Raw genomic sequence first — 72,089 nt, 5'->3', positions numbered from 1 at the left:
GTACGGCTGGTTGTGACCAAGGCTTAAGTCATTCCACCTGCTGTCAATTAATGTGTGTGTGTGTGTGTGTGTGTGTGTGTGTGTGTTACAGGGATGGAGCATAAAAGGAGAGAGAGAGCAGAGAAAGGGAACTTTTTGCAAAGAATCCTCAAAATAAATTGAATAAAAGGAAAAGCCTGAGAAATATCTGTATTGTTATTTGTATCTGTATAGAACATGATGATTCTGTTCACTCAGAATAATACATTTGTAATTAGGCATTTCCAGCATGGATGTGTTTGAAGAAGGGGGGGAGAGAGAGAGAGAGAGAGAGAGAGAATTAAATAAAAAATTAAAGGAAAATGAATACAGCAATAGTCAAGAGTGAAGAAACACCAACTTATAAAAGAATTGAATACCAGCAGTTTCTTGTGCTGCTTTTCATGAGATACTCTGCTGACCATGATGATCTTTTTGCTTTGTTTCTGCAGTGACGAGTTCCACACAGTGTAATAATGGTGAGTCTGTCAGTTCCTCTATTTTTTGGATGTTTCTTAATTCCTGGATGTGGTAATTCCCTCCCTGAGACGAATGATTCCTTACTTTTTACATACTGACAATCACTTACTTTCTCTCTCTCAGGTTTCATGGTGTCTCTGTGGCTCTTTGAAGTCATCATCCTGCTGTTGCTGTTAGTGGGAGCATTTTATATTTACACCAGAATCTACAGGAAGCAGAGAATAACTGAGTAAGACAATCATATTTACTCGCTTGGAAAATTCACGTTACACTAGTCCACATTTAAGTACAGAGTACCGGTATCTGCTCAAATGTAAAAACAGAAAATGTCACGTGTGAAGCTTCCATGCTGATGGCAGTGTGCTGATCACATGAGTGACATTTCCTTCCACAGATCAGGATCAGGAAGCTCTGTAAACCTGGATAAGGAACAGAAGAATCAGTCCATGGTTGCTCTCCTCCATCCAGTAACTCATTCACACTGAACCTCCAGAAAAATATAACCATCAGAAACAGATGGGTAACAGAGAAACAAATTTAATTCGACTTTTCAAAAACTAAACCAGCCTCATGATTCCTGCAGATTTCTTCATGAACCAAGCACTAATTTTTAAACATGTTTCTCTGAGCTTTTTTTTATTGTTTTTATTTCATATCCATTGCTTTGTTGCAAGATCATTCCGTTAGAGGAAGCAACTGTTAGTGATATTCCACCCAAACACACTTGTCTATTAAAAATATTTTAACAAATGTTTCATATTTCAAAATACATTCTCCAAAAAATCAGAAACATCTGGCAATAGTCAATCATTTAATCAAAATGTGCTATTATATATACTGTAATGGAAACTTCTAATAAACACTTCAGAACGCTTAGCAGTTGTCTTTTCAGTTATTTATTATAGTAGATCATATAAAACAGATACAGTATATAAAATAGGAAAGGAAAGACACCACTTCAGTGATGCCGAGAGTACACACACTCTGAGTTGTGGCTCTCTTTGCTCCTCCTACTCAAGCGAGTAGGACGCTTCTTTGCTTTGCTCCTGCTTTCTTAATCTTTATTTCTATACTTTACTTTCTCATTGAATTTCCACTATTTTTTTCATCTTTATAAGCTTTTAATTTAATTTTAATTTCCACTTTTTTTTTTTAAATGCCAGGAAGCAAAAAATCCTGCAGAAAATGCATGGAATTAGAACAGAGGATTTCTATTCTGGAATCAAAGATTAATGCTCTGCCAAAGACGGACGAATTAAAAGCGATATCTCAGGAAAGGAATACAGAAACAGCGGCTGAGAATGCAGAGATTGCACTCCGACAGACTGAGGACATTGCAGACCAAGTGGAAGTGAGTACTGAAAACTGGCAAATGATGGGTGCTAAACCCAAAAACAAAAACAGAAGAGTAATTACTTCAACACCAGCTCGTTCTACAAATTACAATAGGATCTACAATCCTATGGAAAATCCACAGCCCATAAGGCTTCAGAACAAATTTGAATGCCTCAGGGATGTGGAAGAGGATTTGTCAAGCGGACAAACACATAGTAAAAAGAAATCACACCAAGATCGAAGAGCTGTGAGAAGAGGCAAAAAGCAGCTCGTAACACCACCTGATCCCACAACCCTTGTTCTTGGTGATTCCGCTATAAGACAATTAAAAGGTTATGAGATGATTGTTTGTTGTCTTCCAAATGCGTCCATCTCTGACACCAAAGACAGCATTTTGAAACTCATGTCCGAGCATAAAACTATTAAACGTATTATTGTGCATGTGGGAGCAAATGATGTTTTCAGAGAACAGCTGTTTGTCCAAGATGATTTCAGAAAACTTTTTTCTGAGCTCTATAAGACTGGAATTCAATCTTTTATCAGTGGCCCACTCCCAGCGAGAGGAAGTTTTGCTTTTTCTCGACTCTTCAGTCTTAACACCTGGCTTGGAAAAACTTGTTCTTCATTTGGTATGAATTTCATAGACAATTTTAATCTTTTTTGGAATCGCAAAGAATTTTACAAGCCAAATAGCACTGAACTCAGCTGGATTGGAGCCAAAGTCTTAGCAGACCACTACAAACTTGCAATCTTTTCTCAGCCAGCACCGAGGAAAACAGTTGATAAGATGTCACAGACTGACATAGTTACAAAGCCTAAACAATCATCTTTGCAAGTCGTCATCAAGGACACACAAACATCTGACTTGCAGGCCTCCCAACATTCAAGGACAGACGACTCCACTTCTCCTCGGATGGATTTCCCAAATAGCATGAAAAAATTGCTCCCAATGGCTACACTCTCTTTTTCCAGCCCAAATCTGTCGCGACAAGCAGTGTACCCAGTTCATCAAAATTGTGTTCGTCCAGGACTTTCAGCTGGCTACAAATCTTTTTCACCATCCAAAAGATACATGTCATCTCCAATCCTTTCACCCTCAAACCAAATGGAACATTTAGAAAGTCTTGTTTGATGTTCTCTGGGTCCCTGCAAATGGTAGGGTTGAAAAAAAGCTGGGACCCGATGTTGACACTATTCCTGTGTTGATAAGAAACAGAAAACATAGAGCACATTTAACCCTGGGGGTGAACCAATCTAATCTCCTTCCTGTTTTAAAACAGCATCAGAGTGCACAACCAAATATTAGAATTTCTGTAAAGCTAGCTCTTCTGAACATTAGATCACTTTTAAACAAGTCATTTTTAATTAATGATCTTATTTGTAAACACGATCTTGATTTTTTGCTTCTAACTGAAACCTGGCTGGATCAAGCAAATAGTGCTACCACCCTTATCGAAGCAGCTCCCGCAAATTGTAATTTTTTGAATGTTACCCGACAAGGGAAAGGTGGAGGGATCACAAATATATTCAAAGTCTTTTTTCAATGTAAACAATCCTCACTTGGTGATTTTATGTCCTTTGAACACTTATGTGCACTTGTTACATGCTCTCCTAACATATTATTATTAACTATTTATAGGCCTCTGAGACATTCAGCCAAAGTCTTTCTTGAAGAGTTTGGTGAACTGTCATCAGTCATTTGCTTAGAGTTTGATTGTCTTATTATATCTGGGGATTTTAACTTGCATGTAGATAATACTGATGACATTTATGCCAAAGAACTACTTGCAATTATTGATAACTTTAACCTGGTACAACATGTACAGGGACCGACCCACTCTCGTGGTCATACTCTTGACCTCGTCATCACAAAGGGTCTTACTGTTTCTTATACTGTTGTTGACCTGGTCTTATCTGATCATTTCTGTGTTTTCTTTGAAGTTTCTATGTCTCCTCACATTCAGAATAGCTCAACGACTATAGGCAGGAGAGTCATAAAAGACAACACATGTGCTCTTTTTGAGCAAGCCCTCTCTCAGAACTCAACCAAAATGTCAGACTCTGTAGATGATTTACTCGAATTTTTTAATTTAAATATGATCCAAATTATGGATGATATTGCGCCATTCAAAATAAAAAGAGTCAATGATAAGCAGAAAGCACCATGGAAGCAGTACCCGGCTGTTAAACTGCTAAAGAGAGAATGTAGAAAGACTGAAAGAAAATGGCGCAAATCTAAACTTCACATCCATTATCAAATCCATAAAGAGATGCTTTGTAATTATAATTATGAAATTCGTAAAGCAAGACAGTCTTTCTTCTCCAACATCATCAGCAGGAATATGAACAATGCCCGTGTGCTATTTTCAACAGTAGAGAAGCTAACTAATCCCCCACCACAATTAGCACCTGAACTTCTCTCAGTAAATAAATGCAATGAGTTTGCATCCTTTTTCAAAGGTAAAATTGATAAAATACGGCAGAATATTTCTCATAATATATCTCAGTTGCAAAAAATTGAAAAACTGCAATCACCAATGACACAGATAGATAACTTCAACACAATGTCAGAATTTTGTTTAATTGATTATGAGACTCTTGAAAAAACTGTACAAAATCTCAGTTCCTCAACATCTGAACTGGACATTCTGCCCACCAACTTTTTTAAGTCTGTTCTTCATTTTATAATTATAGATGTGCTTCAAATTATAAATACATCCTTGGAGACTGGCATTGTTCCTGTGTCCCTAAAAAAAGCTGTTGTAAAGCCCCTTCTTTAAAAAAAATAATCTGGATCCTTCAGTTTTAAATAACTACAGGCCAATATCAAATCTACCATTCATCGGGAAAATCCTGGAAAAAATTGTCTTCAATCAATTAACTGCCTTCTTGATATCAAACAGCCATTTTGATAATTTTCAGTCAGGATTTCGTGCCAATCATAGCACTGAAACAGCGCTGATTAAAGTTATAAATGACATACGTCTTAATACTGATGCAGGCAAAACATCGGTCCTGGTATTACTGGACCTCAGTGCAGCTTTTGATACTGTTGATCACAACATACTGTTATATCAACTTGAACACTGGGTTGGATTGACTGGTAAAGTTATCAATTGGTTAAAATCATACTTAAAAGATAGAAGCTTCTTTGTTACCCTGGGAAATTGTTCCTCAACGTCAATGCCCTTGACCTGTGGTGTCCCCCAGGGGTCAATTCTTGGACCATTACTTTTCAACCTTTATATGCTCCCACTTGGGCAAATTATCAATAAAAATTCAATTTTGTATCACTGCTATGCAGATGATACCCAAATTTATTTTGCTCTATCACCAAATGATTATGCCCCCCTTGAATGTCTCTACCAGTGTATCGATCAAATCAATAGCTGGATGTCACAAAATTTTCTTCAGCTGAACACAGATAAAACAGAAGTAATTTTATTTGGAAAAAAGATGAAAGACTCAGGATTACCACTATTCTTGAAACAAAAGGGATTAAAACTAAAGAAATGGTTAAAAATCTTGGTGTTTTCATTGACAGCGAGCTAAACTTTGACAGTCACATGAAAGCAATCACTAAAACGGCATTTTATCACCTAAAAAACATTTCCAAACTAAGAGGACTTATGTCAAAAAATGATCTGGAAAAACTAATACATGCCTTCATCTCTAGTAGGGTTGATTACTGCAATGGCCTTTTCACAGGCTTGCCAAAAAAGACCATCAAACGACTTCAGCTGGTTCAAAATGCAGCGGCGAGGGTTCTCACACGAACAAAAAGAACAGAACACATTACTCCAATTCTAAGGTCCCTTCACTGGCTTCCAGTAAGCTACAGAATTGACTTTAAAGTATTGCTGCTGGTATATAAATCTCTAAATGGTACAGGGCCCAATTACCTCTCTGATATGTTGCAGCGGCCTAACCAAATCAGATCTACCAGATCGCAACAGAAAAATTTACTATTAAAACCAGTTGTTAAAACAAAGTGTGGTGAAGCAGCTTTTAGCTACTATGCAGTACAGCTATGGAACCAACTGCCAGAGGACATTAAAAATGCTCCTGCTGTTGGCAGCTTCAAATCTAGGTTAAAGACCAAGCTGTTTTCAGATGCTTTCTGTTAAATAATTAATATTGTCTTCTTTACATTTTTTATAATCTTTACTTTCTCTGCATGTTTTAAATTTACTTTATTCTATTTTATTCTGCTGGTTTCTTTTTTTTCTCTCCTTTTTCTTTTTGGCATTTTATTATTTTATTTCTACTATTGTTTAATTCTTATAATTTTCTTTTAATTAATTGTTTTAGAATAAAAATAAAATTATTTTATGTAATTTTATTTCTCTATTGTTTACTGTTTTTGATTTTACTTCTGTAAAGCACATTGAACTGCCATTGTGTATGAAATCTCATCTCATCTCCTCTAGCCGCTTTATCCTGTTCTACAGGGTCGCAGGCAAGCTGGAGCCTATCCCAGCTGACTACGGGCGAAAGGCGGGGTACACCCTGGACAAGTCGCCAGGTCATCACAGGGCTGACACATAGACACAGACAACCATTCACACTCACATTCACACCTACGCTCAATTTAGAGCCACCAGTTAACCTAACCTGCATGTCTTTGGACTGTGGGGGAAACCGGAGCACCCGGAGGAAACCCACGCAGACACGGGGAGAACATGCAAACTCCGCACAGAAAGGCCCTCGCCGGCCCCGGGGCTCGAACCCAGGACCTTCTTGCTGTGAGGCGACAGCGCTAACCACTACACCACCGTGCCGCCTGTGTATGAAATGTGCTATATAAATAAACTTGCCTTGCCTTGCCTTGCCTTTTAGTGGCTGTTATCTATTATACTCTTAAGGCATTCGCTTACTGCTTGCATCTGTACGTGATTGGCTCAAGATTTTCTATGAAGCTTTGCTAATGAGTGCACCTGGAATGCTCTGATATGTGCAGGCAGATGCGTAGTTAGGGAGTACTCAGGCACCCTGCTTATCACCACCAAGGCCACAGAAAGGCAATTACAACATGGGAAAAACAACTTTCTCAGTACACTAGGCCACTTGAGCTCAACACACAAACACAGAGAATAGGAATGTTCATCCACTAAATTTCCCTCACATTTCCCCCCTTTTTATCCTACAGGATAATAATTGCTAAAGAAAGAAATGTACACAATTTCAGTGGTAAGAGTTCCCAGAGAGATTCGACTTAACACGTCATTGAGTGTACAGGGATAATGCTAAGGCTGTTTTGTAAGACATAGACATCTTAAGTTAATGCTGGCAAGCTATATACATAGATCAGGAAACAATAGAATAGGAAACAACCACGAATTCAAGTGTTTTAAGTTAGGGTTAATTTCATGTCAGCTGTGCTGATGTCATTGAACGGTGGGTTATAGTCTTTGCGTGGGTTTGGAGGCCAGTCAGGCAAGTCGTCTGGGTCTATTTTCACCATTTGATAACCAATATTTGTCAGCTGCCTCTGAAACATAGACATACAACATTGACAGGAAACAGGGAGCAAACATAGCATCACAATCACTAAACCCAGGATCGGTATGGTGGATGGAATCAGAGTCTTCCATCCACTGAACCAACACCATCAGCTGTTTTCAACTCCTCCATGTTCATCTGCTTGTAATTGTTCAGCAACCTTGCACATCTTCAGTGCCTCAGTGATGTTACAGAGTTAACCCTTGTCCTTCTTGACATTTGTTGGTGCTCAGATGGCTGGCACGCCTTATCAGCCCTAGTCCCACCTCACGGGGACTTGGAGAAACTCGAAACCCGAAGACTTATCTATCGGCTAGACACTGAAACACTCTTCTCTATTGAGGGTGCATGCGTGATTGATGTGATACTCGCACTGTTCCATGCAGTGATTCCTTTCTTCCTCATGAGCTTTAGTCAGTGTCTGGGCCACTTAGACCTTCCTCTTCCTCCTGCTCAGCTGGTTCAGGAACCCTCCTGCAGTGGCTAGCGTGGATCCACATCACTCTGCCTGTGACCTTCACTGCTGTTGGGGTCGTGAGCAGGACCTGGAATGGGCTATTCCACCGTGGCTTGTTCCACTTGTTTCGTCGGAAGTCCTTCACCACTATCCAATCCCCTGGTTGTAGATTGTGCAGAGGTCCCTCAGCAGGCTTGGGAAGTGTTTTTTTACCTGTTTGTGGATAGATTTCAAAGCAGAGGACAACGTTGCACAGTAATTCAACATTGCATCATCACACAGTGTGGTGTCTGGCAGTGTTCCTTGAACTGGCCCTATCCCCATGTTGGATACTCGTCCAAACAGAATTTCAAATGGGCTTAACCCATGTTTAGGCCTAGTTTGCATCCTCATTTGTGTGAGTGCTACAGGCAGGACCTTTGTCCATCCGAGCCCTGTTTCTGCACAAACTTTGCTTAGTTCATTTTTAAAGGACCCATTTTCCCTCACAAAGTGTCAGTTCAATGAAGTCCATTTGGAGATGATCAAACAGTTTGTCTGGTATTGGGTGTGCTGCTTGAGTTAGTTTGATACCTTGACCTGCATTGCTTGCATCAAGCATTGCTTGCAAAATTTCACAGCATAATTTGAAAACCCCTTTGTGAACCATCTCTTTGTTACTTCTGCTACCGTCCCCCCTTTTGACACATGGGTGAGCCCATGGGCCAATTTTGCATAGAAAGGGAACATGTTTTGGTAGACAAGGACGGCCCGAGGGATAAACCTAGACCAAGTTTGCAAAGATACAGCCGGCCTGTTTCCAGACTTGTCTCTCATCCTGGGTGGCAGTGCTCTGAAGGTCCGCTAGCTGTAAACAGGAGGTAGAAACCTGAGGAAAAGCAAGGTTAGAGGGTGAACTGGAAGCTGAGGCTGCACACTTAGCTGCCTCGTCCGCCCTGGCATTTCCTTGAGACACAAGATCAGTATTGTTAGTATGGGCAGCACGCTTGCACACAGCAATGGCTCTAGGGAGTAGAATAGCATCCAACAACTCAGAGACCAGTTTATGATGTGCAATGGGAGATCCTGTGCTAGTGAGAAAATTTCTGTGTTTCCAAATGGTGCCAAAATCGTGCACAACGCCAAATGTGTACCTGCTGGCCATTAAAAATATTGACAGATCACCCTGCAGCCAATTTGCATGCCTTGATAAGGGCACAGAGCTCTGCGGCCTGCGCCGACAGGTTTGAGGGCAGACACGATGCCTTGAGGACCTTGTGATCTGAGACTATGGCAAAACCTACTTTGTTCTTTCCCATCTCTGAGTCTCTGGAGGCTGAACCATCCACATAGAGGACCACGTCTGGATTTTCCAAAGGGTCACTCTTTAAGTCTGCCCTGGGGGAACAAAAATCGTTAGTGAGAGCAACACAGTCATGTGGCTCTCCATTGTCCTCTGTAGGGAGAAGAGAGGCAGGATTCAGAACAGTACAACGTTTCACAATGATGTTAGGCATATCAAGTATGACAGTGTTATACTTTAACCATATCTGTGCTGACAAATGTGATGTCTTTTTCTCCAACAGAAGCGGGGAGACAGCATGTGGGACCAAAAGGGTGAGGTTAGAATACCCCACAATATTTATGGAAGCAGTTACTGCCTTTTCAGCTGCAGCAATTGCACACAAGCAAACAGGAAGTCCAGCCGCCACTGGGTCCAATTTGCTGGAGAAGTAGGCTACAGGTCTTAATCTATCCCCGTGCTTCTGCAAAAGAACAGAGGTCATGAAACCCTTCTTTTCATCTACAGTTTGAACAAATGGTTTATTGGGGTCAGGCAATCCCAGAGTGGGTATGGTCTGCAGAGCGCTCTTTAGGGACGTCGGGTGTGCGTGGGACAACCGCAGCATTGACTGCTTGCAGATCTTGGACAAACCTCCACTCATCGGGCTGGGATGGTTTTCTTGCCTTCTTAACTGGGAAAATAGGAGTGCGCACTGGAGAGTCCTGGCAAGAGACAATTACATCTGCCTTCAGCAACGAATCAAAGACCGGTCTTATACCTGCTATTGCTTCTGGTTTGAGTGGGTACTGGGTCTGTTTAGGCCTGAAATCTGATTTGGGGGTGATCACCACTGGTTTAGCATTCTTTATTAGGCCTAGATCATGTTTACCCTTTGCTCAAACGGAATTTGGAACTCCCGCCAATTTGGGGTGCACCTCTGCTGGAGTTATGCCTGTGGAAACAGAGACAAACAGGCCACTATAGCCGGGGTCCCCAGGATCCCGGTCATCAGTGGCTAATATTACGCTGTGCTTAATATGCACACACATAGCATGACTTTGTTTGTAGACCCCAAGCTTTTGGCAAAACAACACACTAGGGTCCTCTGTTTGGGACCATTCATTGCCATTGACTGCGCACTTCTTGACCCATTTCCCCACGTCTTTCCAGTGAGCGGCTCATGGCTTTGCTAATGAGACATGGGGTATAGAATTAATGAATAAAGAATTAATGTCAAAGAAATCATGCTGGCAGCAGCCGACCTCAGAGTCCTCTGACACGAGGTCGCGTATAACATGTTTGAGAACACTATGATGAACATTGATGCAGCTGTTTGGACAACGAGTAAAATGGACCTGCACAACGTAATAATGTTTAGACCAATACATAGTTTTGAGGGTCAATCTTTCACATACATGGGAGTCTGCAAACCAAGTCTTTTCAAACTCTACATCTTGCCCTTGGTGAACATGTGCTGTGCAATGCAAATCTTCCTCTTTCATATAATCTGTGTCAACTGATGAGGTGTTCAAGTGTGCGAGCTGTACAAGGTGTTTGGGAGTTTGTGCGAGTTGATCTGAGCAGAGCCGCCAGACATACACATACAGGGGGCTTCCAAACCCATACTGCACACTGCACATTTCAGTTACTTCAATAGTTAGTCCATCTGGAGTGGACGTGAGATTTACTCCTAATTTGCACATTAAATCGCTTGCTAACAAATTTACTGGACATGTACGTGAGATGAGGAATGAGCGGGACGTAACTATTCCTCCCTCGCTTTTACATGGGAGGTTGACTGAGAAAGTTTCGGTTACAGGTCGTCCTGAGATGCCCATCGTCTGAATTTAATTTGAGCTGAGCGGTGGGTCTACTGGAAGTACCCCGTGTTGGATGACTGAGTGTCCTGCTCCAGAGTCTACTAAAAAGTTTAACACATGCCCACATACAGTGAGGGGCATACAAGGGAGTTTAGAGAAGGTAGTTGTGTATTTTAACAAACTTAATGCAACTTCAGGGGTATCTATCTGGACTGGTGTATCAGGCGTTTCTGTGTAGTCTTGCTGTTGCATGCAGGCGCTGCTACTAATGTGTTTAACGTGATGTGAATGCTCCTGTCTATGTGTATGTGTATCATCAGGTGTGTGTGTGTGTTATCTCCCCTGTTCTCTGTGTGGGGCCTGTTCCCGGAGTCCACCTGTCAGTCTGCTTTGCTGTACTCCTCACGGGGCCTCTGGCTGCTACTGTGGAGACAATCTCGAGCAATGTGTCCCTTCTGATTGCAGTTGTAGCAGGTTGCACCTTTTATCCAGGACGAGTCACCCCAGGTCATCCTGCCTCGGCCCCTACCTCAACCTCTTCCTCTAGGTCCAGGCTGAGCAGTCTGGAGAAGAGTGAGAGTGGTGGCGTGTAGGTCTTGGTCTCTTTGTGTTGACTTTGTCTTCTCCTTCTCTTTCAGCAGCCTTTCTGCATACCCAGCGTACTGTTCAATCTTGGTGAGACTGGTGGTTTCCCACAGGAGACAGAGCTGCTTTACTGACTTGGCCACTGCTGGATTAAGACCATTCATGAAACTGTTCCGCAGGTGTGCTTCCCAGACCTCAGGAGTGCCTTCCACTCCAGCCAGGGTCACGGGTCTGGTCAGGCCACTGTGTTTCTCTTGCACGACGGTGAGACAGGTGAGAAACGCTGACACCACTTCTCCATCTTCTTGCTTACACATACTGATCTTAGTCATGTCTATGTTCAAGGGAAAATCACTGTCCAGATGAGCACAGAAAGCAGTGATGGTATCTCTGTACTCACCATTGCCAGCCACGCTCCAGTCTGGTGTAGTCATTCGCTGGTCAGCTTCCGGCCACTCTTTGGAAACTTTGTTCCAATCTATACCCATCTTGGTCATGAGCAGGCGGCGAAGTTCATGGGTGGTCGGTCGGAATTCTCTGCAAAATATCAACAGCTCATTACCAAATCTCTTTCCTCCTACTTCTCTCACGTTGGGAAGAGAAGCCATGCTTTCCTTCATGTCAGCTGTTGCCCAGGGTCTGTGGACTAGAAGCACGCCATCAGCTCCAGCCACTTCCACCACTGGAAGATGAAGGACTTCAGACTTTAGGTTACGGCCTTGTGGACTCACTGGTGAGCATGTGGCCAGGTCCAGGAGGGTGTCTCTTCCGTCGCCATATGCAAGACCGGATCTCATGTGTGACGAAGAAGTGCTGACGCTGGAGGTGGCTGGTAGGCTGGGAGAGATTCCAGAGGCTCAGGTTTTTTTTTTTGTCTCAACTTCTCCCCCTTTCTGTGGGTGAGGCACTTGTGGGAGTGATGCTCCGCCTTGCTGAGGAGGCAGTGTGTGTCGGGGTGGTGGGGCAGACTCCAGGTCAGGGTCCATCTGAAATTTCAAACACTGAGAAGAGGGTGAGAGCCCTGCCTGTTGTTTCTCTCTTTTGTACTCTCTCTTAAGTGTTTCTTCTTTCCATGCAGAAAATGCCCTCCAGTCCCCTAAGAACTTAACATTATCTGCAGACTCTTCTTTTTCCTTCCGTTTCAACTTTTCTTCTAACTGTTCTATCTGCCTGGGACTAAAACTGCCCTCCTCAGGGAATCCTAAGTCCTTTACCCATATGTCAAACTGTGCCAAATAATCCTCACCATACGAGGTTTTCATAAACTGGATGTTTGGACTGTCATAGGAACATCCAATTCTTATTATAGCACATGTAGCCTCACACTTACTTGCTTTTTCTTTTCTTTCCCTAACTTACCATTTCTGTTCCTCATTGTACACTGTTATATCAATAGGTTATGACAACAGTGGCTGAATTTTTTTATTAGGATCACAAGAAGAACAGGTTGGACTATGTCCAAAAATGTGACACAATAATCCTTTAGGTATGTTCTTATTAGTAAACAATTTATCTGACATTTACCTTAAGCTAAAAGTAGGTATCATTTAGCACAACAACCTCAAAGACAACTCACGCATGTGTACAAGATCTATTTCTCTGTTTCAGAATTTGGAGGACAGTACTCTGTTAATTCATCAATATTTTGTGTGCACACTGGTGTATCTTGGCGACTTCGTGATCGAACCTCTCTATCCCGCTCCTACAATGGGCCAGTTGTTCACACAGAACAAAGGGAGCAAGATTCAATTCTTTCCCAATTACGAATCGCTGAACGTGAATCCATCAAAACACGCACCCGTACTTCCCTCGCTCAAGTAGGTGAGCCGTTATCTAGTCGTCACTTACTGTAGGCCCACTTTACACGGGGACGGTCTAAAACAAAAATGCAAAAGTCCATTTTCGTTCTCACTTTTTTCCACGTCTACACGACCATTTTCAAAAAGGAAATCTGCGTCTATACGGTGATGCATAAATGTGTGGAATTCAATTGGATGTGCATGCCAGGCGGCTAGGTGGTGCTGTGAAAGACCTCCGCTATGTCTGCACACATGCGCAACGTCTTCCGTCTTGTCTGATCTGCACATCTGCGCCGCGAAAACTTTGACTACTCTGGCTATGGTAAGTAAGAAAGTAAGTAAAAAAGTAACAGCATACTATACCCGCCTCTGTTCATTAACGGTGTATGTGCAGATTCGGTATAGATGTTCGAAGGACTCCTGGACGTTTATTAAAGGTGCCAGAGCAGCTTGAAGGTCCGTTGGATCAATGTAATCAGACATGCTCTTACTTTTTTACTTACTTTTTTACTTCCCGGGCTGGCATGTACAGTATATGACATATGTATGACGTAAACGCGTACCCGACGTGAGCAGATCCGAGCAGAGTTTCGCGTATTGGGTAGTTTAGATGGATATGCAACGGGGGCTGTTTTTAACTTATCCACTCTGGAAGGCGTTTTCAATTTTTTACGTTTTTCAGCCTCGGAAACGCCATCCCCGTGTAGACGAAAGGCACTTCCGATAAAATATTTAGTCGTTTTTACCCGACAGCGTTCTTGTGTAAACGGGCCCTTAGGCGGATAATTCTCTTACACAACCCAATAAACTACTCACGGTTTATTGTCTCAAAATTGTGTTTTATCCATTTCTGCAAACATATTGATGATACCACAGCTTAGCAGTCCTCCTGGGCTCGGACAAACTTCTGTCCATCTCTTATATCAGTCTTTAAATACTGTTTCCACTAATTTCTTTACACAAGAATGCAAAGTTATCACTTGCTGGTTCGGTGAGCCCTGACGGTCTGGTCTCTCATCCGAGTTCTCAGCTCCGCACCGTAGCCTTGGGAGTGTCCTGTCGTCCGAGGAACAGATGCGTAGGGCCCACCCAGGGACGCCAAATTGTAATGGCGTCTAATAAACACTTCAGAACACTTAGCAGTTGTCTTTTCAGTTATTTATTGTAGTAGATCATATAAAACAGATATATAAAATAGGAAAGGAAAAAGAAGAAGAAGACACCACTTCAGTGATGCTGAGAGTACGTGCACTCTGAGTTGTGTTTTAGTGGCTGTTATCTATTATACTCTAAAGGCATTTGCTTACTGCTCGCATCTGTAAGTGATTGGCTCAAGATTTTCTATGAAGCTTTGCTAATGAGTGCACCTGGAATGCTCTGATATGTGCAGGCAGATGCGTAGTTAGGGAGTACTCAGGCACCCTGCTTATCACCACCAAGGCCACAGAAAGGCAATTACAACATGGGAAAAACAACTTTCTCAGTACACTAGGCCACTTGAGCTCAACACACAGAAACACAGAGAATAGGAATGTTCATCCACTAAATTTCCCTCACAACACACACACACAAAGCTTTCTTTTTGTTTGGTCTTGTTTTCTAAACATGTGTTCATGCTTATGATCCTAAAGCATTAGTAAGGCTTCTGGGACTCAATTTTCTTTTTGTCAGTGCTGTTTCACTGATGCAGAGGATTTTTTCTTTATTTATTTTAAGTTTTTAACTTAAACATTGCAACATTGTGTGGCGGTCGGGGACAGTGCCTCTGGAGTGGCAGGTGGTCCCTCTTTTTAAGAAAGGGGACCGGAGAGTGTGCTCCAAGTATAGGGGAATCACACTTCTCAGCCTCCCAGGGAAGGTTTACTCCAGGGTACTGGAGAGGAGAATTTGGCCAATAGTCGAACCTCGGATCCAGGAGGAACAATGCGGTTTTCGTCCTGGTCGCAGAACACTGGACCAGCTCTATACCCTTCATAGGGTGCTCGAGGGTTCATGGGAGTTTGCCCAACCAGTCCACATGTGCTTTGTGGATCTGGAGAAGGCATTTGACCGTGTCCCTCGTGGCATTCTGTGGGGGGGTGCTTTGGGAGTATGGGGTTTGGGGCTCTTTGCTAAGGGCTGTCCGGTCCCTGTATGAACAGAGCAGGAGTCTGGTTTGCATTGCCGGCAGTAAGTTAGACCTGTTCTCAGTGCATGTTGGACTCCGGCAGGGCTGCCTTTGTCACCGGTTCTGTTCATAATTTTTATGGACAGAATTTCTAGGCGCAGCCAGGGGCTGGAAGGAACCCTGATTGGGAACCACAGGGTTTCATCTCTGCTTTTTGCAGATGATGTTGTCCTGTTGGCTTCTTCAAACCAGGACCTTCAGCATGCACTGGGGTGGTTTGCAGTCGAGTGTGAAGCAGCTGGGATGAGAATCAGCACCTCCAAGTCCGAGGCCATGGTTCTCGACTGGAAAAGGGTGGCTTGCCCTCTCCAGGTTGGTGGAGAAGTCCTGCCTCAAGTGGAGGAATTTAAGTATCTTGGGATCTTGTTCACGAGTGAGGGAAGGATAGAGCGTGAGATCGACAGGCAGATCGGTGTGGCTTCTGCAGTGATGCGGTCGCTTTACCGGTCCATCGTGGTGAAGAAGTAGCTGAGCCAAAAGGCGAAGCTCTTGATTTACCAGTCGATCTACGTTCCGACTCTCACCTATGATCATGAGCTTTGGGTAATGACCGAAAGAACAAGATCACAGATACAAGCAGCCGAAATGAGTTTCCTTCACAGGGTGGCTGGGCACTCCCTTAGAGATAGGGTGAGAAGCACAGTCACTCGGGAGGAGCTCGAAGTAGAGCCGCTGCTCCTCCACATCGAGAGGAATCAGCTGAGGTGGCTCAGGCATCTCTTTCGGATGCCTCCTGGACACCTCCCTGGGGAGGTGTTCCAGGCATGTCCCCCCAGGAGGAGGCCCCGGGGAAGACCCAGGACACGCTGGAGGGACTATGTCTCTCAGCTGGCCTGGGAACGCCTCAGTGTTCTTCCCGAGGAGCTGGCCAAGGTGTCTGGGGAAAGGGAAGTTTGGGCTTCCATGCTCAGACTGCTGCCTCCACGACCCGGCCCCGGATAAGCGGAAGAAGACGAGATGAGAAGTTTTGAACTTGGAAGTCACTTGTGGTTTCCCAGGCAGCTCAGACACTGATGTTTACACCCCTGTGAGACAGATGGGCAGAAACATCTGCCCATTACACCCACCCCTTAACAGGTGCCATTGTAACAACATATTCAATGTTTTTGACTTCACCTCTCAGTGGTTTAATGTGATGGCTGATTGGTGTATGCTGTGTTGTGGAGCCCATTAGTGAACACATATAACATATTGAAAGCATCCTCACTATGTTTGTTCCTTTCTTCCGAGTTTGAATTATGAAGGTGAATTTTGAGCTGAAGTTGAACTTGTAACTGAATTTAACCCTTAAAGGAGGGTGTCTGTTTGAATGTACACCAACCTCCATAGAATTTTTCAGATGAATGAGTGACCTTTTTGTTGTGAAGCTACTGCCCTGTAGTGAATACAAAACAGACATGTTGATGTCCCACATCATCTTTCTTCGAGAACAGAAAGAACAAGCAGCAGCAGTAACAGATGAGTAACAGAGAAACATTTAATTCCTCGATCCACATCAACTTTTCAAAAATGGAACCAGCTGCATGATTCCTGTAGATTTCTTCTGGTTCATGGACTGATGAACATTAACATTAGCCAATGTCAGAGAGTTCTATAGTTGATTTTAGATGTTACACTGGGTTCCTTTGAGACCTTGTGAACGATGACACACCTTGCTCTCAGAGTGATCTTTATTGGTCGAACACTCCCGAGGAGGGTAACAATGATACTGAATTCCCTCCATTTGTCTGACTGTGGATTGGTGGAGTCTAAACTCTTTGGAGATTGTTTTGTCACCTTTTCCAGCCTGACAAGCATCAACAGCTCTCTTTCTGAGGTCCTCAGAAATCTCCTTTGCTCATGAAGGATGCACTTCAACAAAAGTGTTGTAAAGATCAGATTTTGATAGATTCCTGTTCTTTAATTAAAACAGGGCACCTGATTGTCACCCCATTGACAGAAAACACCTGACTCTAATTTCAACTGCAAATCTGAGAAGTTCACAGACTTTTGCCACTCATGGATATGTAAGACTCGATCATTTTCCTCTGTCAATAAATCAATGACCAAATCTCATATTTTTGTCTCATGTTTAATTGGGTTCTCTTTCACTACTTTTCTGACTTGTGTGAAAATCTGTTAATGTTTTTGGTCATATTTATGCAGAAATATAAAAAATGCTCAAAGATTCACAAACTTTCAAGCACCTCTGTAAAACAGTCCAATACCATGGGTCAGCTTCTATGACTGTGACGAGACATGAGATAGGAAAACAGTTCTTGCACTTAGGCCTTGCAATTATGCATCAGAAAAATATTTCCTCAGACAAAACACCCAAACTCCAGTGGTGCCACCTGCACAAGTGATGAGTTCTCACTGACAAGCGAAGGGACTGAGGTGGTGCAAATTAAAATACATTACATGGACATGCTTTCAGTGGACCCACGAAACACACAGACATTTCGACTGTAACGACAGAAAATGATCATTTTTGCATTCTGTCCATCTCTTTCTTTATGTCCATACAGTCAGAATACAGGAAGTGAGTGGTGAGGTAAAAAAAAGATGTAACTTCCTGTATTTCTCAGAAAAGTATTATTAGTGCAGTAAAAGATTCGTCTTGCTGTTGTAGTTTCTTATCACTCATCAGCAAGATCTTGAGCAAATACAGAGAGAGGATTGTTCTCTGGACAAAATGAGAATACAGGTCATCTTTGGAATCCTGTGGATTTTCACACAATCTGCCATGGGTAAGTTTTATCCTTTCGAAATCCACGATTCATTGACTGAGAGCACAGTGGTCAAATTTATGCTTTACGGAAAGATGAATGGTAAAACTGTCATTTAAACAAGTGAGTTCAGATATCACTAAATCAGATGTCTTTTCATAACTTACTGCATGTCAAAAGTCCAATTTTTTTTTTCTGTGAACGGCTTCAACAATCAAATGATATTGTAGAAAAAAAAATAATGAAACCTCATAAAATTAGGACTTCCACTGACATTAAATGTCTGAAATATATCTCTTTTAAAAATGACATGTTGACGTGCAGAATTGGCCAACTCCTTCACCCTGTGTAAGCTTTTCTTTTTCATCATCAGTGTTCACATGGAGCTTTAAAAGAGTCTAAAGCAAGTGCAGTTTTCACAGTGCAATTTAGGGAAGAGTGATCTGACAAAAATATCATCACAATCTACTGAAAGACAACATGATTCTACAATATGCAATATGTATTTTTATTGGATATTTTAAATGTGTTTATTTATGAAAATGGTGCTTCATTTATTTTGTGTCATTTTGCCAACTTCAGATATCAGTACAAATCTGGATGATGTTGGAAAAAATACTTTATTGTGGTCAGACTTTTCAGAGAAAAACATAACAGTTTACTTACTGTAGGCCCTTCGCCCCCTGCGGAACATAGGCCATTGACAAGCTTCGTCCATCGCTCCTGGGCCCTCCTACACAGCTCTGTCCAGCTTAACCCTTCAACTCTCAACTCTTTGTCTAGATCCCTCCTCCAGCTATTTCTTGGGTGCCCTCTCTTCTTTTTCCCCTGGGGGTTCCATGCAAGGGCATGTCACGTGGTGTTGTTCGCTGGCTTCCGTAACGTGTGGCCTATCCATCCCCCCTTCCTCCTTCTTATTTGCAACTCTATTGGCTCTTCTCCTGCCCACTCCCATCCTTGCTCATTTGTCACCTTATCCTTCCAGCAGATGCCAAGAACTTGTCTGAGACAGCTATGAATAAAACTCTGGATTCTGCTTTGTATCTTCTTTGTTGTTCTCCAAGTTTCTGACCCATAGAGCAGAACAGGTTTCACATTGGATCTAAATATGCGAAGTTTGGTTTTCACAGATAACTCTTTCGATGCCCATACCTTCTTTAATATGAAAAACACTGTCCTAGCCTTCCCAATCCTTGTAAGTGCATCCTTGTCCGTAACTCCAAGGGTGTTTACAACACTCCCGAGATATGTAAATTCCTTGACATCCTCTAGCTGCTATCCATCGACCACAATAGGTACTTCACTGATGGTATTCATCCTCAATATTTTTGTCTTCACCTTGTTTATCTTCAGACCAACTTTAGCCGATTCCTCTACTAATCTTGATGTTTTGTCTTGCATTTGCCGATGGTTATGGGAGAGCAGGGCGAGGTCATCAGCAAAATTTAGATCAACCAGCTGTTCCCATGGAGTCCACTGTATACCATTGCTACCCGATTTGGTTACTGATCTCATAATCCAATCAATGGCCAGTAGAAATAGAAAGGGTGATAGCAGACACCCCTGTAGCACCCCCGTCCTAACTTCAAATGGTTCTGAAAGTTGACCCTCATGGGCTATGCGGCAAGTAAACCCTTCATAGCTAGACTTTATTAGAGGAACAAGCTTCTCTGGAATTCCATAAGATCACAGGAGCTTCCACAGTGTTTCCTGATCAACACTGTCAAACTCTTTCTCATAGTCCACAAAGTTGACATACAGGGACGAATTCTATTCCAGTGATTGTTCAATGATAAACCTGTAAGGTACATATTTGATCTATGCATGAGCGGTCTTTCCTTAAGCCTGCCTGTTGGTCTCTTAGCATGATATCAACTGTTGCCTTCATCCTCTCCAGAAGTATTCTGTTTAACACCTTGCCTGGGACAGATAGTAACATAATGCCTCTATGGTTGTTGCATTCTCCAAGATCTCCCTTCTTGGGAACTTTGACTATAATCCCTTCCCGCCATTCTTCTGGGATGCTCTCTTCTTCCCATATCCTAGCAAAAAGCCTATGAAGGATATCTACTGATGTTGACAGATCTGCCTTCAAGGCCTCAGCAGGAACCCCGTCAGGTCCTGCTGCTTTACCAGTTTTTAGCACCTGAATAGCTGTCCTAATCTCTGACTTACTTGGTTTATCGCAATTCAAGGGGAGCGTAGTATCTGATGGTGGAATCTCTGGTGGGTTCATGGGGGCAGGCAGATTTTAATAGCTCTACACAACAGTTTGTTGAAACATTATTTGTTCATCTTTTAAGTACCCGTGCTTCCATGTTTCCAAAGAAAATCAAATATATACGCTTGTTTACACTTTTTTATTTCTTGATTAAAACTGTAGCTCATGACTGAATCCAGCTCTCCTGGAATAATGGAGTGTCATTTACGAAAGGATAAAGAGGTGTGTAATAAGATGAATAATGTTCCTGATTTTTTTCTTCCTCTGCAGCTTTGCTGTTTCAGGATCCTGTTGTCTGTAGATTTACTGCGAGGAATCAATGTGATGTGGCTCTGGGACAACGACTGCACCTGCAAATGCCCCTGGAGGATGAGTTTGACCTAAACTTCAGGGATGAGACATCGAGCACTCATCAAATTTTAAGATATAGAACAACTCAGATGAACCCACTTCTCCCAGGATGGCAGTTTGTTAATGAAACTAAAGCTATGATACTCAGCAGTGTAGAGAGGAGCAACTCTGGAACATACAATTTACTCATCATTGATGCAGACGGGAATATTAAAGGAAAATATAATCTCCAGCTGATCACTGAAGGTCGGCCCACACAACCTCTAATCACCTCACAGAACACAGTTTCACGTTAGTTCATAAATATTTAAAATATAAACATTCATACACATTCATCTATTTCAATTTTTTTATCTTTGAACTTTTTCAAAACGTTACACTGATTTATGCAAATGAGGCTTCATCTAATTAAAGATGCAGAAATGTACAGAATGAAAAGAACAAAAAAAAATCTGTTGATGTGAGAATTTAAATCTTTATTTGACTGTGAAGAAGCTCTCAAGATACTTTTCCAGAAATGTTTGTTGGAAAATAATTTAGATTTAATTTGCTCTTTATCAAGGAAATTGAAATGGATATCACAAGGACACACACACACACACACACACACACACACACACACACACACACACACACACCTAATTTGGTGTTGTAGTTTTGGGTTGATAATGTGTTTAGGTCTCTGTAGTAATTCATCATTCATGAGGTGTTTATCTCTAATCTGCAGCTGAAGTGTCCTCAGTAAAAGTGTCCTACAGCTGCATTTCACCTGGAGTCATGAAAATAGATTGTTCTGCTGATGGAGACAACCTCCGCTTCAGCTGGACTTCTGATTCAAACACACTCTTTCAAGTGGAGAATGGGAAGAGCGCTCTCATACTGGATCAAGATTATAATGGAAATGCCACCTGCCTTGTAGAAAATAACGTCAGCCGTGAAACTGAAACCACTGAACTCCACCCATGTACTGGTGAGTCTGTCTTTTTTAAAATAATAATTTGATGAACAAAAACAATGCAGCAAATTGTGAATACAGAGGAAAAAACAGCCAAATATCTTGTAAAATCTGAGAGAGAATGGATGAATGAATTCAATTTCTCTTTGAAAAAGAAAACTACCCAACTACACAAAGCACTGACCAACAGCCATAAACTGAAGCACTGCCAGACCCAGAGACAGAAGGAATCAAAATTTCCATTTCATTTTGCGGATCAACAATTCCAAAAAGTGAAAGCTGTGAAGTTGTTCATCAGTGTCAATAAATTAGTGAATTTGTAGCAAGATTTGATCCCCTTGAAAACCCATTTAATTGATGTTGGAATTAAAATGTGCATTTCACTGTGAACACAATATCTGCTTTGTGAAACTTCCTGCAAAACATCTGAAAAATAAATTGAACAGAATTAAAAGCGTGCCTCATATCTGTATTGGGATTTGTATCTATTTGGAACATGTTAATTCTGTTCACTCAGAATAAGACATTTGTATTCTGTGATTTCCCTCATATATGTTCATCCTTCATGTCTGAAGAAGACCACTGAACAGCTGTGGTTATAATCTGTGTGCTTTTAGATGGCTAATGAATCCTATTTTGCCATGAAAGCCATGGTTACAGTCAGGGCAAGTGATGTTGCAGTCTGGGCCTGGAGGGACTTGTGTTTTCTGGGCTGCCCTTTTCTCCTCAGATATGTGTGCCAGTTCCTTTTCTAAGAACAGACTGTCATGGAAGAGTACATTCAAGAGGTGCTGCAACAAGGCTATATCCATCCATCCACGTCTCCAACGTCTGCAGGCTTCTTCTTCGTAGAGAAGAAAGGGGGGGGGGTCTCCAACCATGCATAGACTAAAGAAGACGAAACCAGATCACTGTAAAGTACCCTTATCCGCAACCTCTAGTAGCTTCAGCCCTTGAACAATTCGAATGTGTCTGCATCTTCACCAAACTGGACCTCAGGAGGGCCTTCAATCTGGTGCATATCCAGGAAGGAGATGAGTGGAACACCGTGTTTCGCACCACCTCTGGGCACTTTGAATACTGCATCATGGCAAATGGGCTCTTTTGCATGCCCAGCGTGTTCCAATGTCTAATAAACAATGTATTGAGAGACATACTTGGATGCTTTGTGATCACCTATGTAGATGACATTCTGATCTACTCCCCAGACAAGGAGAGTCATTAAGAACATGTGAAAGTGGAACTTACTCAACTCCTTGAGAATCAGTTGGATGTCAAAGCGGAGAAATGTGAATTCCATGCTTCCCAAATTTCATTCCAAGGATACATCATCAGTGTAGGAGGGGTTTGCATGAACTCCAACAAAGTAGCCACAGTTACCACCTGGCCCACACCCACTACAATTAAGGAGCTCCAACATTTCCTGGGTTTCGCCAACTTTTACAGACGATTCATCCGAGGGTTCAGTACTATTGCCGCTCCTTTTACTGCCTTACTCAAAAAGGGGCCCAAGCATCTCCAATGGAACCAGGGGACAGAGGATGTGTTTGCCCAGCTCAAGTCGGCCTTCACCACGGCACCAATCCTCAAACACCCAGACACTGCAAAGCCCTTCACCATTGAGGATGACACCTCTGAAACTGGAGTGGAAGGCATCCTGTCCCCGTGCTTAAAGGAGAAGCTTAAATTACACCCTGTAGCTGCCTTCTCCAAAAAGCTTACACCAGCCAAAAAGAACTATGATATAGGTAACAGACAACTCTTAGCTATCAACCTGGCCTGAGAGGAGTGGAGGCACTGGCTTGAGGGGGCTGCACACCCATTCGTCATCCTCACTGATCACAAGAATCTAGAGTACCTCCAGTCCGCCAAATGACTTAACCCACATCAGGCATGATGGGCCCTCTTCTTCACCCATTTTCAGGTCACCATCTCGTACCCTCCAGGCTCCAGAAACATGAAGTCTGATGCACTATCCAGAATACATTCCTCCATTACCCTCAGTCAAGAATCCACATCCATCCTGCCATTCAAGTGTTTCGCTAATGCTGTCACCTGAGAAATAGACAAGGAACTGTCACACACTCAGCCTCACAACTCCCAAGAAGCATGTCCTCCTTGTCTAACGTTTGTCCCACCACATTTCTGGGGTCAACTTATAACTTGAGCACATTCATCTCCTGCCACAGAACATCCCAGTAGCCAACGCACCTACCAGCTCATCAAAACTAAGTATTGGCGGGAAAACGTGATTACAGACATAAGTTTGTCTCCTCCTGTTGCATCCGTGCCCAAGCTAAGGTGCCCCGGACCCTGCCAGCAGGTACGCTCATGCCACTGCCCACACACCAGAGACCCTGGTTCCATTTGGCCATAGACTCCATTACTGACCTCCCCAAGTCACAAAATCACACCATCGTAATGGCAGTCATTGACCGGTTCTCCAAGGCTCTTAAGCTAATTCCCTTGCCTGATCGACCAACAGTCTTCAAAACGGCAGCACCCATTTTCTCCCATGTCTTCCGATAAGACGGGATCACTGAAGACATCATAAGTGATTGGGGTCCCCAGCTCATGTCGAGATTATGGCTCAAAATTAGGGACAAACTGGGAGTATTGGTGAGTCTAACCATAGCTAATCACCCACAGTCCAACAGCCAAGCGGAACGTCTGAATCAGGAAATTGGGTGCTTCCTAAGAACAAAGATTGGTCTCGGTTTCTCCCCTGGGCTTTTCTTTTCCATCATCAGTGCTCACATGGAGCTTAAAAAGAGTCTAAAGCAAGTGCAGTTTTCACAGTGCAATTTAGGGAGGCATGAGCTGACAAAAATATCACATCACAATCGACTGAAAGACAATATGATTCTACAAAATGCAATATGTATTTTTACGTGTGTTTATTCATGAAAATGGTGCTTCATCTAGTTTATGTGTCAATTTGCAAACTTCAGATATCATTACAATTCTAGACTTTGGATGATGGAAAAAATACTCATGTCTTTCTGAACACAATCATTCACAAAAGACCCAACAGTTTGTTGAAACATTATTTATTCATCCTTAAACACCTGTGCTCCCATTTTCCCAAAGAAAATCAAATATAGGGGAGAGTGGGGTAAATTGAGCCATTTCTTACTAATGCTGTCTTCTCAGCAAGGAAAAATGTTATAGCACAAAAACAAAACCACCCACATATAGTCCAGGATGTGTGCTGTAAATAGAAATGACAAGTATGTATCTATGACAAACGATAATGAAAAAATGACTTATCAAAAAAAAGTGGTGTGATGGCTCAACTTCCCCCACCTTAAGGGTAAGTTGAGCCATCTAAGTGGGTAAATTGAGCCACCTGGGGGTAAAGTGACCAATGCAGCTTTTCTCGTGTAAAACTCGAGCTTTACTTAAAATAATAAATAAATAGATAATGCAAGGGTATTGTTCTAAATATTTTAATACAGTGCAGACACAAAAATAACAACAGTGTATGCAAAACCTTTTCTAACTTCTTTAACTTTTTTAAATTATTTAACTTGACCTAACATTCTTTATTGAACAAGGCTTTGTTTTTCTTACTCAACAACTAATTATTCCACATTCCAACCTTCAACGCTACAAGGAAATATGAAGTGCTGTTGCCTCCGTGCAGTTCCTCCTGCCTTTTGAGGTTGAGGTAACTTCTTCAGCACATCACTTTGTGGAAAAAGTGCCACATCATTTTCCTTGAAAGCGAAAGTGGGTTTCTCATTGGCAGTGCTTCGCCGGATTCTTCTCAGAAACCTTGCAGTCACTTCATCATTCTCTAGTTTTTCCACCATGCCAATGTAATTGTAGCTTCTGCTCTTGGCTTCAAACTTAACAATAACAAAGTCACCAACTAACAGATCTCTGGTGCTTGGTTCATTTAAAGTCATAGAAATCGTACAAATGCCATTTTCAGACTTTTTAGGATTAAAATAACTAGTGGCTCAAGGTGGGGTAAGTTGAACCAGTGGCTCAATTTGACCCAAGGCAACTGGCTCACTTTACCCCACAGTCACCATTTTGGAAAAAACATCCTGTTCTGGCTAATCAGGCTAATCTTTAGCTAAATTATCACCATGATTTGATACACTAGCTAACCATCAACATGTATGATATATGTTTTTAGACCTTGATAAATTTGCTTTTAGCAAAATACCCTTTATATCTGATGTGTAAAAAATTTACTTTGACAAACAAAAAATGTATTTTTGTGAAAAAAACATACTTACCACGCAAGCATGGACATCTCTCCTTCACATGGAACAGCAAATGAATGGTGATTGTAGAATTTCTGATCACATGACTCTAAAGGTGTACCAGTGCCTTAATACAGGGGGTGGGTCAACTTACCCACTGGCTCAATTTACCCCCCTCTCCCCTATATTGTAGAATCAGACCAGGTGGGTGGAGCACAGAAGCACGGCAGGCCAGAACTGAGTTCTCAAAAACCTCTTATTTTATCTTTTCAGCTTTTACATTTACTCTCCCAGGCACGCGTGCACACACACAAGTGTTCTGGTTGGGGGAGAGCTCCCTTTCTCTGCTCTCCCTCTCCTCCTCTTATAGGGCGCGGTCACTGGGGAAGACGCACAAACACAAGTTAATTCCCATCAGGTGCAGTGATTCTACCACTTACCTTCCCTGACTTCGCCCTCCATTCACAGATCGACGCTTGACCATGCCCCCACTACCACATATATGTTCCAGGTGATTTTTGAAATCAGGCAAATCTAGATTTACTTCGGTAAATGAGCTGACGATTCTTAAAAGGGAATTTTTTTGGGGGGTTCATAAAACACTTCAACTCTCTCGTCACCTTTCCCCATCATTTCTGACTCAACCCACCCCTTTATATCTATCCTCTTACACCTCTCTACCCAGAATTACACTTTTGTCCCTGTCTTTCTGTCTGTCTAATTTAATTTGCTTCCCCCCCCCCCCCCCCCCCTCCACTTTTTTACTGTCCTTGGTGGGAATCAAACTCAGGACTTTCTATTTTGAAGTTCACTACTTTACCATGAATGATTCGGTTGTAACCAAAAAATTAAAAGTAGATGGTCTTTTGATTTCATAAAATCGGTGAAATTTAGTTCCCTCTGAAACTTGGTCATTGTGATATTTGTTTATTTCTGTAATATCTAAAAAACCCCCAAAAAACAGACCATTCTGTGGCTTGGAAGTTATTTAATTTGAGGGGACTCCCTCGCAAATAATGTGCATGAAATCACTTACTACGTGCAGTCAAACTGACAGAGGAAGTCCGTGTGTGCATGCGCAGGTTTACCTTCGTCGTCTTCTTCTTTTGGGTTTTATGGCAGCTAGCATCCACAGTGTTGCATTACTGCTATCTGTAGGTTTACCTTGACTGTACACTGACAGTTATATCATTCTATCACTGAATGAACAGCTATTCACACAGAGGTGCTCGCTGACTGCTGATATTTATAAGTGTAGGTACAGTAATACCATGCCTCACACAGTGCACCAAAATTATATAGGTGTAATTGCATTCCTCATACGAGGCACCAGATTATGTTGGTATAATACTAGCCCTAACATGAGGCACCAAAATTATGTGGGTGCAATTACATTATTAAATCAATCTCATAAAATATCAGTGTCAAGATATCAGTTCATTAATTTTACAAACCGATACTTCTATGAATTATTAAATTTATGAATGAATTACTCTAGTGATACACTAGATCATTGAAGGCAATGTGAATTCTTTGATGGCAGAGGATGGCTTCGAGTAATACTGCAACACAACAGACAAGACACAGTTTCTTGTAAATATTTAACTGATTAAAATGACAAAATTAAATGAGAATAATACTAATCAGGTACATTCACTAATACTAGCAGCAGTTTAACAAATCAAGGCACGAAAATGGAGATATGAGGGAATAAGATTCGGTGTGTGTGTGTTGGCTTAACAAAGAATTGTTTGTGTGCGAGAAAGATGTGCAAAAGGTGGGGGAAAGGCCATAGGCGCTCTGTGTGACTGCTTAATCAAAGGATTTGAACAAAGGCGCAGAAATAATCTTTGCCCCATGCAGGGATCTCGGCATTATAAGCACCACGGTCTAACCAACTGAGCTAATGAGGCCTTAATTCACTGAAGTCTGAATGTTCAGATGTGTATAATAATGTGTGCAGTAAGAAAAAGAGAGAGAAAGATTTTGCATGCTATCAATCTACCAGTGTAAAATTGAGAAAGACAATAATATCTGATCAAACCAGAACTATGTGATTATTGTGTGCACACTTCAAACAACCTTTTGGTTTAAATAGAACTTTTCACATAAACTAATCAAACTACAGTAAGACTGACGTTGTCCAAAATGCCAACCTTACTTGGGACCACTCTCACATGGCAGTAATGAAGGAATTTGTTGGTGATTCTCCATTCGGTGTACTCTGCTAGAAGAGCGGAGCTGTTTCAAATTAGTTGAAATCAGCTTTGCTGTTTTGCTAAAGTTCTTCCCAGGTGGGATCTCGTGATCCAGAAGGTCTTTAGTTGAAAGTCCGTGGATTGAAGACATGGCGGGAACTGCTCGCCTCTAATCTTCTTAATTTGCATTATTACTTTGTTCTTCGCTTCGTCTGTAGCTGCAGTGTCTCTTTAAACACCGACAGCACATCTGTGAGAGAAGAGCGTTGGTCAGAAAGAGAGAAGCCAGAGTTGCGAGGCGCGTTTGTGGTGCACGGTCGTAGTGAAGCGTTCGTACGGTAGGCTGCTCATGTTGGGAGGCCGGAGAGAGAAAAGGAGAAGCCAGAGCAGCAATGCACTTCTTGATTGTGCGACTCCAAAAGCTGAAAGAGAACCTCCATTTTACACCCATTTTATGGGTGAGCTTGCATCACAATCTACGTGGCGCAGTGAAAGCTGAGATGAAGCGGATATCATCCGGGGCAGGAAGTGAAAGAATTATGGGAAATGTAGTTGTGGAGATGTGCTGTACCGACATTAGTTTGGTCCTGCATTTCCTTTCCTTTGCAACATAATGTCTTTTCTTCTCACTTTCCATTACTGTAGTTGGTCTTTCACATTTCATTCACACACTCACATCCTTCATTTTTCTCTCCTGTTTCAGATTTGTCTTCCATAATACCTTGCGCGAATGGGGAAAGCCCACCATGTGATGCATGACGTAGTGTCTTGAATTGTATCACGGTGAAACAGGAAAAAATGGTGGCGTATTTAGGGCCATGTGGCCTGAAATTTATTCATTGTTCTTATAAAAAAAAACCTTATAAAATTGGAAGTCTGTGATTCAAATTCAGCAGCTTTCGGTCCACTAAGCAAAAATAATTGTGTGTCAGTGAAAATTCTTTTGATGACCTATACTTGAAAAATCTGAAAAGCAGTACAGCTCGAAACATTCCACAAGATCACCCAACCCGAACCCAAACCCTGAAGCTTAATTTGCCTCAGTAAATCTCAACTCACCAAGGTGGATCCAGATTTATCTGATTTCAAAAATCACCTGGAACATATCCGTTTATTCACACTTTCATTTCTTGATTAAAAACTGTAGCACACAACTGAATCCAGGTTTCCTGTAATAATGGAGTGTCATTTATTCAAGGATATTCAAATTAATTGATGAATGAATTCTAATTAATTAATTGGTATTCTAATTAATAATATCATTGTGTAATCATATGAAAAATGTTCCTGATTTTTTTTTTTTTTCCGCTGCAGGTTTGCTGTTTCAGGATCCTGTTGTCTGTAGATTTACTCAGAGGAATCAGTGTTATGTGGCTCTGGGGCAACAACTGCACCTGAAAATGCCCCTGGAGGAAACGCTTTACCTTCAGTTCAACAGTGAGACATCTGGTGCTCGTCGAATTTTAAGATATAGAAAAGCTGATCGTAACCCACCAAAACCACTTCCAAGATGGCAGTTTGTTAAGGATAATAAAGCTATGATACTCAGCAGTGCAGAGAGGAGCGACTCTGGAAAATACACTTTATCCACCTTTGATGCAAAAGGGACTACTAGAGGCGAATATAATCTCCAGGTGATCATTGAAGGTTGGAACACACAATCTCAAATCACCTCGCAGAACACAATTTCACGTTATTTCATAATTATTTAAAATATAAACATTCATACACATTAATTTCTCTCAATTTTTTTATCTTTGAACTTTTTCAAAACGTGACATTGATGTTTTTGCAAATGAGGCTTCATCTAATAAAAGATTCAGAAATGTACAGACTGAAAAGAACAAAAAAAATCTTGGCTGTTAGAATTTAAATCTTTATTTGACTGTGGCGGCACGGTGGTGTAGTGGTTAGCGCTGTCGCCTCACAGCAAGAAGGTCCTGGGTTCGAGCCCCGGGGCCGGCGAGGGCCTTTCTGTGTGGAGTTTGCATGTTCTCCCCGTGTCCGCGTGGGTTTCCTCCGGGTGCTCCGGTTTCCCCCACAGTCCAAAGACATGCAGGTTAGGTTAACTGGTGACTCTAAATTGACCGTAGGTGTGAATGTGAGTGTGAATGGTTGTCTGTGTCTATGTGTCAGCCCTGTGATGATCTGGCGACTTGTCCAGGGTGTACCCCGCCTTTCGCCCATAGTCAGCTGGTATAGGCTCCAGCTTGCCTGTGACCCTGTAGAAGGATAAAGCGGCTAGAGATAATGAGATGAGATGAGATGAGATGAGATGAGATTTGACTGTGAAGAAGCTCTCAAGAGACTTTTCCAGAAATGTCTGCTGGAAAATAATTTAGATTGTTGAGTTCAGGAAAATACCATGCTTTAAAAAAAAAAAAAATTTTATGACATTTTTCAGGTCAAACATTTTGGAAACCGAAGGATAATCAATATTTTGAGAAAATCCTCATTAATATAATTTCAATGAAGGAAATGAGTGAACATGTAAAATTTCACGAATGCAGGTCATCAAGAAACTAAGATTTTTAGGTTTAGATTTAGGCAGAAAAATCGAATTGAAAGTTTTAATACAACAAAGTTGTTCAAAGTGTTTCCTTTCTCATTCGTGTTTATCAAGGAAATTGAAATGAATATCATGAGGCTGGACACACACACACACACACACACACTGCTTCTAATTTGTTGTTGTAGTTTTGGGTTGATAATGTGTTTAGGTCTCTGTAGTAATTCATCATTCATGAGGTGTTTATCTCTAATCTGCAGCTGAAGTGTCCTCAGTAAAAGTGTCCTACAGCTGCATTTCACCTGGAGTCACGAAAGTGGATTGTTCTGCTGATGGAGACAACCTCCGCTTCAGCTGGACTTACACACTCAGTGAATTGGAGAACAGGAAGCACACTCTCATACTGGATCAAAATTATCATGGAAATGTCACCTGCCTTGTAGAAAATAACGTCAGCCGTGAAACTCTTACCACTGAACTCTACCCATGTACTGGTGAGTGTCTTTTTTTAAATCATGATTTGAGGAACAAAAACAATGCAGCAAATTGTGAATACAGAGGAAAAAACAGCCAAATATCTTGTAAAATCTGACTAAGAATGAATGAATTAATTAAATTTCTCATTGAAAAAGAAAACTACCCAACTGCACAAAGCACTGGCCTACAGGTATAAACTGAAACACTGCCAGACCCAGAGGCAGAAGGAATCAAAATTTCCATTTCATTTTGCAGATCAACATTTCCAAAAAGTGAAAGCTGTGAAGTTGTTAAGCAGTGTCGATAAATTAGAGAATTTATGACAAGATTTGATGCGCTTTTCGCCGAGTTCGTCAATGATGTTGGAATTAAAATGTTCATTTCACTGTGAACACAATCACCAGAGAAAGACTGATGTATTCATTGTTGAACCAGAAAAACACTTGCACCAGGGACGCAGGAACTCATCTGAAGTGCAGGGTGCTGTAGGCTATGTCATCGGATGATGCACCAAATATAGCCCAAAGGCTATATTCTCAGTATTATTTCTTACAGTAGGCTACTAAAAGCAAGGCCAGAGCTATAATCTTACATTTACTGAGACACTCACATGTATTCAATAATAAGTGCATTTATTTTTTTAGACAAAAGATGAAAAATACAAAGTGCGTTCTCAGCCAGAGCGCGCCGCGTAGCTGTCCATGGTATCAAACATCCAAACTATGATAGGTCGTACTCGTAGGCGTACATTTTTAGGTGACAAAAACAAGATAACCATAACCTTAATAAGATTAACCATACTAAAAGAAGAGAGGGCCTATTAAATTATTTACGGCCGCATTTTGACATCGTTCATAGTCCACACTCGCGTTCGTGTTCTCCCGCTCTCACACACGCAGCGGAGGCAGCCGCGCTGATTCTCCTCTTGCGTCCATTCAATGAACTACAGCAAAGTAATAATGAAAAAAAGAAATACACAGAACCAATTAGGTCTACTATTCTGAAATAGAATAGCCTGATAACATAGAGGAAACTAGAAAAATAATTAATCAAGCAGCAAAACCACCCAACCAGCTGAGAACAATTTAACCAAAGCAACCTTAATTAAAAGCATTGCTTACCAGATGGAATAATTCCAAAGGTTGTCTTGCGCTCTGGCGTGGCGCTGATGAACTCCCTCATAAGGGCGTGGATGTCCACTGTATCCAAGATATCTTGGTGCAAGTGGAGTAGGGCCCTCCGTCATAAGACTTTTTCTCTTTGGCTTTTTGGCCCCCTCCATCTTTAAAGAAATCAGAAATCCTTTTCTGGCTCATTGCTGCTACATTGACACACACCACTAGCTAAACGAACTCTCCCGCCACCAGTGCACTGTTCTACGCCACTGTTCTTTCCGGTCTGGTTGAGGTCTAAATGTTTATCACTCACCTCAAACCAAATTTTTAAATTACATTTAAAACTACTTATAAGCATGTAAAAATTAGAAAAAAATATTTTTTTCATTTTGTTTTTATTTTAGAATAAAAGAAAAATGTATGGGGGCAGCACGGTGGTGTAGTGGTTAGCGCTGTCGCCTCACAGCAAGAAGGTCCTGGGTTCGAGCCCCGTGGCCGGCGAGGGCCTTTCTGTGTGGAGTTTGCATGTTCTCCCCGTGTCCGCGTGGGTTTCCTCCGGGTGCTCCGGTTTCCCCCACAGTCCAAAGACATGCAGGTTAGGTTAACTGGTGACTCTAAATTGACCGTAGGTGTGAATGTGAGTGTGAATGGTTGTCTGTGTCTATGTGTCAGCTCTGTGATGACCTGGCGACTTGTCCAGGGTGTACCCCGCCTTTCGCCCGTAGTCAGCTGGGATAGGCTCCAGCTTGCCTGCGACCCTGTAGAAGGATAAAGCGGCTTGAGATAATGAGATGAGATGAGATGAAAAACGTATGCCTGAATTTACAACGCCAATGTTGTAGTTGCGTCTGTTGTCCAGGAGGGGGTGCTGCAGCACCCTCAGCACCCCTAGTTCCTGCGTCCCTGACTTGCACTGTATTGGCAACAACAGATTCCCTCCTTTCGTCTCAACCACATGCTTTCTGAAACTCTATTTATGCAAAGAATCCTCAAAATAAATTGAATAAAAGGAAAAGCCTGAGAAATATCTGTATTGGTATTTGTATCTGTATAGAACATGGTGATTCTGTTCACTCAGAATAATAGATTTGTATTTAGTCATTTCCCTCGTGTATGTGTTTGAAGAAGGGGGGGGGGGGGGGAAGAGAGAGAGAATTAAATAAAAAAAGGAAAATAAATACAGCAAAAGTCAAGAGTGAGGAAACACCAACTTATAAAAATTGAATACCAGCAGTTTCTTGTGCTGCTTTTCACTCGATACTCTGCTGACCATGATGATCTTTTTGCTTTGTTTCTGCAGTGACAAGTTCCACACAGTGCAATAATGATGAGTCTGTCAGTTCCTCTATTTTTTGGATGTTTCTTAATTCCTGGACGTGTGAATTCCCTCCCTGAGATGAAGGATTGCTTACTTTTTACATACTGACAATCACTTACTTCTCTCTCTCTCTCTCTCTCTCTCTCTCTCAGGTTTCATGGTGTTTGTGTCTGTGTGGCTCTTTGAAGTCATCATCCTGCTGTCGCTGTTCGTGGGAGCGTTTTATATTTACACCAGAATCTACAGGAAGCAGAGAATAACTGAGAGTAAGACCATCATATTTACTCGCTTGGAAAATTCACACGTTACATGAGTCCACATTTAAGTACAGAGTATCTGCCCAAATGTAAAGACAGAAAATGTCACGTCTGAAGCTTCCATGCTGATGTCGGTGCGCTGATCACATGAGTGACATTTCCTTCCACAGATCAGGATCAGGAAGCTCTGTAAACCTGGATCAGGAACAGAAGAATCAGTCCATGGTTGCTCTCCTCCATCCAGCAACTCATCCACACTGAACCTCCAGAAAAAGATAACCATCAGTAACAGATGGGTAACAGGGAAACAAATTTAATTCCTCAGTCCACATCGACTTTTCAAAAACTAAACCAGCCTCATGATTCCTGCAGATTTCTTCATAAACCAAGTGTTAATTTTTCAAGGTGTTTCTGTTCAGCTTTTTGTTGTTATTTTTATTTCATATCCATTGATTTGTTGCAAGATCATTCCGTTAGACGAAGTAACTGAGTGATATTCCACCCAAACACGCTCGTCTCTTACCCAAAGCAAAACTTCACTGACTGTGAAACAAATCTTTTCTTCACTTCGCTATTTGAATGAAAAGAGTATCACCATCTCAAACATTCATTTGTTTTCATGAATGTTTACATTTGGTGAGAATATATTGATATATATTCTTCAAATAATCAGAACTATCGAGCAATAGTACATCACATCCTAGAATTGTGCTGAATATGGATCGATTTCTTTCAAAGTTTTGTTTTTGTCTTATTTTCTGAACCTGTCTGCCATCAGCATGATCATTCAAAATTAATGAGGTTTTTGAAATGCATTTCTTTCTTTTTTTTTTGGTCAGTACTGTTTACTTGATGAAGAGGAAGTTTCTTTTTGCAATTTTCAGTGTTGAACTTGAGACACAGTTGTGGCTTCCTTGACAGCTCCCACACTCGGCAGTTCACACACTTTGTTTGTGAAACTGCCTGAAGAATTGATGCCTAAGCAAAAACTTTTCTTTTCTGCTGTTAAAATCAGAGTCAGCCAAGTCAAAGTTTTTGATTTTTTAAGCTATAAATACGTGCATATGGATGTATGATATTTCACATGGCCTTGGTTGTACTGCCAATTTCAATCTTGTAGCTTTGTGTAATATTCTAATAATTAATGGAAAATATGTTTCTGTTACTCTGCAGAGTCTCTGTCATTATATTTGCTTTTGAATAAAGTGTTTAACAATCTTGTGGGACAGTGGACGAGTTGGTGGTGATTTACATGCTCTGGAAAAGGAGAAGAGGAGAAAGATAATCACCCTCATCGTAACTTTATGCATCTTTCCTGTTAGTTTTATTGGAGCTACTGAATAATTCATAGCAATTTCTGAATAATATGCTGTGTTGTGTCGCCCGTTTGTGAACACATACGACATGTTCACCACATCCTCACTCTGTCTCTTTCTTTCTTACGAGTCTGAATTTGTATCATACCATACAGTATGAAGGGAGCGGCATGGTGGTGTAGGTGTTAGCGCTGTCGCCTCACAGCAAGAAGGTCCGGGTTCGAGCCCCGTGACTGGCGAGGGCCTTTCTGTGCGGAGTTTGCATGTTCTCCCCATGTCCGCGTGGGTTTCCTCCGGGTGCTCCGGTTTCCCCCACAGTCCAAAGACATGCAGGTTAGGTTAACTGGTGACTCTAAATTGACCGTAGGTGTGAATGTGAGTGTGAATGGTTGTCTGTGTCTATGTGTCAGCCCTGTGATGACCTGGCAACTTGTCCAGGGTGTACCCTGCCTTTCGCCCGTAGTCAGCTGGGATAGGCTCCAGCTTGCCTGCGACCCTGTAGAACAGGATAAAGCGGCTACAGATAATGAGATGAGATGAGATGAGACCATATGAAGGTGAACTCTTGAGCTGAAATTAAATTTGTAACTGAATTTCACAATTAAAGGAAGGTGTACAATGTACAATTATTTATCTATCTATCTACAGTGGTGCTTGAAAGTTTGTGAACCCTTTAGAAATTTCTATATTTCTGCATAAATATGACCTAAAACATCCTCAGATTTTCACACAAGTCCTAAAAGTAGATAAAGAGAACCCAGTTACAAATATATTATACTCGGTCATTTATTTATTGAAGAAAATTGTAATATTGGATATATTACATATCTGTGAGTGGCAAAAGTATGTGAACCTCAAGGATTAGCAGTTAATTTGAAGGTGAAATTAGAGTCAGGTGTTTTCAATCAATGGGATGACAATCAGGTGTGAGTGGGCACCCTGTTTTATTTAAAGAACAGGGATCTATCAAAGTCTGATCTTCACAACACATGTTTGTGGAAGTGTATCATGGCATGAACAAAGGAGATTTCTGAGGGCCTCAGAAAAAGTGTTGTTGATGCTCATCAGGCTGGAAAAGGTTACAAAACCATCTCTAAAGAGTTTGGACTTCACCAATCCACAGTCAGACAGATTGTGTACAAATGGAAGAAATTCAAGACCATTGTTACCCTCCCCAGGAGTGGTTGACCAACAAAGATCACTCCAAGAACAAGGCATGTAATAGTTGGCGAGGTCACAAAGGCCCCCAGGGTAACTTCTAAGCAACTGAAGGCCTCTCTCACATTGGCTAATGTTAATGTTCATGAGTCCACCATCAGGAGAACACTGAACAACAGTGGTGTGCATGGCAGGGTTGCAAGGAGAAAGCCACTGCTCTCCAAAAAGAACATTGCTGCTCGTCTGCAATTTGCTCCAGATCACGTGGACAAGCCAGAAGGCTATTGGAAAGATGTTTTGTGGATGGATGAGACCAAAATACAACTTTTTGGTTTAAATGAGAAGCGTTATGTTTGGAGAAAGGAAAACACTGCATTCCAGCATAAGAACCTTATCCCATCTGTGAAACATGGTGGTGGTAGTGTCATGGTTTGGGCCTGTTTTGCTGCATCTGGGCCAGGATAACTTACCATCATTGATGGAACAATTAATTCTGAATCATATCAGCGAATTCTAAAGGAAAATATCAGGACATCTGTCCATGAACTGAATCTCAAGAGAAGGTGGGTCATACAGCAAGACAGCGACCCTAAGCACACAAGTCGTTCTGCCAAAGAATGGTTAAATAAGAATAAAGTTAATGTTTTGGAAAGGCCAAGTCAAAGTCCTGACCTTAATCCAATCGAAATGCTGTGGAAGGACCTGAAATGATCAGTTCATGTGAGGAAACCCACCAACATCCCAGAGTTGAAGCTGTTCTGTATGGAGGAATGGGCTAAAATTCCTCCAAGCCGGTGTGCAGGACTGATCAACAGTTACCAGAAACATTTAGTTGCACTTATTGCTGCACAAGGGGGTCACACCAGATACTGAAAGCAAAGGTTCACATACTTTTGCCACCCACAGATATGTAATATTGGATAATTTTCCTCAATAAATAAATGACCGAGTATAATATTTTTGTCTCATTTGTTTAACTGGGTTCTCTTTATCTACTTGTAGGACTTGTGTGAAAATCTGAGGATGTTTTAGGTCATATTTATGCAGAAATATAGAAAATTCTAAAGGGCTCACAAACTTTCAAGCACCACTCTATCTATCTATCTATCTATCTATCTATCTATCTATCTATCTATCTATCTATCTATCTATCTATCTATCTATCTATCAACAGGCAGTAATACAGGGTGTTTCAAAAAATTCGAGATTACTTGAGATGTCAATATCCCAGAAATTACATAATCGAGGCAAATGAAACTGAACAGGCTGAATGTTGAGCAATAAAAGATTTGTTCCTCAAATTTTGAATGAGAAATTCAAAGGTATGTGGATTCCATGAACGATTTCACAAATTTTCAATACACACACCGCCTGAGACACAAACACACAGACAACCTTCCTCTTTGAACTTTTTGTGCCATGTCCAAATCTGCATTGCAGTTTGTGCATTTTTAGAGAATTCTCTAATAAATGCATGCTGCACAGTTTTGTTCGACTGTGTTTGAGTGTACTCTAACACACAAAACACCTTTTCTTTTCCAGTGAATGGCATTTCTATACCTAAAAAGATAAAAACAAAAAATATTAATTGTAAATTTTGACCTGTTTCCACACATGCTGTTAAAATTTGAGGTCAATTGAATGAGAATTGGCAAAGTTATTAGATTGTGAAATGATATTAAATTTTTTGAAACACCATGTATCATAGCAGACGCTCAGTCCGTCCATCTGATTGTGTTTTACTCAAGAATGCAACTTGAACAAAGGTAACAAAATGCAGACGGGGATCTGTAACAGCTGAGAAATGCTGTGAGAACACAAACAAGCTCATTTCAAGCTCAATTTCATCAAGAAAGAAAGCTCTACCCAACTGCATGAAGCACTGACATACAGGGATAAACTGAAAGACTGGCAGACCAAGAGGCAGAGGGAATCAAAATTTCCATTTCATTTTGCAGATCCACATTTCCTCAAAGTGAAAGCTGTTCAGCAGTGTCGATAAATTAGTGAATTTGTCGCAAGAGTTGATGCCCTTGAAAACCCATTTAATCGATGATGTTGGAATTAAAATGTTCATTTCACTCTGAACACAGTCTCTGCTTTGTGAAACTTTCTGCAAAGCATCCGAAAAATAAATTGAATAGAATTAAAAGCATGCCTCATCTTTGTCTTGGGATTTGGATTTGTTTGGAACTTGTTCATTCTGTTCACTCAGAATAACATATTTGTATTTGGTCATTTCCCTCGTGTACATATATGTTCATCCTTCATGTCTGAAGAAGACCATTGAACAGCTGTGGTTATTATCTGTGTGTTTTGAAATGGCTAATGAATCCTATTTTGCCATGAAAGCCATGGTTACAGTCAGGGCATGTGATGTTGCAGTCTGGGACTGGAGAGACTCGTGTTTTCCGCTGCCCTTTTCTCCTCAGGTACGCGTGCGAGTTCCTTTTCTAAGAACAGACTGTCGTGGAAGAGTACATTCAAGAGGTGCTGTAATCAGGCTATATCCATCTGTCCACATCTCCAACATCTGCAGGCTTCTTCGTTGAGAAGAAACGGGGGGTCTCCAACCATGCATCGATTGCACTGGTAAACAATTTTTCAAAAGTTGTCTGCTTCAGAGATTAAATTGGCTGTTTGTTATGAAATTTGATGTGTTGAATTCAAATATGACGATTAAAACAGCTGATTGGCTACGACTTCCAAGATATTTAAGATTTTACATTTTATACTTCTGTACATTGTGTAGATAGTAACATTTTAAGTATAAATTGTAAACCTAGGTCTCCATGCGTTTATGGTTGATTTACATGATATTTCACCTGTTCTCTTTATGTAACACTAGAAAATCAGCAAAAAGCTTACATAAATAAAATCTACAGTTGTGGTCAGAAGTTTACATTCAGCGACATGAATGTCATCTTGGATATGAATATCATGGCAATATTTGGGCTTTCAGTAATTTCTTTGAACTGTTCTTTTTCTGTGGCAGAATGATTGTACAGCATACTGGACATATTTAATTAAAAAAGAACACTCAAACCATATTTTTAATTTGTTTGATTATTTTCACGACTCTTTGGATTTGTCCTTGCTTTTTTTTTTTTGGATACTTTGTGTGATGTGTGGCCTCTTGGCTTTTGAATTTTGGAATTGTCTCAGCTTCATGTAGTGAAGCTGACTGGAGAATCAATTTCAGCTCATATTAAATATTTTCAGACTCACAACTTGGGGTGTAACGATCACCCCACACTCCAGTCACAATTCAATTCACTTGATCAAACTGGCTTCATGATTCGATTCAAATGATTCTCCGAATATTTCGAACAAAAATGTTAACGATGGAAACATTCTGACTGAAAAGACTCCTTCTTTATTTCTGAATCATCAACAATGCAAAGCTACGTCTGTTTTTTGTCTGTATAAAATGAAATAAATAAAAAATGGTGACAATTTTAAATTCTAACCAAAATGGATGACAGGTTCAGCATGTCTTAAAAATAAATGTCAAAATTCTTCCCCCAAAAAAGAATAGAAACAAAGTAAGTCTCGGACCCAGGTAAACGTTTGACTGACTGAAAAATGAAGTCCATAGCAGCACCTGACGCATCATTTTAACTGGAAACAGAGCTCCAAAGTCAGCTAAAATGACCGTCTTCCACAGCCTCATTCTGGGGCACTGGAGATCGCAGAAACACAAAGTTGGTGTCATTTGAAAGCTAATTCAGAGCTTGTTTTAATGGTTATAACATGGTTGTGTAACCAGATAATCTATGATGTGCATCAGTCACTGTGATCTGGAGATATTGGTCATTTCACAAGTGTAAATGAAAGAATGTGTCACATGACTGGCATGCTCTCTCTATATTTTAACAGTATGAGTTGCGCAGGTTGGAAGCTTTGGTGTTCAGATGGTGCAATTAAATTTTATGTAGAATTAATTGACTTTTGATTTCCACGATCACATTTTTGCATCGTGAAACATCGTGTCAAAATATATCATCACACCCGTATTAATAAAGTCCATTGAGCTGCTTTCCTTACTGTCTGTCTCGCTGGTTTCCCCGCACCCTTACTATTTCACACCCCACAGTGGTGACAAGTGCATGTTCTTTGATTAGTTTGTCAGCCTCTCTGTTTTGCAGCAACACCTTTTTTTTGCCAACATTTTTTTATAGAATAAATTTCAAGAATGCTGTAGCACCATCGCATAGGCTGTTACAGGTGTCTACAACCCTGATTCCAAAAAAGTTGGGACAAAGTACAAATTGTAAATAAAAACGGAATGCAATAATTTACAAATCTCAAAAACTGATATTGTATTCACAATAGAACATAGACAATATATCAAATGTCGAAAGTGAGACATTTTGAAATTTCATGCCAAATATTGGTTCATTTGAAAGTTCATGACACCAACACATCTCAAAAAAGTTGGGACAGGGGCAATAAGAGGCTGGAACAGTTAAAGGTACAAAAAAGGAACAGCTGGAGGACCAAACTGCAACTCATTAGGTCAATTGGCAATAGGTCATTAACATGACTGGGTATAAAAAGAGCATCTTGGAGTGGCAGCGGCTCTCAGAAGTAAAGATGGGAAGAAGATCACCAATCCCCCTAATTCTGCGCCGACAAATAGTGGAGCAATATCAGAAAGGAGTTCGACAGTGTAAAATTGCAAAGTGTTTGAACATGTCATCATCTACAGTGCATAATATCATCAAAAGATTCAGAGAATCTGGAAGAATCTCTGTGCGTAAGGGTCAAGGCTGGAAAACCATACTGGGTGCCCGTGATCTTCGGGCCCTTAGACGGCACTGCATCACATACAGGCATGCTTCTGTATTGGAAGTCACAAAATGGGCTCAGGAATATTTCCAGAGAACATTATCTGCGAACACAATTCACCGTGCCATCCGCCGTTGCCAGCTAAAACTCTATAGTTCAAAGAAGAAGCCGTATCTAAACATGATCCAGAAGCACAGACGTCTTCTCTGGACCAAGGCTCATTTAAAATGGACTGTGGCAAAGTGGAAAACTGTTCTGTGGTCAGACGAATCAAAATTTGAAGTTCTTTATGGAAATCAGGGACGCCGTGTCATTCGGACTAAAGAGGAGAAGGACGACCCAAGTTGTTATCAGCACTCAGTTCAGAAGCCTGCATCTCTGATGGTATGGGGTTGCATTAGTGCGTGTGGCATGGGCAGCTTACACATCTGGAAAGACACCATCAATGCTGAAAGGTATATCCAGGTTCTAGAGCAACATATGCTCCCATCCAGACGACATCTCTTTCAGGGAAGACCTTGCATTTTCCAACATGACAATGCCAAACCACTGGCGGCTCGTTAATAGGGGCGATTTGGGCGACGCACTCCCAAACAGGGAGGGAGATTTTTTTTTTTTTTATCTACTCCTACTACCAACAGTAATGTCATTGTCCAATCAGGCTAAGGTCGCGCCTGGTGTAGCCACGCCCTTTTGGGGCGATTTCTGTTAGGTTCAGATTTGCCCCAAAATCTCCCATTGACACTAATGGTACGTACGTTTTTTTCGAAAATCCTGCTCCCAATGCATTTTCTATTGGGTTTTATGTGCTCGCACAAGCAGCGTGCTTACGTCATACGCCTGTTGCGCCGCGCAAGTGTTGCCAGATTGGTTTTAAGTGCATTTTGGCGGGTTTTGAACATAATTTTGGGCTGGAAAACGCAACTTGCGCGGGAAATGGCTTGAACATTCTATAAAGATGGCGGCGAGTGTTGAGTGCAACAATACAATAGCGTCTCTGAAAGAAGTTCCCTTTAGTCGTCGTACCAATGAGGAGAAAACGGCAGTCAAACAGCTAGGACCTCCTAGACTGAATTTAAACATCAAGCAAGTGTCTACGAAGGGGGAGAAGACCTACTCAAGAGGTTTTAACAAGAACTGGTACCACCGGAAAACTTGGCGAGCTGGCTGTGATGTAGTCAATGCTCTTTTTTGCTACCCTTGCGTTCTCTTCCACCCTGGAAGTAGCACAGCAGACGGTACAGTGATATCTGATATTTGAATTTACTAGGCAAAAGTTGTTTTTGTGTGTGTGTTTGTTTTACCAATGGCAGTTTAACATTGCCATGTTTTTGTTTTACCAATGGCAGTTTAACATTGCCATGCTTGGAATATTTCAGTAGCCTCAAGTTCTCTCTGACTTGGTGTAAATTAAGCATATTTTCAGTTTTTATATATTGTACAGTATATGTGTTCATTGGAGCCAGCAGCACCTTACCTTTTTTCCAACTTGTTAAGCCAAGTTGTACTGACTACAAAACCTTGTGTAACCTTATGTGTGTATATAGCTAAATAACTAAAGCCTTTTGTGTTCATTGACATGCTTGTAATACTTTAAATTTCCTTTTAAGGCATGGCTTTCTGGAGGAATTCTTGGGAAAAAAACCTGCAGAATTTATTTAGAATTATTTGTTGTTAAAATGGTGCAATTCCATATTAAAAAACACATAAGCTGCACATGTTTGTTTGATGGTTACGCTTTTCTTCATCTTTTTCAAAACTTAAATAAACACTTGTTTTGGATTTATATCCTGCCACTTTAATTGCATTCTTTAGAACTGAAGAAATTAGAATATGTTTATAATTAAGAATTTGTGTCTACTTATTATAGAATACTGGAATAATATGAGAAAATAAATGAGTAATGTAATATTAATTGATTGTGATGCCAAATGTTTTGCTTTGAAGGCTTCACAATGAATCTTCCTTAGTTTTAGCCTGGCAAGCCAGACTAAATGTGAATATTTGCCACTCGTAGGCAAAAATATTTTTGGCGCTAGGCGGGTGGGTCTAGTTTACTAGGCTACCTTAGTTTGCCACCTTTAACTTGTTTAATGTTGCCACCTAGTGGAGAGAAGAGATATTGTCTATATTGATATCTGAATTTACCAGGCAAAAACAAGTTCGGCCAATTGATTTGCTACCTAGGTCAATTTACTTCAGTCCTGTGGACATTTACGGTCCGTGTAGACATAACGGGGGAAAATTGCCCCCCCTGAAAAAAAATTCAGGAGCCGCCACTGTGCCAAACCACATACTGCATCAATTACAGCATCATGGCTGCGTAGAAGAAGGGTCCGGGTACTGAACTGGCCAGCCTGCAGTCCAGATCTTTCACCCATAGAAAACATTTGGCACATCATAAAACGGAAGATACAACAAAAAAGACCTAAGACAGTTGAGCAACTAGAATCCTACATTAGACAAGAATGGGTTAACATTCCTATCCCGAAACTTGAGCAACTTGTCTCCTCAGTCCCCAGACGTTTACAGACTGTTGTAAAGAGAAAAGGGGATGTCTCACAGTGGTAAACATGGCCTTGTCCCAACTTTTTTGAGATGTGTTGTTGTCATGAAATTTAAAATCACCTAATTTTTCTCTTTAAATGATACATTTTCTCAGTTTAAACATTTGATATGTCATCTATGTTCTATTCTGAATAAAATATGGAATTTTGAAACTTCAACATCATTGCATTCCATTTTTATTTACAATTTGTTCTTTGTCCCAACTTTTTTGGAATTGGGGTTGTAATTTAGTTCGTGTTTCTCGTATCAAAATCCGATTTGAAATCTGAAATGCAGCCTGTAATCCAATCAAATGAAAATCCTGTCGGCGTTGGTTTACCTGGCAACAATAATTGAACAATTAAGACAACTTGTAGTCTTATTTGATCATATATTAAATGACAGTAAGGCTCTGTGATGTGCGTAATACAGTGTGGAAATTTTTCACATTGTTAAGTTTAGTTGCCTGCAGTGTTGTACTGTAGTCGAGTCACTAAACCTCGAGTCCAAGTCCAGTCTCGAGTCCCCAGTGTTGAAGTCCAAGTCATTAAAAAAAATTTCACAAGGCTCCAACAGCACCATTTGACGGTCATTAACATTAGTTTGTTCCTGAACATGACAGATGAACAGGTGAATGTGCTTCTCTTTGTCAGGGAGTGTGAAGTATTCTGTCAGAGACGGTTGGGAGACGGATGTAAGTGCAGAGGGTGTGTTTATTAACACAAGTGAAGACAGATAAACAATTCAGAATGGCAGGCAAAATCGTAAAACAGTGAAACAGGCGATAGGTCAAGCGGGGCACAAACAGGCTATCGTAGACGAGGCAGAATCAAAGACGAGAAACAGGAAATCCGGACTCAGGAAAGCAAACAAGGAAATGAGGCTCGGTAATGTGTCAGGAACACCATTCAATACTTCGCAAAGTAAGTTTGTTTTCACAGTTTTTATACAGGTGTGCTGATTGCGTCTTAATCCTGTGTGGGTGCGAGTTGTTTCCGTTGCACGCGCCAAGCAGACTCTCACCAGACTCTGTCCAGAGCGCGCCCGAGAGTCTTTCCGATGCACGCACCAAGGCGCACAGGTGTGAAACTCTTGCACAAAATTAATACAAAAATTAATGTCGATATAAATATCTTATGCCAAATTATTATGGCGGCGGCACGGTGGTGTAGTGGTTAGCGCTGTCGCCTCACAGCAAGAAGGTCCTGGGTTCGAGCCCTGGGGCCGGCGAGGGCCTTTCTGTGTGGAGTTTGCATGTTCTCCCCGTGTCCGCGTGGGTTTCCTCCGGGTGCTCCGGTTTCCCCCACAGTCCAAAGACATGCAGGTTAGGTTAACTGGTGACTCTAAATTGACCGTAGGTGTGAATGTGAGTGTGAATGGTTGTCTGTGTCTATGTGTCAGCCCTGTGATGACCTGGCGACTTGTCCAGGGTGTACCCCGCCTTTCGCCCGTAGTCAGCTGGGATGGGCTCCAGCTTGCCTGCGACCCTGTAGAAGGATAAAGCGGCTTGAGATAATGAGATGAGAAATTATTATGGCATGTTACAAAAGATATTGAAAAAATTGAGTCCTCATTTCCAATTTACGAGTCCGAATGCAGTTAATGCACGAGTCTGAGTCCAAGTCCGAGTCATCGGTGCTCAAGTCCGAGTGAAGTCACGAGTCCTTAAAATCAGGGCACGAGTCATACTCGAGTACTACAAGCCTGGTTACCTGTTTGGACAGGCAATACGTCACATCAATGGAACCATAAAAGCAGACAAAATTAGCATAAGAATAACAAGTTTTATTCCGTATATAATAATAAATATCTACTTCTCTGGCAACATATTGAGCCTTCCCCAGGTTGAAGAAATTGACTGTCCAAAATGTACACTGCTCACTTGTTTTCTCCATGCATTAAATAAAACAATAAGACCCTGACTCAGATAAAGAAAAGATGAATCTAAGGTAAAATATAACAGTATAAGTCCAAGACTTTTCAGATAAAACCTATTTGAATGTTGTTTACACACTGAATAGAGAGGAATGTGTCAGTTTTCCAAAAGTCAGTGGATTGAATTTTTGACAAAAAACTTGCAACAGGAAATTAAATATTTTGAAAGTATTGAAACCAGTTGTAACATTCTGTCCATTTCTTTCAGGAAGAAAGCAGGAAGTGGGCAATTGCAGAAATGTGACTTACTTCCTCTTTTTATTTCAAGTGTATTATTTGTGATGTGAAATATGACTGGCAGTTTCACCCCATCTACATTGTTTCCAAGAGCTCACACTGTGTGCATGCATGTGTGTGTGGGTCTGAGTGTTAAGATCTCCAGCTAGTAAAAAGCTTCAGAGAAAACTGCACTGTGTTTATTTCCCTTCAGTTGGTTTGTGGGCTTCTGGATTTTTTTTTTTACCTCTTTTCTCTGGACTTACCAAGGAAAAAAATGCAGGACGTCTTTGGGATCCTGTTGATGTTCACAGGAGCTGCATCAGGTAGGTTTCCTCCAGAAGCATGACTTATTCATACTTAAGAAACTTTTTCTTTTCTTTTTTTAAATGAGGATTTGCCGTCCTGTTCTACAGTGTGTCATGTTTTACTCAGACACACTTTGGCCTGAAGAGTTTTCAGAACCTTCATTGTGGCTGTTCATAATTCTGGTTGAAAAACTGAAGTGCTGTCTGAACATTAAAAAAAAAAAACATTCTTAATATAACAGGAAATATCAAAACATAAAAGTTCTGGGATTCTATAGAATATAGTGTTCTCAAATAATGGTGGGAAATGGAATAGATGTCATGTTGGGAAAAATATCAAAAATAAAAACAAATATGTTGAGACAGAAATGTCAGAGAGCTAGAGAGAGAGAGAGAGAGAGAGAGAGAGATTTTGCTTGGATTTAATCTGTGAAGTAAAATTAAAATTTGACATTCATTATCAGTGAATAGAATCATTGACTAAACATCATTGTTATTACTTTGCTAATGAAGCTTTGCTTTTCCACTGAGGGTTCGTATAATTTAACAATAATTGTTGATGGAATCTTCGAACCACACCCCACATTTAATATTCAAAGGCCAATCCTAAAAATATACAAATTTTCAAACTGAGTAACAGGATGACATTAGACAGACAGTTCCTTTCCTACCATGCAGACACATGGCATTGATTCTCATCTCATTTCTCATTCTCATAATCTCTAGCCGCTTTATCCTTATACAGGGTCGCAGGCAAGCTGGAGCCTATCCCAGCTGACTACGGGCAAAAGGCGGGGTACACCCTGGACAAGTCGCCAGGTCATCACAGGGCTGACACATAGACACAGACAACCATTCACACTCACATTCACACCTACGGTCAATTTAGAGTCACCAGTTAACCTAACCTGCATGTCTTTGGACTGTGGGGGAAACCGGAGCACCCGGAGGAAACCCACGCGGACACGGGGAGAACATGCAAACTCCACACAGAAAGGCCCTCGCCGGCCACGGGGCTCGAACCCAGGACCTTCTTGCTGTGAGGCGACAGCGCTAACCACTACACCACCGTGCCGCCCTGGCATTGATTCATTTTTTTTAAATTAATTTTATATCAGTAACTTTCACATTTGGGTGAATTTGCACCCAGGTTTTCATTAAACTGTGACGGTCATTTAGTTTAGATCAAATTTGGTCTTTGTTCAAGCAGATTACTCATTATCAACACAACAGGACATATTATTTCTGTATTTAAGACTTGTAAAAAAAACAAAAACAGCCCTGCATTCTAGCTCTTTTGTAACACTGGAGTGAAGTTTACATCCATCAGAGGAGTGTAATAATAATTTCAGTGTGTCATAATATTAAAGGAATGTTGGTGGATTTTTTTTTTTCTCCTCTGCAGGTTTGCTGTTTCAGGATCCTGTTGTCTGTAGATTTACTGAGACTAAGCAGTGTTTTGTGGCTCTGGGACAACAACTGCACCTGAAAATGCCCCTGGAGGAAACGCTTCTTCTTGATCAGTTCATCAGTGAGACATCTGGTGCTCGTCGAATTTTAAGATATAGAAAAGCCGATAGTCTCCCACCAAAACCACTTCTCCCATGGCAGTTTGTTAATGATAATAAAACTCTGATCCTCAGCAGTGTAGAGAGGAGTGACTCTGGAAATTACACTTTAATCACCTTTGATGCAAACGGGAATACTAAAGGCGATTATAATCTCCAGGTGATCATTGAAGGTAGGACCTCACAACCTCGCATCACCTCACACAGCACACTCCAACATTTACAAGTTATTTGATAAAATATAGAAAATACAAATCATTCATTCTATAATCTGATCCCTTTTATAAGTTATCCTCGCCGAACAGAATGTTCATATCCCAGAGGGCCCCAAAGGAAAGGAGACAAGTTAATTCTTCTCAGCTGCCTGAGAGCTGCAATAAACAGCCACACACAGGCTTAGAACCAAGACTCCTTCCACAAATATGAAATAAATATATTCTCAAAAAAAAATCCCCAAACTTCACCACATTAATGGTTATCAGCATTACTTTATGAAGCGCATGTTTTAAAATCTTTTGATGATTAATCTTCGTTTGTTGGCCCTTTTCTATTGCATGGTACCGACTCGACTCACTTCACTTTTGGGATCAGCAGTTCGTTTTCCACTCCAGCTTGTCATAGCAACGCCGTATAAAATTGCAGTGACGTCATCTTGAACGCAACACAAACATCTTTATTACTTCTCACGTGCATGTTTTTGTGTGCGTGCACAAGAAATGGTGTTCTGTCAAGCTGAAGATGCAATAATTTGTCACATTTCGAATGCCCAAAAAAGCAAGAAAAAAAAAAAGTGTCAGAAAGCTGTATTTACCAAATACATCCCTGTGTGTGAGCTGTGACTATAGAAAATTTATTCAAATGATTGCATGAACATATGAAAATCATGCACACCTTCTTCTGACCAATCAGATTTCAGCATTCGATCTCACTGTGGTATCCCACTCTATCATTTAATATAGTCGAGGCACTAAGCCTGCAATCTGATCCACAGTATATCTGAAATTTAATATGCATTTCAGGATCATGTGTTTTATTTCAATTCAATTTTTAAAAGCACAGTTTATTCTATTCACGTCAAGAGAGATAGAAAATTAAGGCTTGTGAGGGAACATGAGTGTAGAATGCAAGTTATAACAGGAACCACATCTGCTCCTGTTTTGCAGATGTTGAAACCCAAAGTACTTTCTTTAAAATGACTTTTAAAGAAAAACAGTGGCAAGCATGTAATTGCCTCAAATTGCTGTAGAAAAAGAGGAATAAAACACTTCAGTGCACACTGTTCATGAACGTTTTCGAGGTTCTGTAACAGCAGGTCCTGAAGTCTTTTATTCCTGAAATGAATTAGCTCAGTAAATGAATCTATAAATTCATTCTATGTCCATGTTAAACATCAACAATCAAACAGACCAGTCAGAGAACCAATAGGAACAGGGGAACAGGGAACCCAGGGCTCTGACCTCCAATATTAATACATGCTTGATATCGTAAAGTACACAAGCTCACAAGATGAAATGAGATGAAGCTGTGGGTGCAATCAGTTAATTATTGATATTAAGTGATCACTCATTAAATCAGTCTCATTAAATTTTGAAGGTCAATAATTAAAATGAATCAATCCCATTGAATCGTTTAATTTGACTCGTTTGAATTGAATCATACCATAGAATCAATCTCATTTGAAGTGAATCGTTCAGTGAATCGTTCAATTAATCATTTAGTGAATCATACCATTAATCCTGGTGCTTAATAATAAATTACCAAACAGCTAAATGGTACATTTCCAAATTATTACAATCACTTACCACATTACATAACTTTTATATGCACCCTTTGAATTCTTTGAGAAGATTGGGGACTTCACATTGTTCACCAACAAGATGAATACACACAGCTTTGATAATAAATGGATTTATTATAACAGACAAAAATGGATAATCAATATATACAAATATGAGGTGTGTATACATGTGTGCGTTTATGTGTGGTGTGTGTATGGCCTAGCTTGTTGCTAGCTAAAACAGTGTGTGTGTGTGTGTGTGTGTAGGACTTGACCATGTGTTTAGCCTCGTGTAGCTAACTACACGTGGTGGAGGCCTAGATTAGCCTTGTGTTGCTAGTGTGTGTTTGCTAAAGGCCCTATGGCCTAGCTAAAGTGTGTTTTAGGCCTGGTGAGGCCTACTGAGCACGTGTTGCTAAAGACAAAGGGAAACTGTAGCTAACCCACTAGCTCATAACCATACTGAATCCACTGAAATCTTAATGAGATCAAGATGTATAATAAATTATAATGTTAGTAAGAATAAAAGAGAGAAGCATGCGCAGCCTATCTATTAAACAATTGAGAGAACAGAACCAAAATAAAACACGCTGTGTGTCTAACAGTGTAACAGATAAACCTGGGTTTAAATTCACACTATTTCAATAAAAGCAAATTCCTAAGACTTAATTATGCCCAAATGCCAAAATCTTACTTAATCCTGCCTTTAGCAAGATATGAAGAACTATTCGCTGGTGTAGTTTCGGGCCTCGCCGTGGGAGCACGTGAGCCGCTCGTGATGGAGGCGTAGAAAACTCTCGGGTCCAGCGGAGCACTTGGGTGGTTCCCGTGGAAAGCAGAGGATTCTTGGTCCGAACCTCAGCGTTCGTGAGGGAAAAAAGTCTCTGATCAGAATAAGATGCACAGCGCTTTTGAGTTAAAAAGGATTCAATCGCTTCTTAACTTTTAAAGGGATAGTTCGGGATTTTTGACATGAATCTATATGGTATCCCCGTCAGCAGTGTCGTGCATCCTCACTGACTTACCCCCGACAGTGTTCTGTGAGCCTAGATATTGTACAGTGTTGGTCAGTGCACAAGTAGTTCCGGCAGGTTTCCTGGGGTCTGCAAAGTAACACGTTTTTCTTCTCAAAACAGCTCGTGTTCGAATGAGTGATTTATTAGCATAACAAAACCCTTGTAGTCCAAAAAGTCACACCTTGTAATTGCTTGGGGCTACTTTCTCTCAATAGCGATCAGTGCGCGCTGTCACTGTTAACAGTTGTGTGCGAGCTAGCCAACAATTTTCATTAGTTGTTCGACAGTGTTTAGCAGCAGCAAATTGCTTTCCTCCTCAGTATACAAGTGCGCTTCCATGGCAGGGAAAAAGAAACTACCACTGCTGCCTATGTAGTGCCCTATTTATACAAATAGGAGTCATTCAGGATTCAGCCATGTTTTTGCCCCGTGTCATGGCTGAATCCTGAATGACTCCTATTTGTATAAATAGGGCACTACATAGGCAGCAGTGGTAGTTTCTTTTTCCCTGCCATGGAAGCGCACTTGTATACTGAGGAGGAAAGCAATTTGCTGCTGCTAAACACTGTCGAACAACTAATGAAAGTTGTTGGCTAGCTCGCACACAACTGTTAACAGTGACAGCGCGCACTGATCGCTATTGAGAGAAAGTAGCCCCAAGCAATTACAAGGTGTGACTTTTTGGACTACAAGGGTTTTGTTATGCTAATAAATCACTCATTCGAACACGAGCTGTTTTGAGAAGAAAAACGTGTTACTTTGCAGACCCCAGGAAACCTGCCGGAACTACTTGTGCACTGACCAACACTGTACAATATCTAGGCTCACAGAACACTGTCGGGGGTAAGTCAGTGTGGATGCACGACACTGCTGACGGGGATACCATATAGATTCATGTCAAAAATCCCGAACTATCCCTTTAACTGCCTGGGCTGCAGTCGTGACGTCACTTCTAATGCAAGTAAACCGGTTGTAACTCAGGTTGAGTTTAAAGATCGCGCGACTCTAGAGTTTACCTTTGCCAAGGGTAAGAAAGAAAAATCGCGCTGAGTGATGGATCTTGCAAGAAAGAAGCCGTCTTTTTGGGTGGAGAGCGCCTCTTTATATGTCCAGATTCATCAGAAGCCAGACGTGAGAGACAAAATGACGGAGCTTCCGCTTGGATTTATGCGTGCATGGCAGACTGACGTAGATGATCCCGCCCACGCGTGACGTAGGTCACACCGAAGTTGCCTGGGAATTGTAGTTCTGACACAAGATGGCGGCATGATACCTACAAAGCATCAAGATTTGTTGGAAGCAATGACTGGAAGGAAAGTAGGAATGAGGAAAAAAAGCAGAGCTCTTTCATGATATTCATTTTATTTCTGTAATCTGTATTCTGCAGCTAAAGTGTCTTCAGTAAAAGTGTCCTGCAGCTGCTTGGCAACTGAAGTCATGAAAGTGGATTGTTCTGCTGATGGAGACAACCTCCGCTTCACCTGGACTTCTGATTCAAACATAGTCGTTCTATTGGAGAACGGGAACAGGAGTTTCGAACTGGTTAAAGACGATCATCGAAGTGTCACCTGCCATGTAGAAAATCACGTCAGCTGTGAAACTGAGACCACTGAACTCTGCCCATGTCCTGGTGAGTCTGTCTTTTCTCAAGAATAATTTCAAGAGCAGTAACAACAGCGATGACGTAACTCTGTTCAGGGTCACGACTCATGCTTTCTGAGAGAAAAAAAAATTCCCTGATCATTTGCAGAGGAGATGATCTCAGCAAACCCTCCCTTAAAATCTTAATTGAACTCATCCACTTCACATCATAATGTATGTCTATGCATGCACATGTATGCACTTCATCCAAAAGGTAACGTCGAGCTGAGCAGTTTTAAAGGATTGAAGGCTTTGCTGATGGGACTGGGGGATTTAGCAGACTGAAGTCTTATATATAGATATGAGTAATTCCATGAAATTGAGTCATACATGAGCTGATAGCTGACGAGGAGCATAGCACCAACTTGGCTATAAGCCATGTACTTTGAGATTGAGTGGAATAACTGTTTTATTCTTTCCACATTCCCTGGATTTTGAGAAACAGAACATTTTTACTTTTTGCAAATTCGATAAATAAAACTTCATCTAAAACATCCAACAAAATTTCCACTAAGTATGTAAACAAACTGGCGAAATGACAGGAGCAATTTGTGAAAAATGTGATAATAATAACTCTTGAAAAATAAAAAAAGATGCATTCTTACCATCAAACACATTTGTTCCCTATTTTGTTGCTTTTTGGTATTTTTGGGGGTTTGCGAGTAGAGTTTTTATTTTGTCCTCGGTTGGTTCAACAACAGGCTCCACCATTTTGTTTTCCTCTCTCCTCATGGTATATGAGGTGATATCCTCGTCATGGAGTAGCCAATCAGAGTACATGATTGCTCATATCCAATGAATGTGGATAGAATAAATGTGTGTGTGTGTATATATATATATATATATATATATATATATATATATATATATATATATATATATACACAGGTCCTTCTCAAAAAATTTGCATATTGTGATAAAGTTCATTATTTTCCATAATGTAATGATAAAAATTAAACTTTCATATATTTTAGATTCATTGCACACCAACTGAAATATTTCATGTCTTTTATTGTTTTAATACTGATTATTTTGGCATACAGCTCATGAAAACCCAAAATTCCTATCTCAAAAAATTAGCATATCATGAAAAGGTACTCTAAACGAGCTATTAACCTAATCATCTGCATCAACGACTTAACTCTAAACACCTGCAAAAGATTCCTGAGGCTTTTAAAAACTCCCAGTCTGGTTCATTACTCAAAACCGCAATCATGGGTAAGACTGCCGACCTGACTGCTGTCCAGAAGGTCATCATTGATACCCTCAAGCAAGAGGGTAAGACACAAAGAAATCTCTGAGCGAATAGGCTGTTCCCAGAGTGCTGTATCAAGGCACCTCAGTGGGACGTCTGTGGGAAGGAAAAAGTGTGGCAGAAAACGCTGCACAACCAGAAGAGGTGACCGGACCCTGAGGAAGATTGTGGAGAATGGCCGATTCCAGACCTTGGGGGACCTGTGGAAGCAGTGGACTGAGTCTGGAGTAGAAACATCCAGAGCCACCGTGCACAGGCGTGTGCAGGAAATGGGCTACAGAGAAGCAGCACTGGACTGTTGCTCAGTGGTCCAAAGTACTTTTTTCGGATGAAAGCAAATTTTGCATGTCATTCGGAAATCAAGGTGCCAGAGTCTGGAGGAAGACTGGGGAGAAGGAAATGCCAAAATGCCTGAAGTCCAATGTCAAGTACCCACAGTCAGTGATGGTCTGGGGTGCCATGTCAGCTGCTGGTGTTGGTCCACTGTGTTTTATCAAAGGCAGGGTCAATGCAGCTAGCTATCAGGAGATTTTGGAGCACTTCATGCTTCCATCTGCTGAAAAGCTTTATGGAGATGAAGATTTCATTTTTCAGCATGACCTGGCACCTGCTCACAGTGCCAAAACCACTGGTAAATGGTTTACTGACCATGGTATTACTGTGCTCAATTGGCCTGCCAACTCTCCTGACCTCAACCCCATAGAGAATCTGTGGGGTATTGTGAAGAGGAAGTTGAGAGACACCAGACCCAACACCGTGGATGAGCTTAAGGCCACTATCGAAGCATCCTGGGCCTCCATAACACCTCAGCAGTGCCACAGGCTGATCGCCTCCATGCCACGTCGCATTGAAGCAGTCATTTCTGCCAAAGGATTCCCGACCAAGTATTGAGTGCATAACTGAACATAATTATTTGAAGGTTGACTTTTTTTGTATTAAAAACACTTTTTTTATTGGTCAGATGAAATATGCTAATTTTTTGAGATAGGAATTTTTGGTTTTCCTTTACTTTTTTGCCAAAATCATCAATATTAAAACAATAAAAGGCTTGAACTACTTCAGTTGTGTGTAATGAATCTAAAATATATTAAAGTCTAATGTTTATGAGTACATTACAGAAAATAATGAACTTTATCACAATATGCTAATTTTTTGAGAAGGACCTGTGTATGTGTATATATATATATATATATATATATATATACACACACTCTCTCACCGACCACTTTACTACCGGCCACACCTGCTCAATCATGCAGTTATCTAACCAGACAATCATGAAATGTAGCAGAAGCACAATTGATAAAATCATACAAATACAGGTCAAGAGCTTCAGGTCATGGAAAAATAACAGGTTTTGGTGAACTGTGTCCATGACAGCCTTAGAGTCTTGGCTGACATGAGTAGAAACCCCATGTGGTTTTATGCTGTTGGAGCTCCACCTCATGGTTTGATGTTGTGTGCATGCTGAGATACTTTTCTGCTCACCACGGTTGTAAAGAGTGTTTACATGAGTTACTATATCCTTCCTCGAAGCTTGAACCAATCTCTGTAGAACTGCTGTGTGTGAAAATCCCAGGAGGTCAGCAGTTTCTGAAATACTCAAACCAGCCCATAGAGAGCCAACAACCCTGCCACGGTTAAATGGTACAACCCTGCCATTGTGCTTCTGCCTCATGATTGGCTGATTAGATTAATGCAGAATGTACAGGTGTACTTAATAAAGTAGCCAGTGAGTGTGTATATAAGTTCTGAGATCTGTTTTGTATTGGACCGCAACATAACACTGCAGATTTTTTTATTTTCCAAAAACAGCATGGGTTCTGAATGATTAATTCCTTATGTCACACACTGGATGCATTTTATATGTCTCTTGCAAATCTGGGAGAGTCTGAGAGACTGATGAGAGGGTTCCTGGACAATATAGTCAGGGAACAAGGCCTGGTTAAATTGATTGATTGATTGATTGATTGATTGATTTATTCCGAACAGTAAAGAAAATAAATAAATAAATCAATAAATAAATGCAATAATCAAAACATAGTCATGAACAAATGGGATAGCATAGCCACAAGGCAATAACATAATAATGTTCGGAAAGGATTAGGAAGAAGTAAATAACTTATCAAATCCTAACCCTCTGTCCTACCGCAAATCAAACATCACTTCGCCATAATAAATATATATATAAAAGAAAACAAAAGCAATGAACAAAAAAGAAAACCTACCAACATACCAAGACATACCAACTTGGTATAATATAGACCAAATCAATCATATATACAGATACTTATTATGTTGTACATATACACACATACAATACATATATCCAGTACATACATACGTATACACATATCCAGTACATACACAAACATATAACTATACACATATCCATATGTACACAGACACCCATAATATCATATAATTACCGTAAAATACCAAATAATAGCCCGGGCGATTATTTGTCTCAATCACGTAAGAGACCCGGCGCGTATTAGAGACTAGGCGGCTATTTGGAACAGGCGATTAATTCCTTCTTCACAAATACCTTCCCCAAAATCTACCTCAAAACGGGGAAAAAATCATTCTCAGATAGGCCTACTTTTAACCAGTATAACTTAGTTTGTTTAGAGTTAGATTACAGATAGCACGGTGCCGACTTCGGGGAATTTTGAAGACGCAGAATGCATCTTCGCATGGCACAGTCGGGGTGGATAAAGGATAAATCACACACCTTTTCCTGTTAATGACTAGTTAAGCGCATGCTTTACAAAATAATCAAGAAACCACACCATTGTCTGTGCGCAGCACTGTGATTTAATTACTCTGCAAAGTTATGGTCACTTGCTATCACCCTCACCCATGCAGCCTCCACCCTTTGCGCTTCGCGATGTCTGTCAATCTGAAATTGCATGGAGGGCGCGACGTTGAAGCAACATAATTAGGGTGCGAAGTGTCAAACCAAAGGGTTTTTTCTTATGCTGAAAAATAAGTGACCTGCAGTGTCATCTTGCATCACGTTTCTCTCCAAGACGTCTCCCTATTTGGCCGATATGAGCCTATTCCCCGAGTGAGTTGGTACGGTGGCTCGACCCCGTAGAAAACTTAAAGTTCGGATGAAAGTTAGTTGAATAGGTTACTGACTTGTAGGCCTACATGTTGCCTGCCTGACGCGTGCTTCTGCCCAACTTGCACGACAGATTACTTGTTGAAAAGGCCCCTTGGATTAGATTGGCCGCGAGCAGACTGAAATGCATGTTAGAACGCTCTCACCTTTTTTGTAAAGCGTCTTCCAGATCCGAATGGGTAAGGGCAAGTGAAATGGTATAAGGTCTTTAATAAAACTCAGTGTGTGCTTTGACGCATGCATTCGGCAATTTAGGTCGTTTAACAGAAGCAGCAGTCCAACCTTGGAAACCCGCAGTCCTCAATGTCACCACACACGCTGGCTTTCGTTGGGTATACCCAAAGGGGTGGCTAAGACATCTGTCAAAAGTTACGGAGTTGCATTCCTCAAGAAATATTACGGTAGACCAAGATTATAACATTGAAATGGCATGTTTATTATCACGTAACAAAATGTTGTAAACAGTATTATAGAAATAATTTCATTCATTCATTCATTCATTCATTCATTCATTCATTCATTCATATTGTTTCGGTAGAAAACTATGCAATGCAAAATCGTTTAAACACCAGAAAACCAGAAAAGTGCTGGGCCTCAAGATTCTAGATAGAACGTTCGGACGCTTTTTTTTTTTTTTTAGATCCCGGCGAGTATTCGGAACCGGCCTTTATTTGTCACAACACACGCGTACACCCGGCCGTTAAAGGGAACTCGGCGGTTAATTGGAACTCGGCTATTATTTGGTATTTTACGTATGCGCGCACACACACACACACACACACACACACACACACACACACACACACACACACACACACACACACACACATATATCATATAGATATATAATGAGTGTGTGTGTGTGTATATATAATATATTCATTATGATATAAATATATATCCGTACATACCCAAACACACACACACACACACACACACACACACACATATATATATATATATATACACTTATATCAATAGCATGTTATTGTAATTCCTCCCCCCTATACCTCATAAAGATCTGTTCCTTATACCTTTTTTTTTAACTGGTTTATAGTTGTACATTTCATGAGCTCTACATTCAAACTGTTCCATAGCTTTACTCCACAAATAGAAATACTGAACATTTTTAACATTGTCCTTGCACTGCGAATTTTAAATTTCAATTTCCCCCTAAAATTATAGCCCCCCTCTCTATCCAAGAACATTGTTGGGATATTCCTTGGTACTTTATAATTCCTTACTTTGTACATTATTAAGGCAGTTTTATATTCTATAATATCCCTGAATTTTAAACATTTTGAATTTAAGAATAGTGAATTAGTATGATCTCGGTAACCAGCACTATGAATTATTCTTATAGCTCTTTTTTGAAGTATAATTATTGCATGAAGTGAACATTTATATGTATTTCCCCACACCACTGAGCAGTAATTTAAGTACGGTAAAACCAGGGAACAGTAAAGAATGCGGAGTGATTTATAGTCCAGGACTTGCTTAGCTTTACTCAAAACAGAATACATACTAATTAAACAATGTATTTCCAAGTAATTCTATCATCTATTATTACCCCAAGAAATGTATTATTAGAAACTCTTTCAATGTCAACACCATCTACCTGTACATTTATTGCCTTATTTATTTTATAATTATTAAATAACATGATTTTTGTTTTAGACAGATTTAATGATAATTTATTTCGATCAAACCAACTTTATAACCTGCACAGTTCTGAAGAGATTATGTTTTCTAACTCATGTAAATTTGTTCCAGAACAGAACATATTCATGCCATCTGCAAATAATACCATCTTAAATTTCTTAGACACATTGCACATATCATTTATATAAAGAATGAACAGTTTAGGACCCAATACTGACCCCTGGGGGACACCACAAGCAATGTTCAAACGAGATGACAGAATCACCCAACTTCACAAATTGTGTCCTGGTGCTCACATAACTCCTGACCCAATTTAATACAACTCCCCTGATCCCATATTGTTCCATCTTATTAATTAATATATCATGATTCATAGTATCAAAAGCTTTTTGGAGATCAATAAATATCCCAGCGACATATTTATCATCATCTATAGAGTTACTGATTTCTTCAATTGATTCCATTCGTGCCAGCTCTATTGATCTATTTGCTCTAAATCCATATTGACTATCACTGAGTAGTTTGTATTTTTCAATGAATTTATCTAATCTGTTATTGAATAGTTTTTCAAGAATTTTGAAGAATTGAGGAAGTAAAGAAACAGGTCTGTAATTTGTGAAGTTGTGTTTGTCCCCAGATTTATACAATGGAATTACTTTTGCTATGTTCATATTGCTTGGAAATGTACCGGTTTGAAATGACAAGTTACAGATGCATGTTAATGGCTTAGAAATCCCCCCATTCACAGTTTTCACTAGTTTCATTTTGATATCATTACAATCTGTGGATATTTTATTACTACATTTATTAACTATATATCAATAATTTCCCTCTCATCTACTGGTGTAAGAAACATAGAACAAGAATTCCTCTTTACAATATTATCAATACAATCATGATTTGTTACCGGATCAGACATATTTTGAGCTAAGCTTGGTCCAACATTTACAAAAAAATTATTAAAACTATTAGCAACTACATCCATGTTATAATTTTTGATATCTTTGTCATTAAAGTATTTAGGGTAATGTATTTGTCCAGAGCCATTTTTAATAATACTATTTAATATATTCCTTGAATATTATTTTTGCTATTATCTATTAATTTGCCATAATAATCCTTCCTACATCTCCTTATGATACTCGTTAACTTGTTTTTATATTTTTTATATTTATTTTCTGCCTCTTTGGTTCTTAATTTAATAAATTCTCTATGTAGAGTATTTTTCTTCTGACAGGCATTTTGTAATCCCTTAGTTAACCAAGGTTGGTCATTATAGTTTGGTTTTGTACTATATTGCTTCAGTGGGCAATTCTTATCATACAATAATTTGAATATACTTAAGTTATCATATGCTCCATCAATGCTATTCTCTGTATAAACTGATTCCCAGTCTTGCAGGAACAAATCATTATTTAATGCAAACATGGTTTCCTCTGTCCTAACTCTTCTGTACTTAAGTTTAAGGTCTGTCACATTTCTCTTGCAATTACAGTCAAAAATTGTAAAAACTGGTTGATGATCACCAATATCATTGATTAATATTCCACTTATAATGTTATTATCTATGTCATTGGTAAATATATTATCTATTAAAGTAGCACTATGGTCAGTAATTCTGGTGGGTCTGGTAATTTTTGGGTGGAGACTCATACTGTACATGGTACTAATAAATTCCTCAGTCATACTGTGCTTATTAGGGTTCAACAGATCAATATGTGTATTCCCACAAATGAAGATAACTTTTTTATTATCTACTGTAAATGTCTTTTCTCCCCAGTCCTTAAATGCCTCTATGCTAGTTTCTGGCACTCTATATATACAGTGGTGCTTGAAAGTTTCTGAACCCTTTAGAATATTCTATATTTCTACATGAATATGACCTAAAACATTTTCAGATTTTCACACAAGTCCTAAAAGTAGATAAAAAGAACCCAGTTAAATAAATGAGACAAAAATATTATACTTGGTCATTTATTTATTGAGGAAAATGATCCAATATTACATATCTGTGAGTGGAAAAAGTATGTGAACCTTTGCTTTCAGTACCTGGTGTGACCCCCTTGTACAGCCATAACTGCAACTAAATGTTTGTGGTAACTATTGATCAGTCCTGCACACTGGCGTGGAGGAATTTTAACCCATTCCTCCGTAAAGAACAACTTCAACTCTGGGATGTTGGTGGGTTTCCTCACATGAACTGCTCGCTTCAGGTCCTTCCACAACATTTCGACTGGATTAAGGTCAAGACTTTGACTTGGCCATTCCAAAACATTAACTTGATTCTTCTTTAACCATTCTTTGGTAGAACGACTTGTGTGCTTAGGGTCATTGTCTTGCTGCATGACCCACCTTCTCTTGAGATTCAGTTCATGGACAGATGTCCTGACATTTTCCTTTAGAATTCGCTGGTATCATTCAGAATTCATTGTTCCATCAATGGTGGCAAGCCGTCCTAGCCCGGATGCAGCAAACCAGGCCCAAACCGTGATACTACCACCACCATGTTTCACAGATGGGATAAGGTTCTTATGCTGGAATGTGGTGTTTTCCTTTCTCCAAACATGACACTTCTTATTTAAACCAAAAAGTTCTATTTTGGTCTCATCTGTCCACAAAACATTTTTCCAATAGCCTTCTGGCTTGTCCATGTGATCTTTAGCAAACTGCAGATGAGCAGCAATGTTCTTTTGGAGAGCAGTGGCTTTCTCCTTGCAGTCCTGCCATACACACCATTGTTGTTCAGTGTTCTCCTGATGGTGGACTCATGAACATTAACATTAGCCAATGTGAGAGAGGCCTTCAGTTGCTTAGAAGTTAACCTGGGGTCCTTTGTGACCTCGCTGACTATTACACACCTTGCTCTTGGAGTGATCTTTGTTGGTCGACCACTCCTGGGGAGGGTAACAATGTTCTTGAATTTCCTCCATTTGTACACAATCTGTCTGACTGTGGATTGGTGGAGTCCAAACTCTTTAGAGATGGTTTTGTAACCTTTTCCAGCCTGATGAGCATCAACAACACTTTTTCTGAGGTCCTCAGAAATCTCCTTTGTTCGTGCCATGATACACTTCCACAAACATGTGTCATGAAGATCAGACTTTGATAGATCCCTGTTCTTTCAATAAAACAGGGTGCCCACTCACACCTGATTGTCATCCCATTGATTGAAAACACCTGACTCTAATTTCACTTTCAAATGAACTGCTAATCCTAGGGGTTCACATACTTTTGCCACTCATAGATATGTCATATTGGATCATTTTCCTCAATAAATAAATGACCAAGTATAATATTTTTGTTTCATTTATTTAACTGGGTTCTCTTTATCTATGTTTAGGACTTGTGTGAAAATCTGATGATGTTTTAGGTCATATTTATGCAGAAATATAGAAAATTCTAAAGGGTTCACAAACTTTCAAGCACCACTGTACAGCTAATTAATACATTTCTACTTTTTTCAATATTAATTTCAATTGTTAAACATTCTAATAAATTATCAATCACCATTGTCATGCCAACTATTAACTTATAATTCAAATGACATTCTACATACACCGCCACTCCTCCTCCACCTTTATTTTTCCTGTTTATATAATTAAATTCATATCTAGCCAGTTCTAAATCCACTCCTTTCTCCAGGTCAATCCAGGTCTCCGATATGGCAATTATGTTGAATGGACGAGTAAACTGACTTAAGTATTTCTTGACGTAGTTGAAGTCAGCCTACATGCTTCTGCTGTTGAAGTGTATTATCGATAATTTTCTCACAGCCTTAGTGGACTGATTGTACTGTTCCTCTGTGTAATAGTGGCAATTGCCATAAATGGTTGAGAAAAAATTATTGTCCAGGTCTATGTCATTTTCTATATCCAATAGTTTATGGTCAGTGAATTCATGTGGTTTCAGTTCCAGGTTTTCATAATCAACAAGCATTTGCGTGAGCCGAGTAGTGTTCCGAGTAATGGATGAAAAAGTTATTTCAGTGTGTGTCATGGTTGAGTTTGGTGGAGTGTCACATCGGTATTGATTAACATACAGTCCCAATAGCCATCACTGGTATTTGTCCAAGTCCTTGATGTTTCGTATGACCAGAAGTCGAACCTCCTCTGGTGTACCGTTCAGCTTAATGAATACTTTGCAGTTGGTGATCCATGTCGATTGAATTTTATTTTCTTTCTTCAGATGACGTGTTTTTCTGGCAATGTCAGCATTGCATTTTGGCAGGTGCTCGTTGATGTAGACGTTTGTACCTTTCAGTTTCCTTCCTTGTTTCAGCAATGCAGCTTTATGTTTTCGATTGATGAATCTCATGATGATGGCAGTCTTTTCCTTGTCTCTCCTGGGTAGAATATGGCAGGCCTCGACGTTGCTGCAATCAATATTGATTCCCTTTGAATGTATGAATGCTGAGACTTCTTGCTCCCCTGAGTTGCTGCCCAGTTCATCAGATTCTCCCTCCCTTGTCACCACTTTCGCATATGACCTGGGTTTAATCTGAATCCCAGTGACGATGACGTTGTTCATCCTGGTGTACTGTTCCGGTTCAGCAACTCTGCTTTCCAGGTGGGCGAGATGCCGCCGGTCCTTCTCGGCATTCTGCAGCCTGAGCGACTTCACTTCCATCACCAGGTCCATGATGGTTTTCTGTTGTTGTTTAACAATGGAAACTTCCTCTGCCAGAAAGTCGAGTGACTTTTTAATGTCCTCGCCTTCCTCGGCTGTAAAGTTCTTTTTTTGGAGGCCTAATTCACCAATAAAGCCATCCAATTAGTTGAAATGTTTGGAGAGTCGTTTCCTCACCTCACTGCCTTTCTGAAGTTTCCCGCCAGAGGAAGTGACATTGCATTTAAAGAGTTAACATACTTAAAAAATAACCACAAATAATGATGGGATGGTATACTGGTCTGATGACACGCCCTAACAAGGAGTTTCTATATATTGCAGATAATAAAAGCCTCACCATATCTCATGCACAAATAATGTTTGAGTGGCTTCCAAAACCATACAATGTAATTGCAGAGCAAATAGATGTCATGTCGAGGCTTCACTCTTCCCCATCCTCAACTTTCGGTTTTTTTTCTGACATCTCTAATACCTACAAATTGACCAACTCCCATGTGTTACACCCTGTAGCCCATTTGTTTCAAGACACAATTTTTGAGATGTAATTTGGAACTTTATCAGTCCAGCAGTTCCACTGATATATGTGGTGTGTGGTGCTGGTACAAGTGTATAACATCCTGCAGTGTAAATGGGATACTTTCTGATCACTTTATTGGACATATCTATCGTGCTCATAGCTATTGGCTGGATATTTCGTAATCCAGCACTGACGTTGTGGTGTCTGAAACCTCCAGCAGCACTGCTGCGCATGATACACTCCTACCAGCACCACAGACATACACCGTCATGAAAAAAAAAAACCGAAAGTTGAGGATGGGGAAGAGTGAAGCCTCGACATGACATCTATTTGCTCTGCAATTACATTGTATGGTTTTGGAAGCCACTCAAACATTATTTGTGCATGAGATATGATGAGGCTTTTATTATCTGCAATATATAGAAACTCCTTGTTAGGGCGTGTCATCAGACAGTATTTATGCTCTGCTGAGAACAATCCATCACCCAAATAATATCTGGTCAGTTGTGTGTTGGAATACAGAAGGGCTGAGAGACCAAGTGTTCTGGGTGGCACGGTGACCTGATAAAACAGATAATGCATGTAGATACAATAAAGAGTGGGGTCCAAAGGTCTGAGCCAAAATTGAAGAAAAAAAAAGTTTTTGAATTGTGAAATATTTCAAACAAAGAAAGCAAATGTTTGAGATCTTGAATATTCAAGATATTCGACAATTTCTACATCCGTATTTAAATGTAAGGCAATTACTAAAAAACTCTGAAATTCATCTAAATGTTTCAAAGATTCTCTTTCCCACTCGAAGTTATTGTCAGGAATATAATTTGCAATGAAAAATCTCGAGTTAAATTCAAAAAGAGGCGGCACGGTAGTGTAGTGGTTAGCGCTGTCGCCTCACAGCAAGAAGGTCCGGGTTCGAGCCCCATGGCTGGTGAGGGCCTTTCTGTGTGGAGTTTGCATGTTTTCCCCGTGTCCGCGTGGGTTTCCTCCGGGTGCTCCAGTTTCCCCCACAGTCCAAAGACATGCAGGTTAGGTTAACTGGCGACTCTAAATTGACCGTAGGTGTGAATGGTTGTCTGTGTCTATGTGTTGACCCTGTGATGAATGTTACACTCCGACCAGCACCACATACATACACAGGTATCAAATTGTACACTGTGCAGGCTTTTCTTTTCCATCATCAGTGTTCACATGGAGCTTTAAAGGAGTCAAAAGCAAGTGCAGTTTTCACAGTGCAATTTAAGGAGGAGTGAGCTGACAAAAATATCATCTCACAAGCTACTGAAAGACAATACGATTCTGCAATATGCATTTTTATGTGTGTTAATACATTTTCTCTTTGAGAAAGAAACTTCTCCCTCACTGCCCGAAGCACTGAGCTCTTAGCATAAACTGAAACACTGCCGGACCCAGAGGCAGAAGGAATCAGAATTTCCATTTCATTTTGCAGATCCACATTTCCAAAAAGTAAAAGCTGTGAAGTTGTTCAGCAGTGCAGATAAATTAGTGAATTTGTTGCAAGATTTGATGCCCTTTTCACCGAGTTCGTCAATGATGTTGGAATTAAAACTTTTATTCATTGTTTAACCATAAAATCACCTGTACTGTATTGGCGACAACAGATTCCCTCCTCTCGTCTCAACCACATGCTTTGTGAAACTTTCTGCAAAGAATCCTCAAAATAAACTGAATAAAAGGAAAAGCCTGAGAAATATCTGTATTGGTATTTGTATCTGTATAGAACATGGTGATTCTGTTCACTCAGAATAATAGATTTGTATTTAGTCATTTCCCTCGTGGATGTGTTTGAAGAAGGGAGAGAGAGACAGAATTAAATGAAATAAAATAAAGACAGCAAAATTCAAGAGTGAGGAAACACCAACTTATAAAAGAATTCAATATCACCAGTTTCTTGTGCTGCTTTTCATGAGATACTCTGCTGACCATGATGATCTTTTTTTCTTTCTGCAGTCATCAGTTCCACACAGTGTAATAATGGTGAGTCTGTCAGTTCCTCTATTTTTTGGACGTTCTTATTTCCTGGATGTGGTAATTCCCTCCCTGAGACGAACGATTACTTACTTTTTACATACTTGGAATTACTTACCTCTCTCTCTCTCTCTCTCTCTCTCTCTCTCTCTCAGGTTTCATGGTGTTTGTGTCTGTGTGGCTCTTTGAAGTCATCATCCTGCTGTCGCTGTTAGTGGGAGCGTTTTATATTTACACCAGAATCTACAGGAAGCAGAGAATAACTGAGAGTAAGACCATCATGTTTACTCGCTTGGAAAATTCACATGTTACACGAGTCCACATTTAAGTACAGAGTATCTGCTCAAATGTAAAGACAGAAAATGTCATGTCTGAAGCTTCCATGCTGATGTCAGTGCGCTGATCACATGAGTGACATTTCCTTCCACAGATCAGGATCAGGAAGCTCTGTAAACCTGGATCAGGAACAGAAGAATCAGTCCATGGTTGCTCTCCTCCATCCAGCAACTCATCCACACTGAACCTCCAGAAAAAGATAACCATCAGTAACAGATGGGTAACAGAGAAACAAATTTAATTCGACTTTTCAAAAACTAAACCAGCCTCATGATTCCTGCAGATTTCTTGATGAACCAAGTGTTAATTTTTCGAGGTGTTTCTCTTCAGCATTTTGTTATTTTTATTTCATATCTATTGATTTGTTGCAAGATCATTCCGTTAGACGAAGTAACTGTGACTGATATTCCACCCAAACTCGCTCATCTCTGACCCAAAACAAAACTTCACTGACTGTGAAACAAATCTTTTCTTAGCTTATATATGTATAAGCTAAGCAAATATATATATATATATATATATATATATATATATATATATATATATATATATATATATATATATATATATATAATTTCAAATAATCAGAACTATCGAGCAATAGTACACCACATCATGTAATTGCACTGAATATGGATAGATTTCTTTCAAAGTTTTGTTTTTGTCTTATTTTCTGAACCTTTGTGCCATCCAGGGCTTTATATTAACTTTTTTGCTCACCGGCCACTGTGGCTAGTGGTTTTCCCGAGTCACTAGCCATTCAGCCTTTTCACTAGCCACAATTTTGTTGCCAGGAAATCACAGTTTTTTCTTCACCATGATACGTTAAAGTTTGGAAGATCTAGATTTAATTATGAATGGCAGTGTATAATGTATCTCTACAGTAGCACTCAAGTATTCAGTGCTGTTAAGGTAGCTCCCGATATGAAAACATGCAACCAATTCAGACAAAAATATAAACAGAGTATTCTGTTTATTGAACTCAAATTCAAGCCCCTTACAATATGAAATATCGTATACTATGAAAAATAACATTCAGTACAACTGAACTGATTCTAATATTAAAAGTCCAATTCAAAGCATTTATCATTGAAAAAGATTTGATGTTTTGATATGCAAGTATTATGTGTATTATCAAGTATTATTATGTATATTATGTATTATCTATTAATAGTGTGTGTGTGTGTGTGTGTGTGTGTGTGTGAGAGAGAACATGTGTAGAGAGAGACATTAAATGTCCTTATTACATTCATCATCAGATGAGTCTGAATGATCCATGAAAAATGGTCTTCATGACCTGAGGCTTCCAGCAAGCCATAAGTTGATAGCTGGGGTGGGATTAACTTCTTTCCAATCGCGTGAACGTTTCTAAACAGCAGTTCCATCCTCTCCAGCTCAGCCGACTTCATGACAGCCAGGGACTTGAAAGCAATGCTGTCCTGTAGTGAACCAGCCGTCTTCGCCAGTTTTGATGTGATAGTACCGATGTGTGCATTTGACTTTTTGTGGTCCTTTCTAGTTTCGAGTTTAAAATTACTGGTGCCTGTCTTTGCCATACTTTCTACAGTCTTTGCAGTACAGGGTATTTTCAGTTTTGCTATGAACGAGCCGATCTCGCCTGAACCTCCATTTGTCATTGAACTGTCTTATCTTCCTATTCGCGTCTTTTTCATCTCCATGGCCGCAGCCAGCTCTGAGGCCCCCGCGGTCCAGATCTCAGTCATTTTTAAGAGCTGAAAATACATTTGTACGCTAAATATTCAACTGGATAAAAAAAATAAAGAACATTAAAATGTCTCCGTAAAAAGTGCATTGTTAATTATGTTAAACGTTGATTCTGTCTTCTGTGTGTGTTTGGTGCGCACAGCTCTGAGACCAAGAATACAAAAGCGAATGAGCACGCGACTCAGCAGAGGAACACAGTGCAGTAGACACGTTTTTTTCATGGTCACCATCAGCGCACTTTCATCAAGCTGTTCAATTTACATTTTTGAAGCAGCGCAGTTGTAGCCTGCCTTGTTTGTGATTTTAAAAATAAATCATTCAATAAGCCAAAGCAATAGAGTGGAAAGTTTCAACTTATGCTTGCCTTGGATAACTTTGCCTACAACATGGTGGTGTATACTGATTTTTTTTTCCCAGAATTTTTTTTTTGTGTGTGTAGGTGTAACAGATGCCAGATTGTTAATGTATCTTAGTTCCATAGGCTACATGGTTAGGGTATCTTTTGTCCTCATTGCTTGGGCCAGATCAAACCATTAAACAAGCTTAAATTATTCTTACTCTTGCCACATACATGATTTTTTTCAAAACTGATGATATTCAGTTCAAACACCATTAAAAGTAATTTCAGGAATAGATCTCTTGTGTGGCGTGTAATTCACCCCTCTCATTTAAGTATGTCAAACATTTTTCAGCACGCGCTTTGGGCATCACGGACCTCTGTGATTTTCAAATGCTACTGCAGCCCTGCTCATCTCTGCCCCTTTTTTCTTGAGCAGCAGGGTTTGAAACTCCAGCTACAGTATATGCCGCCACATAGTGCGCTTGTCAGTCGTCAGCAACTTTGTTGCTTCGTTCATTAACTGCAGGTTACCGTATCATTGATTTTATCTGAGACGTTAATGAACATTCTAAACAATTCTAACATGTTGTGTCAGAATGTTTATGCAGGTCCTCATGGGAGTTGTAGGCACGTAATATTACATTGCAATGCATTTATTATATCAGATGCCTTCAGAGAAAACTACAATTAAAATATATTGTCATACCACAGAATAAACCACCCGCCAAAGTGGCTAGTGGGACTAAAGTTATTACCCGCCAAAGCTGAATTTTACCCGCATTTGGCGGGTGGGCGGGTGCTAATGTAAAGGTGCCATCAGCATGATCATTCAAAATTAATGAGGCTTTTGAAACGCATTTCTTTCTTTCTTTCTTTCTTTCTTTCTTTTTTTGGTCAGTACTGTTTACCTGATGAAGAGGAAGTTTCTTTTTCCAATTTTCAGTGTTGAACTTGAGACAGTTGTGGTTTTCTTGGCAGCTCCCACACTCAGCAGTTCACACACTTTTAGTTTGTGAAACTGCCTGAAGAATTGATGCCTGAGCAAAAACTTTTCTTTTCTGCTGTTAAAATCAGAGTCAGCCAAGTCAAAGTTTTTGATTTTTTAAGCTATAAATACTGTATGTGGTTGTATGATATTTCACATGGCCTTGGTTGTATTGCCGATTTCAATCTTGTAGTTTTGTGTAATATTATAATAATTAATGGAAAATATATTTCTGTCCGCCTGCAGAGCCTCTGTTATTATATTTGCTTTTGAATAAAGTGTTGTTGTTTTTCAATCTTGTGGTACAGTGGACGAGTTAGTGGTGATTTACATGCTCTGGAAAAGGAGAAGAGGAGAAAGACAATCACCCTCATAGTAACTTTACGCATCTTTCCTGTGAGTTTTATTGGAGCTACTGAATAATTCATAGCAGTTTCTGAATAATATGCTGTGTTGTGTCGCCCATTAGTGAACACGTATGACGTGTTCACCACATCCTCACTCTGTCTCTTTCTTTCTTAGGAGTTTGAATTTGTATCAAACCATATGAAGGTGAACTCTTGAGCTGAAATTAAATTTGTAACTGAATTTCACAATTAAAGGAGAGTGTACAATGTACAATTATCTATCTATCTATCTATCTATCTATCTATCTATCTATCTATCTATCTATCTATCTATCTATCTATCTATCTATCTATCTACAGCAGTAATACTGGGTGTTTCAAAAAATTCGAGATTACTTGAGATGCAAATATCCCAGAAATTACATAATTGAGGCAAATGAAACTGAACAGGCTGAATGTTGAGCAATAAAAGATTTATCCCTCAAAATCTGAATGAGAAATTCAAAAGGTATGTGGATTCCACGAACGATTTCACAAATTTTCAATATGCACGCCGCCTGAGACACAGACACAGAGATAGCCTTCCTCCAGCCTTTGAACTTTGTGTGCCGTGTCCAAATCTGCATTGCAGTTGGAACATTTTTTAGAGAATTCTCTCATAAATGCATGCTGAACAGTCTTGTTCAACTGTGTTCGAGCGTACTCTAACATACAAAACGCCTTTTCTTTTCCAGTGAATGGCATTTCTTTACCTAAAAAGATAAAAACAAAAAACATTGAACGTAAATTTTGACCTGTTTCCACACATGATGTTAAAATTTGAGGTCCATTGAATGAGAATTGGCAAAGTTATTAGATTCTGAAATGATCGCAAATGTTTTGATACACCCTGCATCATAGCAGACGCTCAGTCCGTCCATCTGATTGTGTTTTACTCAAGAATGCAACTTGAACAAAGGTAACAAAACACAAAAAGGGATCTGTAACAGCTGAGAAATGCTGTGAGAACACAAACAAGCTCATTTCAAGCTCAATTTCTTCAAGAAAGAAAGAAAGAAAGCTCTACCCAACTGCATATGAATAGAATTAAAAGCATGCCTCATCTTTGTCTTGGGATTTGGATTTGTTTGGAACTTGTTCATTCTGTTCACTCAGAATAATATATTTGTATTTGGTCATTTCCCTCGTGTACATCTATGTTCATCCTTCATGTCTGAAGAAGACCACTGAACAGCTGTGGTTATTATCTGTGTGTTTTTAGATGGCTAATGAATCCTATTTGCCATGAAAGGCACAGTTACAGTCAGGGCATGTGATGTTGCAGTCTGGGACTGGAGGGACTCGTGTTTTCCGGGCTGCCCTTTTCTCCTCAGGTACACGTGCGAGTTCCTTTTCTAAGAATACACTGTCATGGAAGAGTACATTCAAGAGGTGCTGCAATCAGGCTATATCCATCTGTCCATGTGTCCAACATCTGCAGACTTCTTCTTCGTTGAGAAGAAACGGGGGGGGGGTCTCCAACCATGCATCGATTGCACTGGTCAACAATTTTTCAAAAGTTGTCTGCTTCAGAGATGAAATTGGCTGTTTGTTTTGAAATTTGATGTGTTGAATTCAAATATGACAATTAAAATAGCTGACTGGCTACGACTTCCAAAATATTTAAGATTTTACATTTTATACTTCTGTACATTGTGCAGATAGTAATGTTTTAAGTATAAATTGTAAACCTAGGTCTCTTCATGCGTTTATGGTTGATTTACATGATATTTCATGTGTTCTCTTTATGTAACTCTAGAAAATCAGCAAAAAGCTTACATAAATAAAATCTACAGTTGTGGTTAGAAGTTTACATTCAGTGACGTGAATGTCATGGCAATATATGGGCTTTCAGTAATTTCTTTGAACTGTTCTTTTTCTGTGGCAGAATGATTGGACAGCATACATATTTAATTAAAAAAAACACTCGAATTTGGTGCACAAGTTTTAATTTTCTTTGGGTTTTATGAAATCAACACAGGGTCAAAATTATACATACAGGGTAAAAAATATACATATGCTCACTTAGATTATTAATTCAGAGGTGCTAAAACTTCCAAAATGTATTTTTTCTTGCCAAGGCCGAGGTCTCTTAACTTCCTTTTAGGGCTCATGATTGACTACAGCTGGTAGCTTCTCTGTGCCTTCATAAAAAGGGTTTGTTTACAGCACTCATTGGATTGACCAACACATGATACAATGGGAAAGTCCAAGGAGCTCAGTGTAGATCTGAGAAAGAGGATCGCAGATATACACGACTCCGGAATGTCTCTTGGAGTTATTTTGAAACAACTGCAAATTCCAAGATCAGTTCAAACAATTGTATGCAAATTATTGTGAGGTGTAGTCACTTTGCCAAGCCACTTTGCTTCAAGAAAACTCAAACTGTCACCCTCAGCTGAAAGGAAATTGGTTTGGATGGTCAGGAACAACCTGGGAACTAGCATGGCACAGCCATACCATGAACTGGAAGCTGATGGATCACTGTCTACAGTTCAGTGAGTTTTATATCACCACGGACTAAGAGGCTGCTATCCAAGAAATAACCCCCTGCTTCAAAATTGACACATTCAAGCTTAACTAAAGTTAGAAGCTGATCACACGGACAAAGAAAATGCCTGCTGGAGGAAAGCTGTATCATCAGATGAGACAAAGGTTGAGTTGTTTGGCCACAATGACCGCGATGTACAAAGGGATATTGTACCAACTGGTGGTGGTGGTAGGACCATCATGCTCTGGGGCTGTTTTGCTGCCAGTGGAACTGGTTCATTGCACAAAGTAGATGGAATAACGAAGAAGGAGGACTACCTCAGAATTCTTCAGCTTAAACCATCAGAAACTTGAACATGACTTGGGAATCACAACAGGACAATGAACCCAAACACGCATCAGAGCTGGTTGTGGAAGATAAAGCAGGCTAACATTAAGCTTAAAACAAGTCCTGACTTCAACCCTATTGAAAATATATGGACAGTGCCTATAAGTCGAGTCCATGCCAAGAAAAAAAAATGTATTGAACTCTACCAATTCTACCATGAAGAGTCATAAAATATCCAACCAGAATTTTGCCAGAAGCTTGTTCATGGAAAACAAAAATGTTTGGTCAAGGTGAATCTTG

General features: G+C 40.2%; 2 protein-coding genes across 5 annotated transcripts; both read left to right on the top strand.

Moving 5' to 3' along the window:
• Positions 1-18,024: 18,024 nt before the first annotated feature.
• LOC132869168 (uncharacterized) lies at positions 18,025-34,895 on the top strand. 2 transcript variants are annotated; one of them, XM_060902499.1, is made up of 7 exons: positions 18,025-18,156; positions 20,627-20,953; positions 21,435-21,677; positions 29,392-29,724; positions 30,847-31,080; positions 33,649-33,762; positions 33,924-34,895. In XM_060902499.1, exons 1-7 carry the CDS (start codon positions 18,102-18,104, stop codon positions 33,944-33,946), a joined length of 1,329 nt encoding a protein of 442 aa, XP_060758482.1. In that variant the 5' UTR covers positions 18,025-18,101; the 3' UTR covers positions 33,947-34,895. The 2 variants fall into 2 exon arrangements, with proteins under 2 accessions (XP_060758482.1, XP_060758483.1); XM_060902500.1 differs by lacking the exons at positions 33,649-33,762; positions 33,924-34,895 and adding an exon at positions 33,479-33,632.
• Positions 34,896-45,788: 10,893 nt separating this feature from the next.
• Positions 45,789-70,399, top strand: LOC132869167 (uncharacterized). Of its 3 annotated transcripts, XR_009650910.1 has the most exons (8): positions 45,789-46,042; positions 47,430-47,765; positions 51,773-52,015; positions 65,182-65,208; positions 65,355-65,468; positions 65,630-65,755; positions 68,894-68,981; positions 70,194-70,399. XR_009650910.1 is itself a non-coding variant. In XM_060902497.1 (6 exons), exons 1-6 carry the CDS (start codon positions 45,994-45,996, stop codon positions 65,650-65,652), a joined length of 792 nt encoding a protein of 263 aa, XP_060758480.1. In that variant the 5' UTR covers positions 45,789-45,993; the 3' UTR covers positions 65,653-66,001. The 3 variants fall into 3 exon arrangements, 1 of the variants encoding a protein (XP_060758480.1); XR_009650909.1 differs by lacking the exon at positions 70,194-70,399 and having other exon boundaries at positions 68,894-69,186; XM_060902497.1 differs by lacking the exons at positions 68,894-68,981; positions 70,194-70,399 and having other exon boundaries at positions 65,630-66,001.
• Positions 70,400-72,089: the final 1,690 nt, after the last annotated feature.

Source organism: Neoarius graeffei, chromosome 20, assembly GCF_027579695.1.
Source record: "Neoarius graeffei isolate fNeoGra1 chromosome 20, fNeoGra1.pri, whole genome shotgun sequence".
In the NCBI taxonomy this organism is placed as follows: domain Eukaryota; kingdom Metazoa; phylum Chordata; class Actinopteri; order Siluriformes; family Ariidae; genus Neoarius; species Neoarius graeffei.
The sequence above is the reverse complement of the archived record's forward strand: the minus strand, read 5'-3'. Positions and strand labels throughout refer to the sequence as shown.

Bases quoted from the DNA above. Each gene is read 5' to 3' on its own strand.
- LOC132869168 (XM_060902499.1), top strand. From the start codon at position 18,102: ATGAGAATACAGGTCATCTTTGGAATCCTGTGGATTTTCACACAATCT. The intron at 20,954-21,434 runs GTCGGCCCACAC...TCTAATCTGCAG, and splicing joins TCTCCAGCTGATCACTGAAG to CTGAAGTGTCCTCAGTAAAA. The intron at 33,763-33,923 runs GTAAGACCATCA...TTCCTTCCACAG, and splicing joins GAAGCAGAGAATAACTGAGA to ATCAGGATCAGGAAGCTCTG.
- LOC132869167 (XM_060902497.1), top strand. From the start codon at position 45,994: ATGCAGGACGTCTTTGGGATCCTGTTGATGTTCACAGGAGCTGCATCA. The intron at 47,766-51,772 runs GTAGGACCTCAC...TGTATTCTGCAG, and splicing joins TCTCCAGGTGATCATTGAAG to CTAAAGTGTCTTCAGTAAAA. The intron at 65,469-65,629 runs GTAAGACCATCA...TTCCTTCCACAG, and splicing joins GAAGCAGAGAATAACTGAGA to ATCAGGATCAGGAAGCTCTG.